Here is a 72,089-nt window from a genome sequence, read left to right as displayed (position 1 = left end):
GTGGGTAAGTAATGATTACTATTTTCTTGAGCCCAGTAACTATCCGTTATTACTGCATGTCTGACAGGTGTCCAACGGTTACATTTTTTTAAGGTATAAATAAGACAGAGAGAGGATTTTTTTTTAATCTTTTATTTCCTTTCACACTTTTTCTCTCTATTTGCTTTTACTCTCTTACTTCTTCTAACGTTGGTTTTTCATATAGACATTCTATCAAACACCTAACAGGCACTTACACATCTTGATTAATTTCATGGCACCAAAGGATTTAATCATTGATGGAGCTAAATTTGTTCCAAACAATTATACTGCTATTCTTGATAATGCTGAAGCTCCATCTGAATTGCATTTTGTGCAAGATCTTCTTGCACATAGTGAAATCGGGTATGCGTTGACCCAACCTTCTATTTTCTCAAGTCAACAAGTTCTGACACTTTGGAGGACTGGAAACTTTGATAATGGTGGTCCAAATGGTACTCCTAGTATTGTTTTCGAAGTGGGTGATTCTTCATATGCAGTCACTCCTGGTACAATACGTAAGGCTCTACATCTCCCAGAAGGATGTACTTTTTCAATTCCAGAGGAATCAGCTCTTCAGGAGTTAATGGTCAGTTTGGGATATGAACAGAGTTTGGCAAAGCTTGGGCAGTTGAAACGGGCTCATATCAGGAGGGAATGGAGCTTCTTCTTCGACTGCATCACTAAAGCTTTTGGGAACAAGTGTTCGAATTTTGATGCCATCCCCATAATGAGTCAGCACATCGGGTATGCCATTATAAACCAAACTCATTTTGATTTTGCAACGGCTATAATTGGTTTTATTGGGGATAGGATGACAGAGGATAGGAATGTTGTCTACTTTGCTAGATTCTGTCAACTTATATATACTTTTTGTACTGATGAACCTCAACTAATTAGTACCTCAACTCCACCTTTTAAAGTTGCAAAACGATACTTTAATGACCTGGTAAATGCTGACACTAAGAAACCAGTGGTTAGACCTTTACAGATTCCTCAGTCTGTAAAACAGATCTTAGTCAATGTTGATCCTGATACTTATAAATCTATTTATCCTGATATCCAATCAACAACAACCTCCCAAACACCACAACAACCATCAACACCTACCACCCATACTACTCAAGCTACACTAAGGCAATATCTTAGATCATATCTCTCAACTTCACAGACAGTTCAACCCTCATCCTCAGAATCTCCTGTGAACCCTTCATCTTCTAAGCGTAAGAGGACAAAGACTGTTCCTCAAACACCTCAAAAGAGAAGGAGGATTGCTTTGAGAGATGAATATGATACTGAGGAACATTCCTTCTTCAGAACTGTTGTTAAAGAAGCTGAGAAAGTGACTTCTCAGAAGGATTCTGGAATTGGGGGATCTAGGCTTCTCAAGAGGCTTAGAAGAATGACTGTTCCTGAAACTCCCAAGGAATCCATATCTACAAAGAGATACAAGAAATAGAGGGCAAAAAGGCTAGTTTCAGATGATGAAGAAGCAGCAGCTAAGGAAGGGGATCGGGAATCTCTGATCTCACAAGAAAAGGAATCTGCTCCAGTCTCTACTTCTCCATCAACTCCAACTCAGGAAGCTGTTACTGAAAAGGCCACCACACCGTCTATATCTCCTGTTCAAAAATCCGTATCTCCTGTTGATCCAGGCACAAGTGCTGATATTGATATTCAGACCTTGGTTGTGCCTGAAGTAATTCTCTTAGAAGCTCCAACAGCAACTAATCCTTCAACAACACCTGTTACTGATGTTGTTCAAATTCCAGAGTTGTCTACTACACCTTCTCTGCATCTAGATGTTGATGATCAGAATTTTGGTGAGCATCAGGATATGGTTGTTGATCAGAACTTAGAACCAGATCAGCAATTAGAGGATGCTGAAGCCTCCATTGCTACTCACACTGTTGTTTTATCAGAAGATACTGATTCTGTAAGTTCTGATGTTGCAAATGCTGGAGATACTGGTGATGCTGCTCTACAAGCAGATGCTGATGAAGCAGGTCCTTCAGAATATGCTCCTCAACAAACAGTTCTTAAATCTGAACTTGTTAAGAAGTTTGTTACAAGAGAAGCACCAGTACCTTGGAGTGAAACTCCTGCAGGACAAGAGTGGACTAAGGAATGGAACTCAGTCACCTGTGCTCCTTCTGCACAGAATCCGGCTGAGCAATTGACAAAAGCTGATGAGATATTAAATACTAATGATTTCAAAACACATCTTAGAGTCACTGCATTGAGTACTAAACATTTACAAGGTCTTCATTCAAATACTCATGCAGAGTTACATCTCTTAAGGGAAGAACTAATGAAGCAAGAACAAGTTTACAAGATTGATAAGAAAAAGTTCTTCCCACATACCTTTGATAGGATTGCTTATATTTAGAAAACTCAAGAAACACAACAAGCTCAGATTAATGATATTCTGAAAAATCAAGCTGCTCAGCAATCTCAACTTACTGAAATCCAAGCCTCAGTGGAATTGCTTGTCTCTCTTCTACTACCTGCTGATGCCAAAAAGGGGGAGAAAGTAATTAAGTCCAAATGCAAGACTGACAAGACACAGAAAGGGAAGGATGATGAAAAGGATGATCAAGGAAACCCTGGAATGGGTAGAGGTCATAGTCAAGGTAGAGGTTTCTCATCAAGAAAAGCTGAAATTACAAGTCACAGGACAAGTTCTGATGCTGGTAAAAGGATAAGTTATGATGAACTTTTAGATCTTGATGAAGAAATGTCAAGACAGTTATTTCTTCAGGAAAATCCAGGAATGGACTTGGAGAGTTTAATGGAAGAAGAAGTCAAACTTAAATCAGAAAAAGTCACATCTAAATCTGAAGCTTATGGTAAAAAGACACTTTCAAAACTCAAAGGCATTGTGATAAAAGAAAGGACATATACTGAAGCAACATTGGCTAAATCACAACCGCAGATAGATCCAAGATCCAAGGGTAAAGAAAAGGTTGGTGAACCTATCAAGGTTTATGTGCCTCCTGAGAATGAAGAAATCACTGATGAAAAGGATGATCTTGCTCTGACTTCAAGAAAAAATCTTAAAACAACCTCTGACATGGCTCAAGTTGTTCAGAGTCAAGAGACAGTAAGTTCTGATATTCCAAAGAAGCAAGTAACCTCTGACATAGCTCAAGTTAACTTGATATCAGAAGATAGACCAAAGAAACTCCTACCAGGATTCACTAAAGCAAAACAGACTCAACCTTTGAAGACTGCTGCAAGTGGTTTTAAAGCAAGAGTAGTTATTGGAAAGGAAGCAAGAGATAAAACTGGATTGGGAAGTGCTGATGAAAGAAGAATACAGAACACTACCAATGATCCAACTTCCTTAAGTGAACCAGGTATTGGAGCAACTCCTGAGAGATTGAATCAACTGGAATCTGTACAAATGGTTTACCATACCTACTTGAAAGAACACATCTTGTTGTACTTTATGACAGATGGTAGGGTTTATCATATAAGGCAAAATGCCATTTCATTGAAGTATTTTGAAGAACTGGAGCATGTACTATTCTTACTTCAAGTGGGTGATAGATTGACAGGAAGTGCTGCAAACTATTTGAAGGATCAGATTCAGAGACAGAAAAGACTTTATTATGTTAAGTCTGACAGCACATATGTTCCAAAGTACAGAGATCACAAGGGTGATATAGTTGAAATGAAGCCCAACACTGCTAAAATTATAACTACCTTTCTGGGTTACAGGGCTGTGGAATTCAATCTTGAGTTTGATAAAGCTTATTTGATCAGACTGGATCAGGATATAAGAAAAGCAAAGATTAATGATCTCAGGGCTGCAATCTTTCAAATTGGTGAAGATAATGCAGATCTTAAAGATGCTAAAAGGAGAATGATTGATGAACTTAGATATGCTGAGAGATGTTTGTTGAAGAACTATCTCAGAACAACTCCTGACATCAGAGAGATCAGAAAGTGAAGCCAAGTCAAGATCTACAACTGCTTAAATTCTGATATTTGTACAGACTGAAGTTTTTATCAGAAGTTAAAAATTGGTAAAGCTTTAGGGACTGTAAGTTGTAGTTATCTAGTCTAATTCTCATGCACTTGTACTTAATTTTTTTGACATCATCAAATATCTGTTAAACTTGTATATTATGCTAATTTACAAGTTGGGGGAGATTGTTAGATATATTTGATAATGTCATGGCTAATATGATTTATGTTTAGTTTTCAGATCTTACTTAAACAGGATAAATCAGTACTTACTGGAAGTCAGGACTTAAGGATATCAGTACTTATATTATCAGGAGATAATCATCAGAAGATGGATATCAGAACTTAAGTGCTGGAGTATGTTCAGATAAGGATAATAGCTGATTAAAGGAAAGAAGATCGAGATAAACATAAGAAGAGATATGCATGAAGAAGGAGTACCGTGAAGAATGGAATACTTGGAAGAAAAGATATCTGATTGATATATTTTAGGAAGCAGAATTATATTCCATATCAATTAGCGATTATCTTGTAACTGTGTAGTATATAAACACAGACATGGGGTTTACACTAGAAGTGTTATCATATTCGAAGAGATTATTCATTGTAACCCTAGCAGCTCTCATGATATTTGTTCATCACTGAGAGGTAACAGTTCCATACTGTAACAGAGTTTATTGTTTCAATAAAGTTTGTTTTCTGTTACTTGAAATATTAAAAGTTCGATTTGATTGTATTTTACACTGTATTCACCCCCTCTACAGTGTGTGTGACCTAACAATTTATATGACAGATTTGTCAAACTCTTGAATGATTTGTCACTAGTTGACAAAGAGTATGATAGTGAAGATTCAAATCTTAAATTCCTGTTAGCTCTTCCTGAAAGATGGGATTTGAAGGCCACAATAATAAGAGACAACTATAATCTTGATAAAATAACTCTTGATGAAATTTATGGGATGCTCAAGACTCATGAACTTGAGATGGAACAAAGAAGCAAGAGGAATGGAAGAAAGTCAAGGACAGTTGCCTTTGTGGCTGAGGAGGAAAGTCCCAAAAAAGCTGCCTCAAGGAAAGGCAAGGGAAAGGCTCTCATCACAAAGTCTGATATTGAGTCATCAAGTTCTGATAGTGAGATGACTCAGAAACTGAAAGTATACCTGAGATGGACCCTGATGAGGAGATGATGAAGCTGTGTGCTCTTATGGTGAAAGGGATCACAAAGATTGCATACAGGAAATTCAAGAGAGGAAAGAAGTTTTCCAGGAAAGGTGCAAGTTCTGATAAGAAAGGTTTCAGAAAATCTGAAGGCAAAGGAGGAAAGTCTGACAGAGGAGATTACTCAAACGTTAAATGCTACAACTATGGTGAGAAAGGCCACATATCTCCAGATTGCAGAAAAGGGAAAAGTGACAAAGGAAAGGCTCTTGTCACAAAGAAGAAAAGATGGTCAGATGCTTCAGATTCTGAGGATGAGGAAAACTATGCCTTGATGGCAAATGCTGATAGCAGTTCTGATACTGCTGACTTGAAGGTACCTCAAACTACTTATGCCTTTCATACTGATGATATTAATGAGTTGAGAAGATATCTTAAAACCATGTTCATTAGTTATAAAGATCAAACTTTAACATGTGAAAGATGAACTTCTGAAAATCTTGCTTATAAAAAGAGGAATGATTAGTTAGAAAAAGAGTTAGTCATGTTCCATCAAACTCAGAAAAATAGAGATGATGCCTTTTATGTTAGGGATGAAGTGTTAAAAATGAATGAATCTCTAAAAACTGAGTTAGAAAAGGAAAGAGAGATTATCAGGACTTGGACTAACTCTGGTAAAGCAACTCAGGATATTCTTAGTAGTGGAAACTGGAAAAAGGGCTTAGGTTATGGAGATGGTAAGAATAGTAAGGGAACTGTAGAAACTGAGCCTATAGTTGTTAAACAAAAACCAAAGGTAAATCATGTTAAGTTTGTAACTGCAAAGTCTGATATTGATAAATCAGAAGTTAAGGAGAAAGTAACTTCTAACAAACCTAAACAGGATAAGCCAACCGAAGTTAACATAGGCTTAATGACTAAGAAGCAGCTTAAGCATAAGTTGAAAGATGTTAAGAATGTAAACAAGGTAAAACCACCTAGGAAAAATAGGAATGGAAAGGAAGGAGTGAACAAAAGTAACAATTATAAGCCTGTTCCTAATGCTCCTAGAAAAACATGTCATAACTGTGGAAATTCTAACCATCTGGCTTCTTTTTGCAGGAAGAATAAGAATATAAACTCCTTACCTTCAAAATCAGGAGTTAAGAGTCAGTCTGTTAGATATAAGCCACAAAATCCTTGTTTTCATTTTGGTAGTTTATGGCATTCCATTTATACTTTTAAGGAATATCATAGTCTGTACTATGATTATTATCAAATAAAACCTTCTGTAAAGAAAGTTAGCATTATTCCTTCTAGTATAAGTTCTGATGCAAAGTATGATATTGCAAATTCTGATAATAAAACTGTTAACATAAACTCTGATGCTAAATTCGCTGCAGATGTTAACAAACTTAAAAAGGCCAAAGAATCCAAGCAAGTCTGGGTCCTTAAAACTAATCATTAGTGGTCTTTGTGATTGCAAGGCAACAGGAAGAACATCCTAGTTCTGGACAGTGGATGTTCACGACATATGACTGGAAATAAAGCCCTGCTATCAGACTTTATGGAGAAAGCTGGCCCAGGTGTTTCTTATGGAGATGGCAACATTGGAAAAACTCTGGGATATGGCAATATCAATCTTGGGAATGCCATCATTGAAAAAGTAGCTCTGGTCTCAGGATTAAACACAATTTGTTGATTGTGAGTCAAATCTATGACAGAGGTTATCATGTGGATTTCTTTGAAGAGCACTGTGAAGTTGTAAGTAAATCTACAGGCAAAGTTGTTCTGAAAGGATACAGGCATGGTAACATTTATGAAGCCAAGCTTTCAACAAGTACTGATGGTTCTGCAATCTGTCTGTTGAGCAGAGCATCAATTGAAGAAAGTTGAGATTGGAACAAGAAACTCTCTCATTTAAATTTTAACAATATAAATGAACTAGTCAAGAAAGATCTTGTGAGAGGACTGCCAAAATAATATTTGCTCCTGATGGCCTTTGTGATTCATGTCAAAAGGCAAAATAAAGAAAATCTTCGTTCAAGAGCAAGACTGAATCATCAATTCTTAAGCCTTATCACCTACTACATGTTGATCTATTTGGTCCAGTTAATGTCATGTCTATTGCAAAGAAGAAATATGCTATGGTCATAGTGGATGAGTTCACCAGATACACATGGGTGTATTTCTTGCACACAAAAAGTAAAACTGCATCTATCTTGTTTGATCATGTCAAGCAACTGGATAAATTGGTCAAAGATTCTGTGAAGATCATAAGGAGTGATAATGGCACTGAGTTCAAGAATTTGATTATGGAAGAGTTCTGCAAAGACCATGGAATAAAGCAGATATTTTCTGCTCCTGGAACTCCACAGCAAAATGGAGTTGTTGAAAGAAAGAATAGAACTCTTATTGAAGCTCCACGAATTATGCTTGATGAAGCAAAGTTGCCAACCTACTTTTGGGATGAAGCTGTGCAGACTCCTTGTTTTACTCAGAATGCAACACTCATTAATAAGCATGGAAAAACACCATATGAGATGGTGAAGAAAAAGAAGCCAAATCTGAAGTATTTTCATGTATTTGGATGCAAGTGTTTTGTTCTTAAGACTCATCCCGAACAGCTATCCAAATTTGATCTAAAAGCTGATGAAGGAATTTTTGTTGGATATCCACTTTCTATAAAAGCCTTCAGAGTCTACAATTTAAGAACAAGAGTTGTCATGGAATCTATCAATGTCTCTTTTGATGATAAGAAGATTACTGGAATTGAAGATTTCAATGATCATGATCAGCTGAGATTCGAAAATGAAGTTTTAAATTCTGATTCTGTAAATCCTGATACTGCAACCTCTGATGGATTAAACTCTGATGTTATTGAAACTGTGGTGACTACGCCTAAGGAAAATGCACATATGCAGGGGGAGCATACTGAAGATCCAACCACATCTCAAAAAGCATCAGAACCTACAACAGGCTCTTCAAGTTCTGATAGGCCAAGTTCTGATAATTCTGGAAACTCAAATAATGAAGGATCCAACTCAGAGAGCATAAGTTCAGGAGGAGCATCAGAAAATGTTGATGGAGACAGCATGGATCATGGGGGAGCATCCAGTTCTAGAGAAAACCTTCCATCTGCAAGGAAGTGGACTAAAGCACATACACCTGACTAAATTATTGGAAATCCTGATACAGGTATCATAACTAGAACAGCTACATCAAATGAATGTCTTTATCATTCTTTTCTTTCTCGGACTAAACCAAAGAAAGTGGAAGAAGCTCTTCAAGATGCTGATTGGGTGCAAGCAATGCAAGAAGAGTTAAATGAATTTGAAAGAAATAAAGTCTGGACCCTAGTGCCAAGACCAAGGAACAGATCAGTTCTTGGTACAAAATGGGTATTCAGAAACAAAACTGACAGTGACGTCATAATTACAAGGAACAAAGCAAGGCTGGTTGTGAAAGGATACTCTCAACATGAGGGAATTGATTATGATGAAACATTTGCACCAGTTGCTAGATTGGAAGCCATAAGGATATTTTTGGCTTATGTTGCTCACAAGAAGTTTAAAGTCTTTCAAATGGATGTGAAAAGTGCTTTTCTTAATGGATAATTGGGAGAGGAAGTATATGTTGAACAACCTCCAGGCTTTGTAAATCTCAAATTTCCAAATCATGTCTACAGGCTTGATAAAGCACTTTATGGCCTTAAGCAAGCTCCAAGAGCATGGTATGAGACTTTAGCTCAGTTTCTTCTGGAAAGTGGATTTAACAGAGGAACTATTGACAAAACATTGTTCTACCTCAACCATGGAAAGGACTTACTTTTGGTGCAAATATATGTTGATGATATCATTTTTGGTTCTACAAATGATAGACTTTGTAAGAAGTTTGCCAAATTGATACAGTCAAGATATCTAATGAGTATGATGGGAGAACTTAACTATTTTCTGGGCCTTCAAGTCAAGCAGAATGAAGGAGGAACTTTTATTTGTCAATCTAAGTATACCGGAAATTTGTTGAAGAAATTTGGAATGTAGGATTGTTCAAGTGCATCCACTCCTATGGCCACTGCAACTAAGTTGGATAAGGATACTGGTAAATCAGTAGATATTACTGATTACAGAGGTATGATTGGCTCACTACTCTATCTAACTGCAAGTAGACCTGATATCATGTATGCTACATGTCTTTGTGCAAGATTTCAAGCAGATCCAAGAGAACCTCACTTAACAGCTGTGAAAAGAATTTTCAAGTACCTTAAGGGTACAGCTAATATGGGATTGTGGTATCCTAGAGAATCAGATTTTAAGCTAATAGGTTACTCAGATGCAGATTTTGCATTATGCAAAATTGACAGGAAAAGTACAAGTGGAAGCTGCCAATTTCTTGGAGGCAGATTGGTTTCTTGGTTCAGCAAGAAACAGAAGTCAATTTCCACATCAACTTTAGAAGCAAAATACATTGTTGCAGGAAGCTGTTGTGCACAGATTCTTTGGATGAAGAATCAGTTACTGGATTATGGGTTAGAATTTTCTAAAATCCCTATTTGCTGTGATAATCAAAGTGCTATTGCTATGACAGGTAATCCAGTTCAGCACTCAATGACAAAGCACATCAGCATTAGGTTCCACTTCATAAGGGAACATGTGGATGAAGGTACAGTGGAATTGCATTTTGTTCCCACAGATCAACAGCTAGCAGATATCTTCACAAAACCACTGTGTGAAGCTACTTTTACAAGATTGGTAAATGAACTTGGAATGGTTTCAGGTTCTTTCTCTAAATCTGCTTAGTTTATGTTCCGATACATCAGACTTTATGATCAGTATTTACAGATATTATTATCTTTGTGTATTCTGTGCTTAAATTGAAAATTACTTAAGTGCTGATTGTTGTCTAATGTGAATTTCTAAACTCTGATAGTGATATAAATATTTTTGTGACTATTTAATCCAATGAGGATAACTGTGCTAGATGCTGACCTAGTAATCTTTAATATACTAAAGATCACATGTTTGAAGTAATTATTTATGTGGAAATCTTTTAACACAAGCAAATTCTGATATTGAGCTTAGTTAAGTTTACTTTGTGTATCTTATTACTAAGTCAAAAACTAGAATAGTGCTTCTTATCTGTTAAGTTCTGATGTTAGTAAATCTGGTGAATGTACTAAGTGCTGATAAGCCTCACTTATCAAAAGAAAAAGAAAAGAAATAAAAATCAGTTACTCCTTTGAGATCTAGAGTAAAAATGTGGAAGGGAAGACCCAAGTGCATTGCTGGTATTAAGTAATATGCATTAAAAGAGCAAAATAAAATTTTCTTGGTGACTTTTCACACTATATGATTACTGGAGAAATACTCTGATAATAGCATAAGTTCTAATAAGCAGTTATGACTCACTTACACTGAGAAGCCACTGTAAAATAGAATTTCAAAAGATGCATAAAATGAGCACAAAACAGTTGAGGTGGACTCATGCATGAACTCATTCAATAGTAGGCTTCAAAATAATGACAGATTGTGAGCAAAGTTCTTAGTTATGCCTTATTTCTAAGATGTACTGAAGTGAATTAGACTTTACTCTTTGTCTGATATTTAGCTTAATGCACACACATACACTCCATATGAATGATGAAAATTACTGTGGTGATAAATGTTGTTTTAGATGAACAGTTTATGTGTCAGATTGCATAAATTCTGAGGACAAGTTCTGATGGAAGTTCTGATGATTAAGTTCTGATGAAACCATATCAGTATTTGTGTGAAGAATTACAGGAATACACATTCACTTTTCGAGTTAAGGAGCCATATTCTGATGACTTTTAAATCCTGATAATAATCAAGTTTTGATGTTGGCGTGACAGTATTTATTTACTTGGTTTATTTTTGGTCATTACTTGAATGATAATATTTTTACAGAATATTGGTTAATGTGTGATAAAACAGTCATAATCATTATGGGTTAGTGGTTAGCGTGTATGTCTTGAAAAAATGCATGCGCACAGTGATTATTATTATATCCCGTGCCCATTAACTCTAGCTTTAGATCTTTTACTGACTGTTATTATCACACATCAGTCTAGGGAGTTGAGGGGTCATTATTTTTACTTGTAATTTTTAACCAGTCCTCGCGTCCCTTGGTATTCTATTGGCTATTTAAACAAACATTCATTCCAGCCAAAACATCTTTCATTTTCTCACAAACTCACTCTCTTTTTATTCATACCAACAAAAATGGTCTGTTTCAATAGGAGTGGCATGTCACCGCCATTCCTGACGAGCTCTGGAACTCAGTTCCACAAGAGGTTCACATAGAACTCTTGTTCTTATTAATGGAGTATCACCTCCATCTTGATAGGTTGGAAGAGGAAAGGAGAGAAGCTCTCCGTCAGCAAGAACGGATCATCTGTCTTGCAGTGCTCTTCGTCAGCAGCAGAAGGAGTTAGTCGTTAGGTCTTCTTAGACTAGGACTAAGGCTGTTGATGTTAGGAATCGTAGAATAGGACTATCTTGTAATTTTTGCATGTAATTGATAAATTTCATCGAATGTAATCATCTGATATATTAATGAAATTTTATTTAAATTGCAAGATTTGTCCTTTGTTTCTCAAATTATGTGACTGTGCATGTTTAATTGCAATTTATTAATCTTTACTTCATCGACTTTTAATTTTATGTTGTGATGAATATTTTGATTAAATTCTGTTGATTTGAGAAAACAACTGAGGAACAGGTTCCAATATCAGAACCTGTTATTGTAGAAGCTGAGAAGGTTTCTTCTCAGAAAGATACTGTAACTGGGAGTTCTAGGCCCCTCAAAAGGCTTAGAAAATTAAATTCTGATGATAAAGCTCTTACAGTGTCTCCACCTTTAAGGAAATTAAAGAAATAGAGAGCTCATAGGGACATAGTTGAGTCAGATTTAGAAGATATAGTGGAAGCAGCTAAGGAAGGGGATCAGGAATCTCCGATCTCAACAGAACCAGTTGTTATTGAATTACTTCCTTCTGCACAACAAGAAACTGCTCAAGCTAAAATACCTACACCTCCTATGTCACCTATGGTTGATCCAGTACATACTAAAGAACCAGGTACAAGTGCTGAAATGAATATTCATAACCTGATTGTGCCTGAGGTTTTGTACTTGGAAGCTCCACCAATTCAACTCACTCCACCAACAACATCACTTTTGAATGTTGATCAGAACCTGGCTGCAGATCATAATTTAGAGGAAAATGTTGAAGCCTCTATAGCCTCACATACTGCTATTTTATCAGAGGATGCTGATACTGCAGGATCTACAAGTTCTGATGTTGCTAATGAAGAAACTACTGGTGAAGCTGATGCTAATTTAGATGCTGATGCAGCTGGCCCATCAGGACATGCACCTCAACAAACTGTACATAAAGCTGATTTAGTCAAGAAGTTTGTTACAGGGGAAGCACCAGTACCTTGGAGTGAAACTCCTAGAGGAAATGAGTGGACTAAAGAATGGAACTCGGTTAGTTTTGTTCCTTCTGAAAAGATTCTTGCTGAGCATCTTGCAAAAGCTGATGAAATGCTAATAAATGATGATTTCAAGGCACGGCTGAGAGTTACTGCATTAAGTACAAGGAACCTTCAAGGTCAACACTCAATAACTCATGACAAGGTGAATAAAATTCAAGAAAACTTGATCCAACAAGATATGAATGTGAAACTTGAAAAGAACGGATTTTTCAAGCCAGCCTTTGACAAAATTTTCTACATTGAGAAAACTCAGGAGAAGTAACAAGTTCAAATTGAAGAAATTCTGAAGAATTAGGCTTCTCACCAAAATCAACTCAATGAGATCCAATCCTCGGTGGAATTTCTTGTCTCTCTTCTATTACCTGCTGATGCCAAAAAGGGGGAGAAAGTGATTAAGTCCAAATGCAAATCTATTCAGACACTGAAAGGAAAGGATGATGGAAATGATGACCAGGGAAACTCTGATAAGGGTAGAGGTCAAGGTCAAGGCAAAGGACTTTCGTCAAGTAAAGCTAGAATTACAAGTCAAGGAATAAGTTCTGATACTGGGAGAAGAATAAGTTCCGATACCGGTAAAAGGATAAGTTCTGGTGAATATCTAGAACTTGATGAAGAAATTTCAAAGCAGTTATTTCTTAAAGAAAATCCAGAAATGGACTTTGAGAGTCTAAAGGAAGAAGAAGCTAGACTCAAAGCAGAAGGTGTCAAGACAAAATCTGAAGCTTCTGTTGTTGAAAAGAAATTTCCAAAGCCTAAGGGTATTGTGATAAAGGAAAGAACAAGTTATGCGGCAACCAAGGCCAAATCACAAATGGAAATTGATCCAAGGTCCAAGGGCAAAGAAAAAGTTGATGAACCTGTAAAGGTTTATATGCCAGTCATGGATGAAGATATAATTGATGATGAAACAGATGTTAATCTTACTCTAATGCATAAGAAGATTTTTCAAGCAACCTCTGACATGGCTCATGTTGTTCAGAGTCAAGATATAGTACGTTCTGATATGACAGAGAAGCAAGCAACCTCTGACATAGCTCAAGTTGGCTTGATATCAGAAGATAAGGAAAAGAAAACCTCTGACATTGCTCATGTTAAACCTTCAAAGATACTCCTATCAGGATTCACCAAAGCTGAACAGACTCAACCTTTGAAAACTGCAACAAGTGGTTTTGAAACAAGAGTTGTTACAGGAAAGGAAGCAAGAGATAAATCTGGGTTGGGTAGTTCTGATGAAAGAAGAGTACATAAAACTACCAATGATCCAACTTCCTTAAGTGAACCAGGTGTTGGAGCAACTCCTGAAAGATTGAATCGATTTGAATCTGTACAAATGGTTTACCATACCTTCATGAAAGAACATAACTTGTTATATTTTATGACAGATGGAAGGGTATACCAGATTAAGAAAAATGCCATACCACTGAAGTATTTTGAGGAACTGGAACATGTTCTATTCCTTCTTCAAGTGAAAGACAGATTAACAGATAGTGTTGCAGGATATTTAAAGTCTCAAATTCAAAGACAGAAGAAGCTTTATTCTGTAAAGTCTGACAGCACATACTGTCCCAATTACAGAGATCACAAAGGTGATATTGTCGATATGAAGCCTAACTCTGCTAGGATTATAACTACTTTTCTGGGTTATAAGGCTGTGGAATTCAATCTAGAGTCTGACAAGGCATATCTGATTAGACTAGATCAGGAGATAAGAAAAGCTAAGATAAATGATCTCAGAGCAGCTATTTTTCAAACTGGAGAAGATACAACTGAATTGATAAATGCTAAAAGGAGGATGGTCAATGAACTTGAATATGCAGAGAGATGTTTGTTGAAGAACTATTTCAGGACAACTCCTGATATCAAAGAGATCGGAAGAAATTGAAAGTTGAAGCCAAGTCAAAGATCTACAACTACTTAAATTCTGAAGTTTATACAGACTGAAACTGTTATCAAAAGTTAAAGATGGTAAAGCTGAAAGGACTATAAGTTGTAGTTATCTAGTCAAATTCTCATGCATTTGTACTTAATATTTTTGACATCATCAAATATTTGTTGAACTTGTATATTATGCTAATTTACAAGTTGGGGGAGATTGTTAGATATATTTGATAATGTCATGTGTAATATAATTTGTGTTTAGTTTTCAGATCTTACCTAACAAGACAAATCAGTACTTAACTGGAAATCAGAACTTATACTGAAGATAGAACTTAAGTTATCAGAACTTAAGGTTCGGAAGATATTTATCAGGAGATAATATCAGGACTTAAGATGACTTTCAGATAAGGCAGGCGGTTGATTGAAAGGAAAGAAGATCGAGACTAAGACAGAAAGAATTGTGCATGAAGAAGGAATTCTATGAAGAATAGAATACTTGGAAGAAAAGATAACTAGTTGATATATTTTAGGAAGCAGAATTATATTCCATATCAATTAGAAGATTATCTTGTAACTGTGTAGTATATAAACACAGCCATAGAGTTTACATTATAAGTGTTACGATTATCGAAGTTATTATTCTTTGTAACTCTAGCAGCTCTCGTGATAATTTGTTCATCACTGAGAGAGGACAGTTCCATATTGTAACAGAGTTTATTGTGTTAAATAAAATCTATTTTCTGTTACTTAAGTTCTTATATTCGATTTGCTTGTGCTAAACACTGTATTCAACCCCCTTCTACAGTGTGTGTGACCTAACACCCTTCTTATCAGAACTTCCACTTTTCCTAGAAAACTTCCTTCCCTTTCTGAATTTCCTGTAGGCTATCTTTGTGATGCCCTTCACCATAAGAGCACACAATCTCATCATCTCTTTATCAGCATCCATCTCAGATAGACTTTTAGTTTCTGAATCCTCATCACTATTAGAACTTGATGACTCGGTATCAGACTTTGTGATGAGAGCCTTTCCTTTGCCTTTCTTTGAGACAACCACTTTGGGGGATTCCTCCTCAGCCTTAAGAGCAACTGTTCTTGACTTTCTCCCATGCCTCTTGCTTCTTTGATCCATCTCAAGTTCATGGGTTTTGAGCATACCATAAATTTTATCAAGAGCATAGTTGTCTCTTATAGTAGTTGCCTTCAAATCCCAACTTTCAGAAAGAGTTAAAAGGAATTTAAGATTAGTATCTTCAAGATCATATTCCTTATCCACCGGTGACAGATCATTCAAGAGTTTGACAAATCTGTCATATAAACCAGTTAATGACTCATCAGGTTTTGAGTCAAAGTGCTCATACTCTTGAGTGAGTATAGTCCTCATGTTCTTTTTAATTGCATCAGTTCCCTGGCATCTTGTCTCCAAGGCATCACATATTTCCTTTGCAGTCTTGCAGTTAATTACCCTATTTGACATCACGTTATCAATGGCACTATGCAGCAAATGCCTTACCTTTGCATCCTTGGCAATAGATGAGATATCTTCAGCTGTATATTCACTTTTCTCCTTTGGTACAGTCTTTGCTGGCTGATCTGCAACTACAACAGAGAGCTTGGTTGGCTTATGTGGTCCTTCATTAATTCTGTCAAGGTATTCTGGATCTATAGCTTCCAGAAACATAGTCATCCTCACTTTCTATATGGGATACTCAGAAGGTTTCAATATGGGAACCCTAATAGTCTCATATCGATTATGAATTTGAGTCTTTGGAGTTTCTTCAATTTTGGTGGGCTTGGTTGGAGTTTGTTCTTCTTCAGACATGATTGTTTTGGATCTTTACTGTATATGTGTTAACAGATTTGCTCTGATACCACTTGTTAGGTCATACACACTGTAGAAGGGGGTTGAATACAGTGTATACTATAATCAAATCGAATTAAGAACACAAGTATGAAACACAGAATAATCTTATTAATAAAACAATATTACAATGAAACCGTTCTCTCTCAGTGATGAACACATATCACGAGAACTGCTAGGGTTACAATGAATAATATTCTCGATTAAGATAACACATATAGTGTAAACCCTATGATGTGTTTATATACTACACAGTTACAAGATAATCTTCTAATTGATATCGAATATAAGTCTGCATCCTAAAATATATCAATTAGTTATCTTTTCCTCCAAGTCTTCTATTCTTCATAGAATTCTTCTCCATGCATATCTCTTCTTATTTTAGTCTTGATCTTCTTTCCTTTCAATCAGCCGCCTTCCTTATCTGAATGTCTTCTTAAGTCCAGATATTATCTTCTGATAAATATCTTCTGATATCTTAAGTTCTGATATCTTAAATTCTGACTTCAGTATAAGTACTAATTTCCAGTTAAGTCATGATTTGTCCTGTTAGTCAAGATCTAAAAACTAAACATAAATCACTATTAGACATGACATCACAAATATATTTAATAATACCTTGTGTTCAAGTTTCACAGGCAAATGACACCCTTTACCATAACCCAACTGAAACGGCGACATTCCCAATGGAGTCTTATATGCTGTTCTATACGCCCAAACAGCTTCATCAAGCTTCAAAGACCAATCTTTCCTCGATGGACACACAACTTTCTCTAAAATGTGCTTGATTTCTCTGTTAGACACCCCAGCTCGACCATTTATCTGAGGATGATAAGCCGTAGCAATGCGATGATTCACATTATACATTTTCATCATAGAACTGAACTTGCGATTGCAAAAATGCGACCCCTCATAATTGATTATGACTCTTGGAGTTCCAAACCTTGTGAATATCTGTTTGTGAAGAAAATTAAGCACCACTTTCGCATCGTTTGTTGGCAACGCCTTAACTTCCACCCATTTTGACACATAATCAACTGCCAACAAGATGTACCGATTGTTACAAGATGAGATAAATGGCCCCATGAAGTCAATTCCCCAAACATCAAAGACCTCAACCTCGAGAAGCACATTAAGAGGCATCTCATCCCTCTTAGACATATTACCCACATGTTGACATCGATCACAATTCAAAACGAACTGGTGAGCATCTTTAAACAAGGTTGGCCAAAAGAAACCTGCTTACAGAATACGAGCTACTGTATTTTCTCCACCATAATGTCCTCCATAAGCCGTTGAGTGGAAATCTCGCAAGATCCCCCCGTTTCGCTGTAAGGAATACATCTCCTGATGATTTGGTCAGCTCCTTGTCGAAAAAGAAATGGCTCATCCCACATATACCACTTCACTTCATGTAGAAACTTATTCCTTTGAGCATAAGATAAGTCGGGAGGCATGATATTACTCACCAGGTAGTTCACAATGTCTGCAAACCACGGTTCTTCTTCTTGCACTCCAAACAGCTGCTCATCGGGAAAAGACTCATTTATCAATGCCTTATCCAATGAAGTAGCATTAGGGTTCTCTAAATGCGAGAGATGATTAGCGACTTGATTTTCAGTCCCCTTTCTGTCCTTGATCTCTAGTACAAATTCTTGAAGCAAAAGAACCCATTTAATCAATCTAGGCTTCGAGTCCTTCTTTGAAACGAGATAACGAATTGCAGCGTGATCAGTGAAAACTGTCACCTTAGTCCCAAGTAGATAAGATCAAAATTTCTCAAAATCGTAGACAATAGCCAAAAGTTCTTTCTCCGTAGCAGTGTAATTCAGTTGAGCACCATATAGGGTCTTGCTATCATAGTAGACCACATGAAATATGTTGTTCTTCCTCTGCCCAAGAAATGCTCCAACTGCATAGTCACTTGCATCGCACATCATCTCAAAAGGTTCATTCCAATAAGGTGCGGTTATGACAGGTGCCGTGATTACACTCTTCTTCTCATCATCAAACTTGAAAGGGGCATATTTCTCTAGAAAACTGCACAACGGCTTTGAAATCTTAGAGAAGTCTTTGATGAAACGCCTATAAAAACCCGCATGGCCGAGAAAACTGCAATTCCTTTAACAAAAATAGGTGGAAGAAGATTCTCAATGACCCCCACCTTGGCTTTGTCCGCCTCAAGACCCTTGCTAGAAACCTTGTGCCCGAGAATCATGCCCTGTCACACCATAAAGTGACATTTCTCCCATTTGAGAACCAAATTGGTCTCAATACACCTCTTGAGAACGTGTCCAAGATTTTGCAAGCATTCATCAAAAGAATCGCCAAATACAGATTAGTCGTCCATGAACACCTCCACATTCTGGCCAATTATATCAGAAAAGATGGCCATTATGCATCTCTGAAATGTGGCTGGCGCACCACACGGACCAAAAGAAACTCGCCTGAAGGCGAAAGTACCAAATGGACAAGTGAAGGTAGTCTTCTCCATATTTTCTGGAGTGATACAAATTTGATTGTAACCCGAATAGCCATCCAGAAGACAGTAGTACTCATGACCAGCCAATCTATCAAGCATCTGGTCAATGAAGGGAAAAGGGAAGTGATCCTTCCTAGTGGCCTTGTTCAGCTTCATGTAGTCCATGCACACTCTCCATCCCGTGACTGTTCTTGTAGGGATAAGCTCATCCTTCTCATTTGCTACCACAGTAATTCCACCTTTCTTTGGCACACATTGAACCGAGCTTACCCATGAACTGTCAGAAATGGGATAGATTATCCCTGCATCTAGCCACTTAAGAATTTCATTCTTCACTACTTCCTTCGTGATCAGATTCAGTCTTCTTTGCTGCTCGACCATAGGCTTGCTACCTTCCTCTAGCAGAATTTTATGCATGCAATAAGAAGGGCTAATTCCCTTGATATCTGCTATAGTCCAACCAATTGCCGATTTGAACTCTCTCAGAATCCTCAGAAGCTTTTCCTCGTCACTACCTGAAAGGTCAGATGCAATAATAACAGGCAAAGTAGATGTATCACCTAAAAATGCATACCTCAAATGCTTAGGTAACGGCTTAAGCTCAAGAGTGGGAGCTTCCTCAATAGATGGCTTGAGGCATTTAAGAGCTTTGTTCAATTCCTCCATTTCAAGAGATTCAAAAGTTATATCAATCTTCCTCTTCCATGGAGAAGCATTCAAATATTGTAATTGTTCTTCACCTTCGTCATCTTCACTATCTGAATTTCCCAATAAGGCTTTTTCTAAGGAATCGGACCTTAGCAATTGATCAAGTTCTGAAGTAACCACATAATCGACCAACTCCACCTTTAAGCACTCCTCATTTTCTGTAGGAAATTTCATAGCATTGAACACATTAAAAGTTACATCCTGATCCAGCACTCGCATTGTGAGCTCACCCTTCTGCACATTCATCAAGGTTCGGCCAATCGCCAAGAAAGGTCTTCCCAAAATTATAGGAATCTTCTTATCCTCCTCGAAATCAAGAATGACGAAATCAGCAGGGAAGATGAGTTTATCAACCTTGACCAAGACATCCTCCACAATATCTCGCGGATATGTAATAGAACAAGCAGCCAATTGCAAGGTCATATAAGTTGGTTTTGGATCAGGTAAGTCCAACTGCTTGAAGAATGACAAAGGTATCAGATTGATGTTAGCTCCCAAATCACATAAGCATATGTTAAAAGACACTTTTCCAATAGTATACAGAATAGTGAAGCTTCCTGGATCTTTAAGCTTCGGAGGTAACTTATATTGCAGCACAGCACTGCATTCCTCCGTGAGAGCGACTGTCTCTGAATCATCTAGCTTCACTTTCCGAGAGAGAATAACTTTCATAAAATTTGCGTAACTAGGAATCTGCTCAAGAGCCTCAGCGAAAGGTATGTTGATATGAAGTTTCTTGAACACCTCCAGAAACTTCTCAAATTGCTCGTCCAGCTTTTTCTTCTGCAGCCGCTTAGGAAAAGGCGGTGGAGGATAGATATGTTTCTCCCTTGTATTACCCTTAGGAGGAGTGTGCTCAACAGTAGTCTTCCTTGGTTCCACTTCTACTTCCCCTGCTCTACTTCTTTTTCAGCCCCAGCTTCTTCAGTCAATGTTTGAGTTTGTTCGGGATTCACAACCTTTCCAGACCTTAAAGTGATTGCCTTTACCTTTTCCTTAGCTTCCCTCTTTCCTGGCACTTCAATGTCACTAGGTAGTGTACCAGGCTGACGATTTAGCAAGGCATTGGCAATTTACCCAATTTGATTTCCAAGGTCTTGATAGAAGCATCTTGACTCTTGCACATAAGCTTCAACTCCTCCAATTTAGATTTTTCATTAGCTTGTTGTAGCTGAAGTTGTTGTCTTGGTGCATATTGCGGTTGCTGAAAACAAGGGGGGTTATACTGCTTAGCTGGATACTGCTGATAAGGCTGTTGAACTGCATTCTGAGCGTTGCTCCAACTGAAATTAGGATGATTGTGGTTGTTGGGATGATAAGTGGATGGCACATGTTGCTGCGAGCGCTGAAAGTTGCTCATGAACTGAGCTGATTTACTATAAATTGTGCATTGATCAGTCTCATGGGCACCAGCACAAAGCTCACAGACACTAGCGATTTGATTAACCACATAATTAGCCAAAGTATCCACCTTCATCGTCAAAGCCTTAAGTTGGGCAGCTATAGAAGTTGCTGCATATAACTCCAGAATTCTTGCTACTTTTCCCTGAGTCAGTCTCTGGGACGGATTCTGGTATTCATTAACAGCCATCAGTTCAATCAATTCATAAGCTTCATTGTAGTTCTTAGCCCACAAGGCTCCTCCTGATGCTACTTTAAGCATTGGTCTAGAAGTAGCACCCAATCCATTGTAGAAACAATTAATAATCATCCAATCATGCATGCCATGGTGTGGGCACTTCCTCAGTATCTCCTTATATCGATCCCAAGCCTCACACAGAGATTCTCCATTTGCTGAGCAAACTGAGTAAGAGCATTCCTGATTGCAGCAGTCTTCGTCATAGGGAAGAATTTAGTGAGAAACTTTTGAGCAAGATCTTCCCAAGTAGTGATAGACCCTGCTTGTAGAGAATGTAACCAGCACTTAGCTTTATCCCTCAGAGAGAATGGGAAGAGTCGCAGCTTGATAGCATCTTCAATCACATCATTGAACTTGAAAGTATTGCAGATCTCGATGAAATCCCTGATGTGCATGTTGGGGTCTTTAGTACGAGAACCCCCAAACTGAACTGAGTTATGTATCACCTGAATAGTGCTTGACTTGATCTCAAAAGTGTTAGCCCTGATGGTTGTCCTGATGATGCTTGACTGAATGTCATTGATCTTAGGCTGAGATTAGTCCATCAAAGCCTTAGGATTTTCTGCTTGATCACCCATCTCTACTAAAACTGGTTCCTCGACTTTCTTTTCTTCATCTACCTTCTTTTCTTCTTCAAAAACTTCCTTTCGAACCACCACAACTTCTTACTCGGCTTTATCCAGTGTTCTCTTACGAGTACGCGAACGCGTATGCATACACCCACGCTAGAGTACCTGAAATAAGACAAGGAAACAAATAAGTAACAATGTCTGAGTCAATGAACTTTAACGCTCACTGATGGAAAACACATAAACTAAAAATTAACATTGCAGTCCCCGGCAGCGGCGCCAAAAACTTATTAGTCGCTAAACACGCGCTAATATTACACACAAGTATACGCGTTCGTAAGTAGTATAAGATATAAATCAGATTTATTCCCACATAGACTGACTTGGTATTTAATTAATTTATTCACTTAAGCAACAATGTATGGTTAATATTCAATGCTAAGACGATAACAAATTGAGGTTGTTTATAACTAAGAATTAAACTAACAATTATAACTAAGGGAATGAGATTGATTGACTTAATATATATGACAAACATGGGATTTTAACTTCATTAAATACTTCATTCAATAGCCTTTTCATTCTTAACCTTAGCATGTAATGGTGATGACACTAATCAGATAACACGAAACTGATAAACACCAACTTTCGTTGCACGAATACCATACTACCAGACATCCACAAAATAGATAGAAGCTGAATAGACACCATTTTTCTTGAGACCCTATATATCTATAGAATTTGACAACATAACGGTTTAAGCACAAGTTATCTATCTTGATTACATAGGGCAAGTAAGATGGTTAAAATTACCCAAGAATCATGCATAACAATAACATATGAACCTATGCTAGCATGGCAAGTTCTAAATCCTTAAATTCACTTTCGGTTCATTAAGAATTGACACACTATCTTATAAGTTCGCGACACTCATAAAACGAATACGCACAACCAATACTACGTTATCATACAATCACCACACACTAAGGCATCGAAACAAATCAACCAAAGAAATCCATAAATAAATCCGCTAGACCCCACGATAACGATTAGCCCATAATCGGACTCATCATCAATGTGGGTTCCGATGAAAGTATGGTGTAATAAACGTAGTCTTTATAATGAATAATCAAACAAAGTTAACACAAGAGTATAAGTTCAACAAAATAAGAAACGAGCATCCAAGATTACAACTTAAAACAAAGATTCACAAGAATAAACTAGATCGTCTTCGCCTTTGTTGAATTGTGCTATAGGTCTCTTGACGTCTTCTTCTTAGCTCTGATATGTCTCTGACTTGATATCTTATGAAAAACGACCTAAAGTTGTTTATATAACAGCCCCATGTAATGTAGAAGTCTTTCTCTCAAAAGCCAAGTAGAAACATGATTCTACTATCCCGACACGGCGCGGCCGCGTGCTTGATCAGCGCGGGCGCGCTGGCTCTATGATGTTTGGGCGCGGCCGCGCGCTTGATCAGCGTGGACGTTCTGGGCTTCTGTCAAAACTTTGACTTCTTATTTTTCTTGCAGTTTTGAGTCGGTCTTTGCGAGCTTTATTCCTTAGACACTATCCTAACACCATATTAGCATCAAATCAATGCTAATTTACATGATTCTCAGATTAATGCCTAAAATGCAAAAATACTAAAAAACACATTAAAACACCAATAACTTGAGTACAAATAAACCAATTCAAAGCTTTACGGAGCGTAATAAAGTGTCATAAATGCCACTCAACAAGCATCACCCTCCAACTTATACACAGCTAACCTGACCTTCTGAATCTAATCATAACCCAGTGCATCAAAAATCTTCTCGAGATGAACAATCCAATTTTCAGCATCAATAGGAGTCGGTGTTGAACTAAAAGAGACTGGTTTCTGCTTCACAAACCTCTCCAACCATACAAACGGCTCCAGCTGATGGCCCTGACCGTTCTGATTCTGATTCTCATTGCCATTCTGATTTCCTTGTCCATTCTGATTTCCCTCGCCATTCTAATTCCCTTGTCCATTCTGATTTTCCTCGCCATTCTGATTTCCTTGGTTTTCCAAAGCCTACTGTACAGCCTGAGCCACTGCTTGCCCTATCATGTCAGTAAGCTGAGCAGGGTCAATGTGAAAAGGATCATGTCTAAGAGGCATCTACAATAGAAGATAGCGAACGAATGAAGATTACGAGAATAAATATGATGAAGCAGTTACAAGCAGATTTCAAAATGATGAAGTATGATGAAATGATAAAGAGCAGAATGAAACGATATTAAATGGAGCACCCATCCTTTCGTCTACCCAAACTCACAGGTCAACCTAAGTAGGTTTTCTACAAGAAGGAACCTAGGCCCTGATGACATCTCTCTAACACCCCCTTTTTATAATAAAAGGAGATATTATTTAAAATCCATAAACTTGCAAACAAAGCACTAATATATTTCTAAATAATAATTAAATAGTCTAAAAATCTTCAAAAATAATATTCAAACTGTCTAAACCAAATATATAAATGCTGAATCTCTAAATAACTAAATCTCGATAATAATAAAGTCATAAACCCCAATCAACGAAATGGGGTAACTCTCCATAACATAATCCCAGATTCCCCTAAGCACCTGCCAGAAAAAAATACGGCATGAGCCAAACGCCCAGTACGGATTTGGAATACAATTTATAAAATAAAATCAGAAATGAAGATTTCACAATTTATAATAAAACAATAATTTTAAAGAAAACAAGTATGGTTGAAATAACGAGGGGTTAGGATATTTCATACCGAGATCAGAACAGATACAAATACACACATTATAGGGTACCTAATGCGTGCAACAAAATGGATAACGTGTACGGCAGATACAACATCACCATAAATCAAATCACAAATCAAACTCTGGGTGCACCCACATGTCCTGAACAAATATCAAATGTGCAAAAGCTCCTCCCAAGAGCTAACAGAAGGATAAAAGCCCATAAACATAGAAGCCTAAAGAAAAGCCCAAGATCTGGAACATTCCAGAATACTCTTGAGAATTCTGGGGAGTTCTAAGAAAGTATATATATATATATAAATAGAATTTGGAAAAATATAGGCCCAATTCATGGCCCAAATCCAAATAGAATTTGGGAAAATAGAGGCCCAATTCATGGCCCAAATTCAAATAGAATTTGGAAAAACAGAGGCCCAATTCATGGCCCAAATCCAAATAGAATTTGGAAAAACAGAGGCCCAATTCATGGCCCAAATCTAAATAGAATTTGGAAAAACATACGCCCAATTCAAGGCCCAAATCCAAATAGGATTTGGAAAAATTAAGGCCCAAACGACTAGGATTTAGGTCGAATTCCTAGACGTGAATCCTAGTCATTTGTGTTCGAACAGGAGCCAAGAAATGGCCAAAAATACGACCAAGATCCAGGTCGTTTAAACGACTAGGATTTAGGTCAAATTCCTGGTCGTTTGAATTCGAACAGGAGCCAGGATTAGACCAAAAGTTCGACCATTATCCAGGTCGTTCAAACGACTAGGATCCAGGTCGAATTCCTGGTCGTGGATCCTTATCGTTTGTATTCGACCAAACTCCAGGAGCTGGCCATAAATTCGATCAGAATCCAGGTCGTTTCAACGACTAGGATCCTGGTCGAAAAAAGCTGAAAAATAGGAAATTCCAGGCAATTGTAAATGTTTACAAAAATTAGGGAAAATCCAAAAAATTAAGGAATAATTTCCAGAAATTGTGGAAAATTACTGTAAAATTCCTGTAAATTAAGGAACAATTTCCAGAAATTGTGAAAAATTACTTGAAAATTCCTGTAAATTAAGGATAAATACCAGTAATTAAGGGAAAATTCATGTAAATTAAGGATAAATCCCAGAAATTAAGGAAAAATCCTGTAAATTAAGGATAAATCCCAGAAATTAAGGAAAAATTTCTAGAAATAGGGATAAGGTAAGAAAATAATAGGGGAGTCCCAATAAAAATCTTGAAGCCTTGAAAAAGGCAAAGATCGTTGTAAACGTGTAGGTCGCTCCACACTTTACGTTAAAAATGATACCCTGTAAGGGATTAAGTGAGCTTAACTTCAGCGAAATCTAAAAATGATTTTCCAGAAGTTGGGGGGCAAATGATAGGGATAAAATTAACCTTAATTATGACATAAATGTTACATTTATTATATTTGATTTGGATTACGAATAAGGCCCATTAGAATAAGGCCATATGTATGACATTTAGACCAAGAAGGATAACACATTGGTCAGGCGCAAGAAGATTAATACATTGATCAGGCCTGGTGGAACAAAGAAGGCCCAATAACCCTGAATATTGATTAATTTTGTAATTAATTAATAAGGGACAAATCAATTGATTAGTAAAGTCCAAATAAGGACACAATTGCTTGGAAAGTGGCCTCTAAGAAATCTCATACGATAAGGAATCAACTTCCTATATTATAAGACTCCGAAATTCATTCTAATTCTCAGACTTGCCCACTAAGTGTCCTAAATCAAATCTGATTCAAGGTCTTCCACACCTATATAAAGGGTCTCACCCCCATCAAATTAGAACTACGTTTTTTGACTTGATCCTTGACAATCAGCAAAAAACGTAGACATCTTGGTAAGGTAGATTGAGTCACGGAATACAAGAGTAGTCAAATCAAGTCTCGAAGCTCACGAGCCCTAATAATAAATACATCAATTAATACACCCTAGTTTTCTATTCATAATAGTACGATTTGCGTGAAGCGTGCAGTTGGTTTTTAAATTTTTGTAATTCTTCGATGCCACAACATACACCGCTGAAATGCAACCAAAAATAGGGTCGTCCTGTCATATTTTCGTTTTCCCAACCAGTTTTTTTTGCTGCTTTCATTTTTGGATTTTTTCATAAATATCGAAGTTTTAAAAAGTTTTTGCAAAAATATTATTATTATTTGTTAAAAATATTTGCAAAAATATTTGTAACCATTTTTACAAACACATTTGCAACTTGAAATTATAAAAAAAAACAAAAATACTTTCTTTAAATTGCAACCATATTTGCAATATAAAATATAACCCTAAATGCAACCTAAAACAGTTAAACTATTTACACTAAATTGCAACCTATTATGCATTATCGTATTTTTGTAAATATTTTCTAAGTAAAATAGTATTTTTGCAATTTTTTCAAAGGTTAGTAAAATTGCAAATAATTTTATAAAAAAATAGTATTTTTGTAACTTCCCTTCATTTTTCTAGTTAAATTCTAAGGGGTTATTTACTTACCGTTTTTTTTTAATTTTCATTTTCCCAATTTTTTTAAAAAAATTAAATTTTTTTTATTTTTATGAAAATTATTAAAAATTGAGAAAATACGTTTCAAATTAGCTTATATAAAAAGGTAGGAAAAATATATATGAACACTTCTGAATTTAGAATATATAATTACTTTATGTAATTAATGAATAATAGTAAACAATAATATTGTCAACAAAAATTATATTATGAAAACTTGTTTTTAAATTATTTAATTATATTTATATAGTTTTCAATATTTGTATTATATATATCATCTTTTATGTACTATTATGTTAACAATTTATTTGCGACTATTTCATTAATATAAATTTTTTAAATTTTATGCGAGTTTGTTTTGTCTTTATTTTAAAATAAATGTATTAATATTAATAATATTAATTATATTACTATAAAATAATATTCATATATTCATGTACAATTCATAAAAAATAATAAATTTATAACGTGGTGAAAATGGCGAGTTTAAGGTGTTCTCTGTTTTATTACATTAGAAAATAATAAAAAGTTGTTTTTCATAATTTTTTCAATCCTAGTTATAAATCAGAAAATCGTGTTTTCCATTTTCTAGCTTTTATTTTAGAAAATATGCAAATTGAACATATATTTAACTTTTTTAATTTAAAAAAAATGGAAAATCTGTGAAATAAACAACCCTTAAATATTTATATTGAAGTGCCATTTGCAACAGACCTGGTAAAATGGGTCTGAATCCGAAGATTCGAACCGAAATCTACAGAACCGAGATCCGATCGGAAAATCGAATCATATAATCCGATAATTATCCAAAAATTAAATTAAACCGAACCGAAAATTATCTGAATCGAAAATTTAACCGAAAATGATCTGAAATACTAGATCTGATTATAAATTGAAACCGAATAAAACTGAATCATATATTATCCGAAGCGAATTTGATTCTAAATAAACAAAATTCATACTTAAAAGTATTTTATATTCGTTATAATATAATTATTTAATTATAATATTATGTAAAAGTACATCATATAATATTAAAGGTACTACATTTAATAAAAATATATCTTTTAAGTCTTACAAAATTAAAAAATAAAAAATTTATGATCCGAAAATATCCGAACCGAATTTAATCTGAACAAATTTTTGTCTGATTTTTATCCAAATTTCATTCGATTTTAATCTAAATTAGACATGAACTCAATCACGTCATATTCGATCCGAATGATCTCCAATTATATTATAATCCGAAAATGAAACCAATTTAAAATTGATCTTATCTAAAATCGATCTAGTTATCCCATTTGTATGTTACGAGTGTATTATCATATGATTCCTTAGTTGTTTATTCAAAACGTTATCAGTCGGTTTACTTTAAATTTTAAAAATATCCTAGAAGTGTAATAAAAATGCTGTGTAGGCAGCAGGAGGGCCTATAAGAACAAAGCCAATGATATTGTAAAAAAAAGGTGCACCTATTACTATAATTTATAATGAAAAAGTGATTTTTGGTGCTAAAATGACACCACATCTTTAATGATTGGTTTTATATTTAACAAAATTGTTTCAAATTTAATTAAATTTTTTATTTATGTATATAAAAAAATTTCACTTTTATTTTTTCTCTATTTTCCTCTCTTTTTGTAACTCGTTTGTAGTGTGATGAATATAGCATAGTGCTATATTTTATGCTATATTTAACACAAATTATAAAACCGTTCTATTTTAGAATACTGTTTATATTACCATTGAATTATTAAAATTCACATTTTATGCTATATTATAAATATAGATATATATAGCACATCATTTAACGCCCCATTAAACATACTCTCAGGTGTATCAGGGCGTATAGTCACCATTCTCATGCTATTTAATAGTAGTCTCTAAAGATAGTGACATTTCTGATACCGTAGAGGATGGATTAGCACTTGCGCTCTAGTGTACACAACGACATCATTTCTGCTCAACTTAGATTTGTACGAAGAAACTAGTATTTCCAAGTTTCTCCAGGATTGTTTTACGTTATTTTTCGACACGTTTTTCAATACCTGTTTAAAGTATACTTTTATATTTTTCTTTAATTTTATTTTCTGAATAAAAAATTTATGATTAAATTTTTATTCAAAAAAAAAATGTCACTATAAAACTATATTTTATAGAAGTATCAAAATACGTGTAAATAGTGTCCAGTTGAATACTTAATTCTAGGGATGGGCATTCCTCGTCACCGATTACCTAACCGTTCGGAAGGGATTTAGAGAATTTTTTGGTTCTGGAAAGGGAATAGAAAAAATTATTAAAAACATTTAGGGAAATAATTATTAAAAATTATTTTCCGATTTCAAACTCCGATTATTATATTTAATATAAATAAATAATAATTTAGATGTGTATTAAATAAAATATTATGAATAAAAAAATGTAAACACACTTTTAAAATTTATTTTTATTATATGATTTTTATAATAGAATATGATTTAATAAAAAATATTTTAATACTATCTTTATTAGAAATACATTTCAATTTGAATTATTATCTAAAATATGATATTAAATTTAAAAAATAATTATGTTTCATGATTTTATAATTTTTTATTGAAAATGAATTAAATACATATTAAGTTATTTAGTTAAAAAAAATATTAGAATCCCCGATTACTAGGGAAGATCCTCTTTTCTCCGTCAGGGGCGGGGATTGAAGAGTAAAATAGTTTATGTTTAGGAATCAGGTCAGGTTCGGGAAATGAATTAGGATTCAGGTTCGGGAAATGAATTAGGATTCGGGGATCGGGGACAAGGATAACACTAATTGACATGCTCATTCATACTTGAATCCGCCAAAAAATCGAAAACAATTCCTATACGGTACAACTTATATAAATTAATAATTTCGGGACTTGTAAAATTTATTAATTTAATGAAATTACTTGAATTGAATTATTCTTTCATTAAATTATTTCATAAGTAAATCTGATTTGACACATTTATCACAAAATAAAAAAATTAAAATTTTAAAAATTACACGACCAGCTCCAATAAGGCAATAAACAGCATGCATCAGCCAGCCTCCGTCCCAACATAATAACAGAAGCAGAAGGGTTGCAAAGATTTGGCAGCATTTAATAATAAATAGTGATAGAGGTAACAGATATATCTACAATAAAAAAAATGTCTGCATGAATTAATGAGTCATAGCTTCATCAAAAGACACCCCACCCCACCCCATGTTCTCTCTCTCTCTCTCTCAACACTCTCTCTATCTCTCTCTTAAACAAATCAAAAGAAAACAATCTCTCTCTCATCTCTCTCTGCAGCTACAGTATATAGTTTCATCTCTATCCTATATGCTTGTGGGTACTTCACATAAATTGTTTAGGTGGTTTGTTGAGCTTGCTTAGCTCCATCTATACACTTTCTAATCCACTCTATCTTCCACCTCATCTCCACATCTTAAAGTTCAAATCTTTATTAAACCCTCCATTAGCTACACTCTAATCTTGTTTTTGCACTATTTTAAAGCTCCTATCTTTGATTTTCTTGAGCTGCAAAGTGAAGAGTATCTTATAAACTAGTGTATTTTAATTATTATTATTATTTTGTTTGCTTTTTGGTCATGTACTATTAGATTAGATCCCTTTCACCACTTGCATATACACATATCACACTCATGCCTTTCAATCTGTTATTCATATTAAGTGTGTCTTTTTGAAATTTGACTTTATTCCATTTTTATTAGCAAAAAAGAATCTTTTTATTATTAGCAAAAGGGTTTTTAATTATACCATCTTTTATGTTTAGATGTTATTTCTCTTGTTAGTCTACAATGATTTGTGCTTTTAGTTTAAATTGTTGGTTTTAGACTTATCTAGTTCTTGAATCTTTTTGATTTTAATTACTTTCTTGAAGCTAGCTAAGTTCAGTTAGTTATGGGATATCTTGTGTTGTTAGTTTGTGTGTTAGTGGTTTTATCTATGTCAATTGGGAGTTTTGTGGTTGTGGATGGAATTGGTGCTAATTGGGGCACACAAGCATCTCACCAGTTGCCACCTGATAAGGTGGTTAGGATGCTGAGGGAGAATGGAATTCAGAAAGTGAAACTGTTTGATGCTGATTACGGGGCTCTGAGAGCTTTACGGAATACTGGCATCGAGATTATGGTTGGAATTCCCAATGAGATGTTAGCAACTCTGGCTTCGAGCCCGAAGGCTGCTGAGAAATGGGTGTCGAAAAATGTGACTGCTCATTTGGGTGGTAATGGTGCTAACATCAGGTTGGCCCCTGACTATCTAGTTTGTTATATTTGTCGTAGATTTATGTGCTCTATAGGTATATGATTAGCTAATTGTTATTTTTAGTTGATTTAAGAAGCTAGTTTGTGACAATTATGCTATAGCGATATGTACAAGCAGTTTGCTAGTAAGGCTGTTGCTTAATTTTGGATTTGTATTTTTCACTATGTCTATTTATTTCAGCAAATACTTAATAGCATATCATGTCGAAATCAATGATAGTTTGTGTATATTCTTATTCGATTGTTTCTAGGGGGACAGCTTGAGATTGCATGCATTCTAGTTTTTGCCTTGTCTTTCCAGTGGAAGATTAAAATCCAATAAGAAGATGAATTTTAACCTCATCTTTTTTCTTAAACTAGCCATTTCCATATTTGGGAAGCTTAAGAACCTTATACCAAAGATAATGCCTTTAGCGTTTAGAACAAGTCCGGAAGTATATACTGTGCAAGTAAAAGTAAGAACCAAAAAATTTGGACGTAGTCATCGAGTAATGTGGACATTTCAAGCCAGGAAAAACCTATATCCCGCCTGTGTAATATGTTGTCGAAAATTCATGTCATCTACAGCTTTGTAATTTTTTATATATCCAAAAATTGTATATCTGTGTGTTTCTTGGAAATTGTAACCATCTAAGTAACAGATTAAAATATAGCTTTTGATGGCTAGCTTGACGGACCTCAAGTTTCATCAGAAAAAAAAGCATTAGGAACTTACTTCACTGTTCTTTATTACACTTTGTAAAAAGGTAACCGGGTCAAATTAAGGTAGAGGAAAGCTGTAAATAAGAATGTGCTTTTGTACCTGCAAAATTACTTGACTGCTTACTGTTACGATATTGTAAGGTAAATTATTAATTCAGCAATAGGTCGTTAATCCTAAATAATACTTCCTTTGTACAGCAAAGAGTATGATCTTATCTGTATCTACTTTGAATGTGATCTTTCTCTTGACAAGACAGATTTGGTGTCTTTCACAGAGTCAACTAGGTACCTCGTATTGCAAATGATAATAAAAGTTCTACAGTATTTATCAATGATATTCTCTGCTCTTCCTGAAGCAATGAATGTGCAATGATGTGGAATTCATTATATTTGGGTCTGCAGATGTTTAGAGTAACTTTGAGCCTTTCTCATCCAACTCGTCTTTTTATAACAATCACAGGTATGTTGCAGTTGGAAATGAACCTTTCCTGGAAACATACAATGGAAGCTTCCTCCAGACTACCTTCCCTGCTCTGCGAAACATCCAAATTGCCTTGACAAAAGCCGGGCATAGCAGCCAAGTGAAGGTCACTTGTCCCTCAAATGCCGATGTCTATGAGAGCTTGACCAGTAACCCGTCAGGCGGTAATTTCAGAGCTGCAATCCAAAATTACATGTTGCAGATTGTCAAATTTTTGAATGATAATGGCGCTCCATTTACTGTCAACATATATCCTTTTATAAGCCTTTACACAGATTCTAACTTCCCCATTGAATATGCTTTCTTTGATGGCAATTCGTCTCCTATAATTGATAACGGGGCAAGTTACAACAATATGTTTGATGCAAATTATGATACGCTTGTATGGGCATTAAAAAAGAATGGCTTTCCAGATATGCCGATCATAGTGGGAGAAGTTGGTTGGCCTACGGACGGGGACCGAAATGCCAATTCTATGCTAGCTCAACGATTCAACCAAGGGTTCATGTCTCATATAGCAGGTGGAAAAGGAACCCCGATGAGAAATGGTCCAATTGATGTCTATATGTTTAGTTTGATTGATGAGGATGAGAAGAGCATTCAACCAGGGAATTTTGAACGACACTGGGGAATATTCACCTATGATGGGTTACCAAAGTATGCCTTGAACCTTGGTACAACAAATTCAGGAGTCTTGGTACCAGCAAGAAATGTGCAGTATTTGGAGCGCAAATGGTGTGTGATGAAGCCATCAGCATCACTTGATGACCCTCAGGTGGCACAGAGTGTGAGCTATGCTTGTGGGCTAGCTGACTGCACATCCCTTGGCTACGGGACATCATGTGGGAGTTTGGATGAACGCGGGAACGTCTCCTATGCATTCAACAGTTACTACCAGAAGAATAATCAGCTTGACACTGCTTGTAAATTCCCCGGCCTGTCGATGACCACAAAAACAGATCCATCAGTTGGAAGTTGCAGGTTTGGATTGATGATCCAGCCATACTATGCAGGTGCTGGGAGGACATTTGGCTGTATCCAAAAGAGATGGAGTTTCCTGTCTGCTGCTATAGTGATTCTCTTGACAATTCTTTAAGTTATCTTTACATTTGTAACTGTTTGTAAACTCTTAGGAATCGTAGGTGACAGACTATTCGGTGAATAGACTGCAATATTCAAATTTTGCATCCCTCAAATGAAACGCTGAAACTCTTTAAAATCTAGCATAATTTTCAAAGTTATATAATGCCAAGATTTTGCTCCTATGCTTATTGTAAGCTATGGTAAGTTGCCTCTTTATCCTATCAGAAGAAGCTTTAGAACTTCAGCCATGAAAAACACACTGATGGAAAGTACAGTGGAAGATCAAAGGCAAAAGAAGGATAGCGTGATATTGTCCCCTTAGCATGCTTACACTGATTTTTAGGTAATTTTTTCGTGTAAGCGCGGCAAATTGTTTTCAAATCACAGACCTTATAGGACAATTCTCCAGAGTTAGCAAGCTTGCAGTTGTCTCGCTCTTGGAGCTTTGTGCTTGCTTTTTTACTACTTACATGCCCAGGCTACCTTGTTCCAGCATTGGTACCAACAATACATAGCAATGTATAAGAATCTGGGGAATTCATAGTTTATGATGCAAATAATAAAAATGGATCTGGTAAAGTAACCAAATCCATCCAGATAAAAAAAGTGTTTAATTTGCTTAGTAGTGACCGGTAATACGAATATATCATTAGGAAGCCCTTAAATCACATGTTGTATTGCTGCTACTAAGGGCGACAATCAGGTCATAACAGGATGTAAACCATAGAGGGAAAAAGCTTCCACCATTACACAGAGATGATGGTCCCTATTAAAAGCATAATGTAGCTATCACAATTGCCAATATAGTTCTATTTTGCCACAAGCCCTAGGGCCAGCTACACATTACATATTGACGTTTATTGCTATTTCCATTTTCCACTCGATCCTTTTTGAGTTGCAGGCGCTGCCATAAAATCTAATATCCAGTTATCTGATTCCTTTATGAAAGTTTCATTAAACGGTAAGTTTTCCCAAAGAAATGGTGGTTTCTCCGGTGCAAAAGATGGAATATATGGCTTCGTTTCTGATGCATTACTAGCAAATTCTAGTTCAGGGCATTCAGGCACATGTTCTATCAAAGACACATTAGACATGACAATAGGTTCAGGACAGACCTTGTGAGCAGCCATTTCACCAGGATCTAATTGATATCGCACAACTGGTTTGTCAATCGAATGACAAGCTGTTGACAACTTTGAGGAGATTTTCATGTCAGGAACTTTATCTGTTCCCACGGAAGTAGTTTCTTCTACGATACGTAGAATCTCTTCAATTGACTTGGAACCAATTATCTGACTGGCAACCCAGGGCCTTCTATTGTTTGGAAAATTACACGGCCCTCCCACTCCATATATACAATATGCGGCATCATCATAAGCCTGAGCAGCTGCCTCAGCTGTATTATGAGATCCCAACCAGATCCTTTTCTTTGTCTTGGGAATGCGTATTTCTGCAACCCATTTTCCATCTCGCAGTCGAGCGCCCTTATAAGGACCTCGAAGTCGTTTGGCACAAGTCTTTTGTGGAGTTGAGGAGGATATTTTATCAGCTTCCTTGGATAGCGCCATGCTCAGCCTACATTCCATGCCAGTACATATTCCTGTCGGACAATGGTCATAACTTTTAGGCGAGGAGCAAGTTTGGATACATATATACTGGCTAAAATCTTTATAAAAGGAATTAGAGAAAGAGGAAAGGTAAAGAGTTAAAGCTTAGGATTTTATTAATGCGAGCATAAGAAAACTTTTCCAGTGTTATAATTATGTGGCACCTCAATAAGGATATAGGATGGCATTAGCATAAGTCAACACGTGACGATATTACATGTAGCACGTTTACGCCTAAACTTGACAAGTTGTCCTTGTTGCATGAAGAACATTTGGAAGGATATGATGCTGTTTACTCAGTCAATCAATCTATTCTAAGTAGGTTAGAAATAATCTTCTTTTTCTAATTCAATCACACAATCTCGTTAATGATACAATGCATGCATTAGTATAAAACAGCATGTGACAAAACTGTAAGTTTTGCAATGATGCCTGAACTTCACACAACGTTCTCCACCCCACGTAGGACATATGCAACATAATGCAGAACATTCAATCAACTATGAAGTGGATCAGTTCAGACATCAAATAAAATTTTGAATCAAATTAGGCATCCTGATGTCCCACTCGGAAGCAGAGAGCCTGTACTCTGCTCTTGCACTTGCTCTCAGGAGTAGAGAGCCTGTTTCCAAGAAAAAATTAAATCAAACTTACCCAATATATGTCTCACTCGGAAGTACAGATGAATAATACCTATGGGGGTAAGATAAAAACAATGTTGCCCCTCACCTGGTGAGGGCACCAGCAGCCCCCAGGTAGTTATTACTCAAAACATGGTATAGCATACCTCTTACACCAGCTCATAACAACACAAAAGAACTGCACTTGGCAAAATACACACTTATTCATTCAAGATGACCATGTACGAGACAAACTGATATCGACTTCCCTGTATTGTTCAAGCAAAAACTTAAGTGCATAAAAGCTATATCCACAATTGTCTATGAAACAACCCCCGTCACTGACAAGTGCATTGAAGAAATTGCCATATGTGATGAAAAAATTTACCCCCAAAAATAAAATAAAATTAGTTATCATGATAGTTGACGTAATCATCCTCGTATATTCACTTTATAGCAGCTCAACATACCAAACCAGAAATTATCTTCAAAAGTTATATTAGGGATCTAATATGTTTATTCATTAAAAAAAATCTTGGATTTGCAAGGCCTGTATTGGACACTATCAATGCATATATGTTACCATGATCATGGACAATACAAGGATGCCATGTGAAATTGAGACGCATTCAGACCCTTAAAAATATTCTTGACTTATTTTTTATTTTACATGGACTCCGTGTTAGGCTTTGGCATCAACTATCTCTAATTTGAGGATAAGGAAACATGTTGTGTCTAATAATCGATTGATGCATCGAATCTTTAAGTATAAACTATCTCGTGCATAGAACTTTAGGAGATAAAAGAACAGTGTATTAGATCACCAGTCTTAAAACTATCATCCAACCAAAAAGTTCAAACTCAAATTTACCTAGCTTCTACACGCATCATTCTTTCCTAATTGTGAAGAAAATATCTCACACAATTAGCAAAAGTTTTCATTCTATTAAGAAAGTTTTGTTTTACTTGTGACATGGATACATTATATCCCTCAAATCAGTGATAACACCTATACTTCCAGCAAATTAAACTTAATATACAGTATGTGACTAGAGTTGGTAGAAATATACAATACCAAGATTTTTCTTTGAAGAGAAACGGATGTGCTCTGATGGCAGTATTAATTCAAACGATTGTTTTAATAAATCTTTCAATACCCCAATGCAAAGTTTCACCCTTGGCTGTCTTCAAGATCCACTAAACAAATAACAATTTTATTAATAGCAGATGCAATTTACAAAACACACTAGCAATATACAATAACATTGTAAATTGTTTCACAGAGTCAGAGATCAGTCATATTTATATATTTAAAGTAAATACCACACAATGAGCTTGGCCAGACATGAAAATTTTGGGTCTTCAGCCTAAGAATTACATTTAAAAATTGAGACATTTTTATTAGAATTTTCAGCAGCTATGATTTCTCAAAAGTACCCAAATTGCTGAATAAATGATATACATTTGATGTCTAACAATATGAAAAAGCTACCTTACATGACAAAGAAAATTCAGAAGATAGTTATCTTGTCTACGAAGACGAAATTGGAGCTAAAATGTGTCGAGGTTTAACACAAAGACTATATCAGAATCAGGTTTAAATTATCACTCAATGCATACTAAGAAGGCAGGGTACAATGTAAAGTTCAAAGGAAGTTGGCACCTTAGTAAAACTGATCAAAAACATTATCTTCAATCAAATGAGCAGCTTCATGTTTGAACGAGATGTATCGCACATCATCCCATGTCTTCCTTCCATTCCATTTCTTTTCCACGACTCAATCATAAGAAATTCCTGGTCACTACGCGAAGACACAAAATATTAGATGCGGGAACTAAAATAAAAATAAAACTTATGTTTCTTTTTTATTTTTTTGTTATAGTGTTATTTAACTTTTTTTAGTTATAGAGGGGACTTTGCCCCCATGTATCCCTACAATAGTAGCTCGACCCACCATAAGTATGTTAAGTTTCTGACAAACAAACCGTTTTAGATTAATAACGGATGACTAATATTGTGCTTGGGTGAGATGAATGAAAATGGAAGGAATGGAATGAAATTTGAACTATAACATGTATAATTGTTCACATTTTTCATTCCATTCTTATCATCATAAACTAGAGTTATAACACACCCATTTAGAGAAGTAATGCTACATTCTTTACCACTACCTATTTTCTTCACAATTTCTATCATAAAAAATTTGCACTCCATCATATTTTTTTCTCAAATCATCCCACCAACCCCTATTTTTTGTCAAAAAATTTATTCATTCCATTCCAATTCACCCGACCAAACACAACATAAGAGAATTAGAACTACACACTAAACGCTTGAGAAGTGAGAACTACTCCGTATACTTTCTGTGCATGCAAGATTCGTTAGACTAAAACTTGGGCAGCTATATATATTATAGAATGATTTTTATACTATTTTGTCCGTGTTTATACATAATTTTCTATCCTCCTCAGTTTCATTGACACAAAATTAACAAAAACTCAAACCCACAAATTAGGGATCTTTATGAATAAAATTACTGCACAAGTCTAACTAACAAATTGAATGAAAAAGAAACCTACATTCACTTAATGAAAAAATAATACATAAAAGTTATACTACCTTGTTGTCGAAAATATATATTTTAGCAGTAGTTGTTTCTATGGCATCTGCTCTAACCTTCTTTTAACGTTATAGAACAGTTGCCCCTGCACAAGCAGACTGGGATTCACAAGTATATTCTGTAATGCTGGGAGACTCCACTAGTTTTCAACATTTCGGAGAGCTCCTTTTAAATGGGGAAATAAAATGTTTACTTCTAATCTGATTTTAATATAAGTAGGACATTCATCTTTATCTTGGCTAAATTTTAGAAAAACAAGATTCTTTATCCGAAAATTTTTACAACTTACAATGTTAATAAATTATCAAATGATTCTGGACAAGGTTAAAAGTTTATTCTTTGTACTCTCAACCGGACCATTTTATAACAAATACTTATTTTTAAGGTCATTTACAAATTTAGCCTATTTTTACATAAAATTATCAAAAATATCAATTTCTGAAAAATTGACCAACTTTAACCTATAGTATACCCAACTGTCAGTGAATTATTCACTTTATATGAGATATCCAAGTCTAAGTGGAATATCCCATATATGAAATATCCAACTACCAGTGGAGTGTCTTATACAATTTGGAATACCCAACTAACAGTGAATTATTCAATCGGCTAAAATTGGTCACTTATTTCAGGATGACTATTTTGGTTCATTTTTTTCAAAAATTGACTATTTATGTCATTTTTTCTATTTTTAACTAAGGTTGTACTTGGTGTACGCGGTACAATTTGTTTCGGTTAAAGGGTGAAAACCAAACCAAATTAAACTGTAACTTGCGATTTTGCAATGGTTCTGTCCGCAATCAAACCGTTTGTATATATAAATCAACCAAATCCACCCACATAATTGTAGTTGGTTGCGGTTGGTTTTGAGGTTCAACCGCTCAAATAGTAAAATAAAACTTAAATAAATATTGCATACTTAAAATTATAAGGTTTTACAAAAAAATTCAATAAGCCTAAAAAATCATTAAGCTTAAATTACAAATAAATTTAATAGTTTTTTTTTAATCGTAGATAACCTGCAGCCGCTACCCTTCGGGTGCGCATTGGGTAAACCCTACGTGCTCACGCAATAACCTGCAAACCACGTGAAATAAGGTAAACAGCATTTAAGCGACATGCTTGACTCATGAGGCATAATCATAAATTCTCCTCCCGAAATATTTGAACCTATGACCGAGGATAGTTATCATTTTTTTAACTAACTAAGCCAACCCTTGCGGGCTAAATTCAATATTTAGCGATATATTATAATAAAAAAAACTAGTCATATAATATAAAAGTTAATGCAAAACTTTTGTGACTTTATATATATCGGGCAAAGTCCAAATTTCAATATTTAAATAATTTTATTTATATGTATATTTCAAATAATTTTAAAAAATATATTCATTTATGTAATATGTGGTTGCAATTGGATTTTCACAATTTTTAAAATAATAAATCCGCAACCAAGCCGTAAATTAAGGGTTATCTAAAATTGCATCAACGACCACTTGTATTACGGTTATCCGTAATATGCGGATCAGTTACAGGTGATTTTTGCGATTGATGCGGTTGATCAGATTGAATGTTCAGCCATAATGTCATGTTTGTCAAAAAAAGTTATCATAAGATTTTTGTTACATTTTTTATATTAGAGATAGACAAAAATCAGGGTGGTGGACCTAAATGTCACTTTGGCGTTAAAAATGGTCAAAAATGTCATTTATGGAAATAATGACCTAAAATGTCATTTTATAACCATACTTTTTTCAACGTTTTTGGATAACGTTACTTCGTTTCATGTTTTGTTTGTTTTTTTCGACTAATTAGCACTTTGCATCATAAAACTTTGGTTAAATCTCATTTTTGTACAATTACTTTTAACCTTAACAGTTTGTATCATAAACTTAAAAAACAATGATTTTTTGCATTCCTTTGATAGTTTTGATATTAACTCAAATGTTAACGTTAATTGTCAGAAGGGTATTTTGGATAACATTTTTATATTTCAGTTTACATCCTAAATTTTTTCTCAAATCTTACTTTGCATCCTAAAGTTTTGTAATTCATGTTATCAAAAAATGGTAATTTCAAATTATCAAAAAATAATCAAATTATAATATATTATATTTTATGTCCACATTAGGATTTAAAAACTGGATCATTAGTTAATTTGGTATAGTTTATATGATTTTTTAACGCGAAATCTTTACTATTTTGGTGTTATATTAAGTTATAAAATTCAATTAATAAAATTTTATGACTCACACGAAATTTTAAGAATTTTATAATACGATATTAATTTATTTATAAAATTTACAAATCATAAAAGAATAAGTTATTTATGAATTTAAGTATATATTTTAAGTATCATACAATTAGATAGCAAATAATATTATATCACTATTTAAAATAATTCTCAAGTATTCGGATCAGACTATCTTTAATTATTCTCATTACGCTTATTTTATTTAGATAATGATTATTTACTCTTTTTTCTTAATATAATGCTCCCTCATGACTCATAATTGAGACTACTACAAATTATAGTACCATAATTGATTTTTAAAATTTTCTTTTTTTATATAAAAAATTGAACATTAAATTTTTATTTATAAGAAAAGAATTTTTTAAAAAAAATTGAGGCAGCTATATTTTTAAAATGCGTGTCGAGCTCCATCACCCAATGTAAAGAATTTGGTGGGATAGAGGGAATATTATATTTCGACTTAGTATATTTCATTTTAAATTATATCAAAACTTGAAAAAAGAAATTGAATTATTTTAGATAAATTTATTTATTTGTTTAAAATAATTGTGGGATGCAAACTGTTACAGTATAAAGTTATAAATCTAAAATGAGATTTAAGATAAAATATGAGATGCAGACTGTAATTTAAATTTGCATAATTTTTTTAAAAAATATACATTATCAAAAATATCACTCTGACAATAACATTAACGTTTGACTTAACGTCAGAAACGTTAAATGGATACTTATTGACAGCGTTTCTAAATTTTAGAGTGCAAGTTATTTTAGTTTATTAAACCTGATGTGAGATTCGATCAAAATTTTGGGATGTAACGTGCAAATTAGTCCTTTTTTTCTAACAAATAAATTGCAATACTATAGACCGTCTTGATTAGCTTTTTTGAAAATAAAATGGGAAGAAACTCTAGACTAACCGACGCTAAGAGTCAAAACACTACATAAATTTAAGTGTATAACTTAATTTAGTAATTTTTAATATTTTAGTGTTCACCAAATCCCTTTAGAGTTTTAGAAATAATTTAAAATATTTTTTCATGATTGCAGGGTTTAACAATTTTTTATTTGGGTTATAAAAATATTTTTTTCTAAAAATGTGTAAAACAAAATGAAGTAATTTTTGGGGGTCAAAACGCATGTTGTAGTGTTTTGGCTCTTAACCTCACTTGGTCTAGAGTTGCTTTCCATTTTATTTTCAAAAAAGCTAAACAAGATGGTCTATAGTCTTGCGTTTTGTTTGTTAGAAACTAAAAAAATAAACAAATAACAAGCAAAACGTGAAACAAAGAAATATTATCTGAAAGATATTGTTATGAAGTTACTTTTTCGATCATTATTTCCAGAAGTGACATTTTGTAATATTTTAACCTTAAAATGACATTTAGGACCCCCATTGGAGAAATGGACCAAAATGTCATTCTGGTGTGTAAAATGATCTAAAATACCACTTCTGAAAATTATGTCCCAAGATGTTAATTCAGCATTTTACATCATGTAACGTTTGTAAAATAATCCAAAACGCTACACGATGTATCGTTCGTGTAGCGTTTTGCTTTAAAAAAAATTAAAGGCCATCACGTTATTTCATGTAACATTAAGATATATAGCTTTTTTGGTGTATTGTTTAGGAGCTCTGAAACATCACTCAATATTACATTTTTTATACTTCTATTTTATTTAATATTTTTAAAATTTAAGGGTATATCATAATTTAACAATATTTAACTAAAAATTTTAGGCTTCACCAATATGCTTTTGGATTTTATAAAAATTAAAAAATTAATTTAATAAATATACACCGATTTAGAGTTTAGATATATCATAATATTACATGAAGTAACGTGATGGGCTTTAAATTTTTTTTAGAAAAAGAAGTAAAACGCTACATCGTGTAGCAGTTTGAATTTTTTCCCAAACACTACAAGATGTACTGAAATGACATTTTAGGTTATAATTTTTATAAGTGATATTCCGAATCATTTTAGGCGCAAGATGATATTTTGGTACATTTTTCAAAAAATGACACCCACTTTTTATCATATGAATTTTGTCGATCATGAAAATCGACGACGGTTACAGGCATCAAAATGTGATGGGCCAACCCCCCGATTAGAATTCCACTTTCCGGGCCAAGCCCGTAAATAGAATACCACCCTGGGTTATCAACTTTTTGTTATTGTTTGAGAATATGCATAACCTTTAGGAAAAGTCAGGAGTTACCGACATGGGCCAAGGGCCCAAGATTACAATTTCGGAGGAGTTAATTTTTTCGTGTCTTATTTTATCCATGTCTAGTTTACTTTATTTTTACAGATCATGCCGTAAATTGTTGAACACAAGTATACAACTATTTTATTCATTTTATTATATAAATAATTAAACCGGCATTTTTTTTAACAGGAAAATGGGTCTGAGGATGATCAGGGCCGTTTTACGACTCGAAGGGGCCCGAGGCGAAATCGGAAAAATGGGTCATAATTTTTTTCTCCTCTATAAACTAGCATAATAATTCGTGCGAGTCACGTGTCATTTTCTAAAAAAAAATTATGCATCATGTAATTATAATTTTTTAGATCGACTCCAACAATATTTTTATATAGGCTCTTGTGTCAAATTTTGAAGAAATGGATATAAAATTTCTCTTCAACAAGCTCCATGTCCCCCTCTGATCTTTTAATGCTTCCTCCAAAAACCCTCAAATATTATTATATTATATATTTTTTACCCGTTTTTTTATATTTAATGAATGAAAATATAAACAGGGTATTAAGTGTACATTTAAAACGAAACGATTAAATTTAATTTGTAGAATGTCGTTAGTATGTTTACAGATAAAAAACTACAAATTAATATATATGTTGAATACAGAGTTGACCAAAATTTTGAATTTTATATAAATAAGCTACAATTAATTTACTCAATTTAAAAAGATAAAAAAACATAATTGAAGTCAGAATGACTTGCAATCATAATATAAAATAATGTAAAATTTACATTATTGTTAATATTAAAGTTGATTTTAATGAAAAATATTAGTTTTTGAAATTTAATGTATGTAAGTATGGGAAAATATTAGTTTTTTATTTAAACTACTGTTAACAAAGTAAAATTAAGTTATATTTATATGTGTGTGTTAGCATGTAAATTATTGTATGTTACATCTTTTAGTAATTTATGATGGTTTCAATTATTTATATGCTAAATATCTGATTTATGTGTATGTACAGTCATTATTAACATCTAGTGAGATAATTGATTACTTAAATAATATACATTTATAATTATTCAAAAATTAAAATTATGTAATAAATAAATTGTTATAATTTATATATGGTATTCACATTATCACTGACAAACAATCCATATTTATTTTTTACACAACCGGGTATCAATCATGGTTGTAACATAAAAATGAATTATATATTTTTAAGACTTATTATTGATATTCATGAGTTTTTTAAGAATTCGGAAGAAAAATTATATTTATATCATTATTTAAACCGTTTTTAAGTTTTTTCATTACGATTATAATATTTCTTCATATAATAATTTGATAACATTTTATACTTTTCTTCTAAAATTAAAAAATTTATGTTTGATAAAGTTTTATAAATATCAGTTGAACTGATTAATTCCTTCAAATTATTGAACAATATATGTTACTTCCTTAAATAATATAAAATGCATAGAATCAAATGCTACAATATAGTATAGATATAACTTTTATTTGAATAATTCAAAAAATTTGTACAATATCATCTTGATCAATGAATATTGTTGATCTAAAAGAATTCTTATTAAAAAATTAGTTTTTTTAAGTGAAAAATGAAAAATAAATCGATTTAATATATAATCCTAGTTTTAACAAAACTAATGAGATCTCATTTCAAATTTCAAATTTTCTCAAAATTGGGACAAATCCCCAATATAATAATGCATTACTAGTGAAGTTAATAATTTTAATATTAATAATCAATTGACTTGATTCTATAAAACCTCAAACACATTAATTTATATTAACATAAGATATTAAAAAAATTCTTAGTAAAATATTATCGCCGAGCTTGCAATTTGAATTTACTAAACGTATAATGTGACGATATTTTTCGGCCGGGTCATGAAATCAAATTTCGAGTATTTTTTGAACAATTGGCCAGTTCTAAAATGCATTGACTCATTATAATTCGAACTTATCTAGATATGTAATACCAATATAAATTATTTATATATAAGCGATTCTATTTTCAATATTTTTAAAAAATATATATATGTACATTTTAATTACTTTTATAATAAAAATATGTTAAAAATATATGAAATATATTTTCAAACTAAAAAATGATTAATAAATAAAATAATAATCCATTTATGTACTATGCATAATTTTATATCTGCAATTGAATTCTTTAAAATTAACTGTACAAATATTCAACTTACTATCTTTTTTTTGCGAAATTCAAGTAAGTATCTTTAAAGTTAAATAAAATATTTATTTAACACACTTATATATTAGGTGTATGATAAAAAACACATGTGACAATATGGTGTAGTGGTAAGAGGTTGTATAGGTGTATGATAAAAAACACATGTGACAATATGGTGTAGTGGTAAGAGGTTGTATAGTTGAATGAAATAACTTGATTTCGATTTCCATAAATCACATTTTTTATATAAATATTAAAAATAAGGGGTAATTTAGTCTTTTCAATGAGTTTTTTAGTCTCATATAATTATACTCTTGTTCTACTATTATGCGCTATATACTGTAACGGTATAAAAGGATACGAGGTTTAAATGATCTATATAGAACATTTGCCTAATATGATAATACAAAATATAATTATTAGTAAATATGATATTATATCAATGTTAGCCTAATTAATATTTATTAAAGTAGAAAAGCGAAAAATAGGCTCTCCTACTTGTATTTGAATAATTCAAAAGAAAAATTATGCTCGTGCCTGGAAGTTAATTTTTTTAACGCAAAAATAGTTTTTTGAATTAATTTAGAGCTCTGACCAAATATTGACCAAATATAAGCTTTATTTTTATTAGTATTTCGTAGTTAGCTTTTTCATATAAATTGTGGATTCCAAAAAGCTAATTTTGAAAAATCTACTTAAAAGGTATTTTTCAACTACAAAAATTTAATTAAAATATCTATTTGCCAGATAGTTTTATTAGAAACAACTAAATTTAATCGGTTAATCAAAATAGTTAACTCAATCAGTGAGTCAAAACGATACAATTAACATCTAACACTAATTGTCAAATAAGACCATACTATCGTAAATCTTGAACCTAACATATAAAGTTAACAAAACTCTGACTTTATAAAAATTTAAACCGAGCAAAAAGTACATATTTATAATAATTTAATATTTCTATACAAAATATATGTATATATATTAGTATTAATATTTTCTAAATTTTGGGCACCTTAAATATATGGGCACAACGCGGTCGCCCTTTTAAACATCCCATTGGTGAGGATAACCAAAGGTAATTCCTGAGGTTATTAACTCTTCTATACAAATTTAATGATATTTTTGTAAATATTGATAAGTTATCATAAAATTATAAATTTACTCTTATATATTTTTATGAATGAATGTTATAAGTTGAGAAGTTATCTAAGGTCATTCTCGTATACATGATACTTTCTTTTTTATAAAAAATGCTAGAGTGTAAAAAACGATTTTAAAAACGGTTATCAAATGATAAGTTGTCAAAATGTAATTGGATGTCCACTAATAAAAAAATGGGCCGCTTATATATTAATATAAATATTAAATTTGTAAGAAAATATTAAAATTCACTTTTTCAAATTCTAGCAACGACAGATGAAAAATTAAATTATCTAAATATTTTAGCTTATAGTTTAGATTTGAAAAACACTATTTGTAACAAATTTTGGCATACTAGGATTTTCTAAATATTTAAATTAAGATGAATGTTCATAAAAAAATGAAAATGACATTTGGACAACAGCCGAATAATAAAAGTAAATATATTATTATTGAGTAACATAAATATATATTATATTCATTGTTTAAAAAAATCAAAATAACTATCAAAACGGGGTCAAGTACCCACTACATACCCATATGTGATATAAGGATTTTACTTTTTAAAATTTTGTGAAGAGATGTGTATTCCCTGTTTACATGAATACGAAACTTTAACATGCATATTCATATTATTGTACATAGTGAATACTCATATTTTTAAAATACATGTTTTTCCAGAAATTTTTTAAAAATAATATGTATTGGATATGTGTATTTAGTGAGTATTTCAGGTAAAATGTATAATCGGATGTCAATCAACATTTTAGTGTATTTTGAACATTTTTTTTTTACTTTTCACGAAATATTTTAAATTCAAAAAGATACTTTCATGTGTCCTGTATAAAAAGCAAAACAAAACTAGGTAAAAACAAGAATAAAATATTCTAATTAAAAAGGCTTTGACTAAGAACGCACCTTGACTCGCCCACAAAATTACCCACCTATACCACAGCGACTTATCACCACGCTCCACTAATCCACATCACGCGTGTGTAACCATCTCCAAAAAACGCGTAAACAATGATGCATCAGCAGCAGCAGATTTAATTTCAAGATGTCGGAATTTAAAAGAAAATCGAACCGCCCTAAAGAAAAAAAATCGAAAAAAAACAAGAACAAAATATACATACACAGAGCCGTGTGTGTATATACGACCTAAAACTTAAACTTAAACCCTTCTCTTTTTCGAATTCATTTCTGGCTATCATTATCATTTTCACAAATTTATTTTGATTTTTCGGTTTTTAATTTGTGTTGAGAAATTATTGGATTTGAATTAATTGATAGATTTGAGATTTGAAGTTTTCGGATCGTGATGGAAAAAACGGGTCAACCGGGTACGGATCGGGTTGCTTCTGTCTCAACCTCTCCTGTTACTGGTACGTGCCTGTGTGTCTATATGTATGTATATGGAATTATTGATTGATTGTATGATTTTGAGTTGTTTTTTAATTAAGATATGTTATTGTTGAATTGTATGTGTTTTTTTGTGATTTTGAACCAATTGTGAATTCTAGGGTTTAGTGAATTTATGTGTTTATATGAATGTGTTTTTGTCGACGGCTAATTGTTTTGTGATTTGGTTTAATAATTTGGTAGGAGGTGTAAATACTGTATTAGATGCCTGTCACTTGCTTATATTGATAATTCCAGTGTTATGCAGTTACATTTTTTTAGGAATGATAACACTGCAAAGAAGTAGGTGAATACGTGAATATTTGTTGTAATCGAAAATTCAAGTGATTTGCGAGAAATTCTTGTAAGAAAGAGTGTTATGCAGTTGTAGTAAAGAAATGTTAACACTCGGAAAGAAGTCAGTGAAGACATTAATATTTGTTGTAATTTCTAGGGACGCCTTTTATTTAATCGGCTGTTTGGTATTTTTGCTTTACTAATTTGTGACTAATTTGTCATTTGATGCAGTTGAGAGACATTTTGCTGCTGGTAACTCGATTGAACAGGTAATTTGGGGAATACCGGCATCTTATGTTTAATAGTGTAAATTCATTAAAATGTTTATATGAAGTGTGAAAAATGTTTTTATCTAACGCTTTAAGTTTTTGATGCCAGACACTGCCGCCTAAAGATGGGAAGGTTGTACAAGCGAGTTCTGCTAATGCAACTCTTGTCAGGCCGCCAAGCATTGTAACAAACCCACCAGAGTTGTTGGTTTCAAGTGGAGCATTTGCCGCTTCCTACCAACCCAATGCGTATGCTCCAATAGATCAAAACTTCTACTATGGAGGTTATTTTCCTGATTATGTATCTTTTTCCGAGTCTTGAAAACTAATTGAGCATATGTATTAGAGGCTTGATAGGTTAATATGTTTCCTCTGCTCTAAATCATATTACGTTAAACTAGGTTCAGTATTGGAAAAACAAGGGATATGTAGGACAACAGAAAAAAGTATTGTATATAGCCTGACCCCAAGCTAAATTAAAAGAACTTAAAACTTTGTATGCTTGCTTTAAGTAATCTATAATTAGTGCAGGGTTAATAATATCAGCAACCATTTGTTTTCTTTTCCTGCATGCAAAGTACTTATCGATCTTAATATAATATATTGGCTGTATTGTTTCATTGCTATTCTCCGAGTTACTATAATTTCTGTTTGCCAATTTAGTATTTATTAGCATAATGGCCCATTTTTTAGACACAATATAGACCATAGTCTTATAGTTGTGAGGAACAATGTTTTGTATAATACTTACATATTATTAAGCTTACAATAATGTCAAAAGTTCGTGTTGCAACTTGTTAGTAGAGTAGAGAAGTGCAATCCCAACATGAGCTTTCTTCATATCTGATAATTCCTAGTAATAGACATGCTGACTTGAAACCAACTCCTTCGCCTATATGTAACAAATAAGCACTGCTTTATGATTCTGCTTGCAAATTCAGGTCTTACTTCTCCACTCTATCCTCATTGCCTTCTCTTAAATATATTCTTTCTCTTATATTTGTATTTCTTGATGAAATACTTATTTATTTCCTTCTTTATTGTGCTGCAGGTTATGACAACAGCAATGGTAACTGGGGGGAATATTCTAACTATGTCAATGCCAATAACTTGCAGATTATACCTCCAGTGAGTACAAGTTTTTTACACATTTTTTTGTCTGTTGCCTTCAAAGTAACTTGCTAAATAGTTTCATTCTTCAATATAGGCAATGTACAACGACAATCCATCGCTCTTTTTCCCCCCTTCTGGTTATAGTTTTGATACGCAAATGACGTATGGCCAGTTTCCTCCCTTGGCTAGTCCAATGTCTCCGTTTATGTTAGATGGTCAGCTGTATTCTCCTCATCAAATCCCCATGTCCCCGAATTACTATCCGCAATCAATTTCTCCAGGCCTACCGCATGTTACATCTTCTCATTCAATGTCTCAAACTGAGATGCTGGCACCAGTAAGTACAGGTCAGGAAGGTCTAAATGACAATATGCTTTTTGGACCAGGGTCTGGTTATTACTTGCATTTTGGATCCTTTCCTGCTAGTAATCCACCTGGAAACAGTAACCTTGGCTTGTACAAATACCCAGGAGAGTTTGGATCTGGTGAAAATCCGGCAATCCGATCAAATTCGGACACGGGAAATATTTTGTCTCCATTGACACCAGGGGCAGTTTATACACAGCCCATGGGCATCCTTGGACCATATGACCTTAGCCTGGCACAGGTTCGTCTTCTTAGAAAATTGCTATATTAGTAAACTAGCATATATAATGTGAAAGAGGAAAGGTCTACTATGTGATCAATGTCCTAGGCATTTTATGTTATTGTCGAGTGAACTTTTTGGTTTATCCACTCTCTTATATGTGCATTTTAACTATTTTGGAAGATAATTTGTTGCTTCCGCTTGTTTTAAAATGCGGGTTCTTATGTAGACTCTTAATATGTGCAGCTTTTAATAGTCTTTTTTTTATAAAAATCTTCTGTAAGTATTTCATTTTTAAGTCAAGGTTGGTCTTTAAACCATGAACCTCCATTCCATACCCGTTTTCAGGGTGAAAGTACGCATCTCTTTTTCATAATAAGGTTCAAATTTTTTTCTTCTCCCGATCTTGGAAAACTCTCATTTTTAATACTAGTACATCCTCTTACGCAGAACAGGAAATGTTGTTTTATGGCACAATTCCACTTCAAATATCTGTCACCTTTATAGTTTCTTTTTGGTAATTTTGCCGGTTTACTGTTTTTTATGGGATTATCTGACTTATAATATGTTTTAAATATTATATATTTGTCTACCTTTTATAATCTAGACTGAATTTGCAGGCTTCTCAGCAGCAAACACCATTCACAAGGCGCTATCCGAATAACGTCTCTTCTAGGATCTCAAATTCTGGCAACTGGGATACTAGTCGCTTCAACCGACTCACTACAGACAAAGGTGGGAGAAGGGATAGGGACTCAATTAGTGTCTCTGCTGATTCACATGGAATTCCCAGTGACCGTAATCGAGGTCCAAGAGCACTGAAGCCCAAAATCAAAAGTAATACTGAAGAAATGGCTGTACCTGGTATTGCAAGAGCAGGCGCATCTACTTCTGGAGTCAATCTTGATCTATACAACCAACCGGATTTTGTCACGGATTTTGAGAGGGCCAAGTTTTTTGTCATAAAGTCTTTCAGCGAAGATAATGTTCACAAAAGTATTAAATATCAGGTTTGGGCCAGCACACCTCTTGGGAACAGAAAATTGGATGCTGCTTATCAAGAAGCCAAGGATGCTAATGTCAATTATCCGGTTTTTCTCTTTTTCTCGGTATGCTACTTGCATTTTCAGAACTTAAAATATAATTTTAAGTTGTTAATGTTGTTCAAGTTGGTGGCTGGGGAGATTGTGAAAGTTGCAATATTATTTTGATTTCAAGAAAATTTGTGGCTGATGTTTGTGCATATTTAAAATTTAATGGCAAACCATTTACAGATGTATGTTGCCTACTCTATTTCAACTCAATTTGTACTCAAACACAAACTCACAGTCACCGGCCGACTTTTGTTTATATGTATCTTTATCTAACAAACAACTCCCAATCAGACTGGCGTGATAAAATATTTTTGATGCGAAGCTATTTTCACATGCTGGCCACCTGTATATATATTATCAGTTATCTGTATTAAACTTGTACCGTGTTTAAATAATACCAATGGGATAGAGCATTCATTCTGATGGCTGATTTATGATTGTCTACATTCTGTATGAGTAAAGAAACTCATAATTGTGAAATGGGAATATCAATACTACACGAAGGTGTACTTCAAGCAAGTTGTTTCATTAAATGCCAAGAACATAAGCTAAATTCTTGATTCATAATTTAACATGGCAAGCACATTGATATAGAGGTAATTTGTGAAACTTAAGAATTCCACGATTTCTGTGTGTGTATCTGTATTATTCTCATTCTCATGTTTTATTCTAGATGCATGTCTTTTTAACACTGTTGGTACATATTATAGGTTAATGCCAGTGGGCAATTTTGTGGTGTGGCTGAAATGACTGGACCAGTTGACTTTGAGAAGGATGCAGATTACTGGCAGCAGGATAGATGGAGTGGTCAGTTCCCTGTCCGGTGGCATATAGTAAAAGATGTACCAAATGGTCAATTTCGCCATATTCTTCTGGACAACAATGAGAACAAGCCTGTTACCCACAGCCGAGACTCTCAAGAGGTACATGCTAGTTATCAGTTCTCTTTGCGGTTACTCTTTTTTTTCATGCTTGATTGTTATTTCATCGGAGAAACTGAGGTACAAAAGAAATTGTTCTGTTTTTTGTGAAGAATAGGTATTTGGTTGAGATTTGTCTCTTGAAGCTTTTAAGAACCTTGTGAAGAATAGGTTAATTGGTTGAGATTTGTTTCTTTTAAAGTACTGGTTGGGAAACGTGTCCTTTTAATGTGCACATAGTACATCTCTTGCTTTTAGCTGCCTGTATTTTTGGCGGAGGTATAATTTGTTACATAAGACCAAAGTGAAACCAATTTCACGCAAGCGTAACTACAAGTCTCCAAAATTTGGTAATGGGGGTTGCAATTTTCGAGTCACATTATAGGGCTTTTACCAAGTTTTGTCATAAAGTCGTCGGTTATACTATATATGCTTTGTGTTGCTTTCAACATTGTTAGGGCACTAACATGATGCTTGGTTTATTTGGTTCTAGGTGAAACTGGAACAAGGTCTCGCGATGTTGAAAATTTTTAAAGATTATGTATGCGAGACGTCGATCTTAGATGATTTCAGTCATTATGATGGGAGGGAGGAGCGGTCCTTGCAGGAAAGGAGGGCTAAACAGCCAAGTCCAGAGAAACCTGATGCTTCAATAAACCAGTTATCAGAGAACCTTGCTGGAACCCTTCATCTGAAAGTCAACGATGAGATAAGAAAGTAAATTTGGAATGCTATGGCAAAATCCAAGTAACTGACAAATTAATGTATTGGGTACTGGGTTTAGCCGTTTAGGGATAGAAACGAGTGGCAAAGAGTCGCTACTTCAGCAAAAGTGCTGACAGGGAGTATTTGCTATTTTCTGGTCCAAGTTCAGCTGTACACTAAGTTTCTCAATTGTTTTCCTTCCCTTTCTTTAAAAATGTTAATGAGTACTTGCCGGTGATTTGGTCATTGGCGTGGGGGAGGAAAGTAGTTTAGATCCTGGATTTCTATTTCTTGCTGATATCCTTTTGTTTGTTTCAAGTCAGAGAAAGGTACATGAAGATACCATTAAGTTGGCTTGGTAACAGCCTTTGCTGGTTCACCAGTAATTGTAAGTTGAAAGATTTTTTCTTAAAAAAATTTTAGTGCAGGCCAACCAATTTTGCGCTGCTGCACAAAGGAACTGTAAAACTCCCATCTGTTAGAAATTTAATCAAGAGATTACTAATGTTTTATTTTATCTTTTTACACCGCACATATTCGTAGACCATAGATGCAAGAGTAGCGTGATAAATCAATTGTGGTAGCATCAGTGATTCAGGGGCCACTGAATTGGTTGCCAGAGTATATTATTATTACCTTCGTATATAAGAGCTTTTGCAAAATGTGCAGTATGAATTGGAGACACCGTATCTTTGACCTGACAGATCATGGATGCCGCATCCCAAATCTGTTGTGGTTTTACAGCTTTTATGCTCGCTTTCCGCCTTTGGCTTTACTTGATTTTCTTTAGAGCTAACATAAGGCCTGCATCTGGACTCCAGATTTTATCATCCTCCCAGCCATAATTAGATTACAGAGTTTGGTAAATTTTTTTTTATTTCAGTGCTACCTTAATATATACAAGCACCATCTTAGAAAATTCTTATTTCACTCTGATAGAGTTGTAGACATCAATGTACTTCCCTGCAGTGTTGTTCCAGCTATTATCAATCTTCATGACGTTTTGAACTGTGCGATTCCAGTCATTTGGTTCTGTATTAAACAACAAAGATTAGGAATGCACGTCTGATTCTGCATTAAACAACAAAGATTAGGAATGCACATCATCAGACTTCTGTATATATCTGAAGTATTAAATCAAGATATTCTTTGTTCAGGATGTGGGCCTTATTATTATCAGTTTACGCCTTAAAACATTATTATCAGTTTACGCCTTAAAACATTCAACTGCCAAGTGCCGAAGTTACCTTTTAAACTGAAGAATGAAGATGATCCTGAATTTCGCATAATAATTACTACACAGATCAATATATTCTTTCCACTTTTCTTTCTATTCCAAAAAATAGAGGATCAATAAACATTAAGTTTATGCGTGATATCATTATAATGTACTTGACCGTGATGCCAAGTGGGACAAATAGGATAGAGATTATGTTAAACTCTTTTGTCTCTTCTTCTACAAAGGGATCAATCTACATTAGTCCATGTGCAATCATGTTCGACACCAAGTAGGATAAATAGGATATAAGTCAAACCAAGCTGAACTTACTCTCTTTGTAGTAGGAAAATGCACGGTGCATAGCCCCGTCCAAGGATTCTTCATCAATTCCTTCAAAGACAAAACTTGAATACAAACAATTCTGATGTCAGAGTAGTCAGAAGTTGGTTAATGAAACTAAACACTTGATTGCAAACACATTGTCACATTCAGTAATTGCAGAGCCATATCCAAACTACTCGATGTGAGCCAAAGGAGTCCTATATTGCTTGAAATAGTTTTAAATCATCTTCAAATCAGTTAGTCAATCTCTCTAGCACATATATATCATAAAAGATTATAGGTTTATAAAAAGTGAAGGAAATACACATGACGGACTTGTAGGGATTCAATGTATCAATTAGCCAGTTTTTGTTTTGTTTTCTGATCAGCACCCTCCTTCTCACAGCCGAAGTCCTCGGATCGAAGAGAGAGAGACTAGGTCACATTAATAAGACTAGGGGACTCCCATCTATTCTCTACATGCCATAAAATTAAACTACCAGGGGGAAGACATCTAAAAGGCATTCATGAGAAACCCAAAAAGGTGGTGCAAGCCCTAAACTGGTACACTATTCCAGATTAGTTGATAAATTCAAAGCATTATTGACAAGTCATATAGGACGAAATTGGCTTGATCAGCATAACTATTATATCTCTTCACCAGATGATTACCCATTAGCCATCTCAGGTTGTGAATGATCATCCATGTCGAAGACTGTGTCAGCAAGACCGCCAGTCTTTCTAACTACAGGGACCTGTAAAAAGCATCATAGTGCCTCGTATAAGCATTCTCTTGATTCTAGCAAACTGAATATTAAACTTACACAAGTCATATTTTATAAGCTTTTAATTCTATTACAACAAACTTAGACACATAACAAAGAGGAATGGCAGGTGGTGCTCTAAGAAGAACTACTAACTAGGGGGAGCTGCAAGGCAAAGGTACTTGCAACTTTCAAGCACCTAAACCTTGTGCACAGACGAGGCAGCTTTTTCGTGCTGTGTGCTTTATTTTATATATTTATACATCTAGGTGTGTTGGCACATATCTCAAAGTAACCTAATAAATTCTTGGTTCACTTCTTGGCAAACATTTACGTGCTGTGCTGGAGTTTGCAAGTACTATTATTAAGTGGAATTTTAATTTGGTAATATTTCCCACGAGAGAAAGGATGGATGCAAGAGGATATATACCGCTCCGTATCGCATTCCAATCATTTGAGCAAGTCCACATGGCTCGTATATTGAAGGTACCAAAACCATATCTGCTGCAGCATAAAGCATATGTGACAGTTCCTCACTACAAAAAGCATACGGTATTAATACATAACTGAGGAAGTCGAGTTCACAAATATACCATGTCTTACTTCAATAAAATTCCCAAAAGTTACACATTCAAGTGACATTTTAAGGTAGTACACGCGTTTCACATCACCAGTTCTTTAGTTTAGAACAATAAAATTCCCAAAAGTTACAAATTCAAGTTCATTTATTTGTAGTTGGGAGTGAAGTCCAGATTAAATTTAGTAGAAACGGCCTTGTGGTTAGGACCCAAACCCGTCTCAATCCCCAACCCAAACGGCGCGGGATCGGATCGGGGATGGGCAGGGGGGGGGTTGATATGCCCATTCCAACTTGTGGTTGTTGTGTTTTGGACAATTAGACTGGGCTTGGTACAGCCTCTCCTTACTGCCAAGGGTCTGGGACAGCCTCTCCTTACTGCCAGGAAAGAGATACTTGGTTTCTTTGCTCTGGTTATGCCTCTTATAATCTAATAAATCTTAAAAGGAAATTTGATTATAAAGACCGACTAATAATTAGGTATATAAGGAAGGCTCACCTATACATCAGTAGGATCCGGATGTCAGAATCTTTGTTATGCTGCAAAAAAGCAAGATGATTGAATATTAAACATAACTACAAAAACAGACGTTACGGAGGTCTGTGTTTCATAAAACAAACAAAAATCACTCTTATTAACGAATCCTTCATGTCCATATGTGAGAACTCAACCAAGAACAGAAATAGGTAGAACATAAAAAAAATATATCAATATATAAGTTACCAACCAAATTTGCAAGATCTTCAAATTCACTTTCAACTTGAGTATTAGATGCCTTTCCTAGGATGATCATCTGTCCACCCTGTAAAATACATAACTTTTAAAGCAAAACAATACAATCAACATACAATTATTCCTTTATTTAACAATAATCGTATCTGGACAACTACAGGTCTAACCACATAGAACTGAGTTGAATGGTGGTGCACACATGTCACGAGGAATCAAAGTTTTATGAAGTTAGATATTTCTTCAGTACTTAAATTCTTAAAGTGAAAACCTTCCCTTTAACTTTCTCCCCCAAGCGACATATACACACTAGTCCATTGTTTTCTGTAGTAATTTCCATATTTTTTCAAAGCAATGTATTTAGATACACAGAATCGAGGAGAGAATCGAACTCTATACGTCATCCAACATTATTATTACAGTAAATCTTGAGAATTTAGTATGCCATCATTTATATTTTAAAATTATTATCATTTTTTATTAGTAACGTGAAGAATAGCCCTAGATAAACACCCATTTTTAAACATCACGCATTTATACTTGCCTTTGATCACGACAAAGACTCATGTATTAGTATTACACAAGCAAACTTTAGCAACTTAATTTTGGGCTCCACATTCTCTTTTTTGTACTTCCGGGGTTGATGAATTGATTGAAATAAAAATGTGCAGTTAATATTACTAGGAGAACTACTCACAAGTTGTTCCACTAGCTTGATTGCATGTCTGATCAAATGAAGACCCTTTTGAGCAACCAATCTCGTGATGCAAATAATCAAAGGTACTTGACCTGTCACGTGGCTGCCGTTTTTGGTATCTTCTAAGGCCAAGCCTAGCCCCTTTTGAACAAAGCGTTTGCATATTTTCTTTCCACCAACGTTCTGGGCTGCAAGTGATAAAATAGTATCAAAAAGTTGGTGACAGAAATATCTTAGAAACTGTGGAATTAGAAGAAACAGAGATCTTGTAAAATCACAGCTCAATATAAATGATATCAATAAGAGGATGTATTCATTTCTGGAAGAATCTACTTTATTAATGGTTAGTGGAATCAGAACTAGAGAAAGAGGGATGAATGTGGTCTATGGATGTGTTCTATTCAATATACACCAGCTTGAATTTCATCAAAGCTAATATATCGAATTAAGTGTAATGATACAGATCAATATAGAAGTTTTTTCATTCAATATGCTTCAAATTGTATTTTACCAGTGCTAATATCCCATTACTATATTACCCACGCAAAAGAAGCTACATGTAAAAAGGCATTTCTAAAAGTTACCAGCAGTAGCAATTATATGACTTAAATATTATCTTACATGTTGATGAACTAATGCAACTCTAAGCCTATAACCAAGTAAAAAAACATGTTATTTAACCAAAAAAGTGAAACCGATAAAGCTCAACAGTTTTTGTATATGCAGATAAATAATCATTGGAAGAGGAAACTCACCATCATAATTAGCAGGCAAGAAAGCATCAGTTGCAGGGTTCCATATTGTGGTATCTATACCATTTAAAATACCACTGTATCTACAATAGCAAAACCGTACATTTTCAAATTCATAAAATGCAAAAAGAATTATAGTACATCAGTAGCAGGGTTCCATATTGTGGCATCTATACCATTTAAATTATGGCAAAACTGTACATTTTCAAATTCATAAAATGCAGAAAGAATTATGGTAGATGCCAGATAATACATATAATATAAAGAGGATAATGCTTGTTGCTTTAGGGTATGGATGAGCTGTGTTTGACATCACTCTCGTGTAATGCCTAGAAGAGTGACATGCGGACCTTACAAGATCCAAGGGAGATTTAAAGTTGGTAGGATTTGAGAAATACATATCACCTTTTTGCATCCAATTTAATGGCTTATACAATTTTGGAGGTGATGTATTCTCTATCTCCAACTCAGAAACAATGAGCTTAGTCAATCGTATGATCCCTAGTTGGCCCATTTCAATTAAACAATCATATGCATAATCACTTGATTAATAACATAATTTACATCTTTGGATAATCCTTGACACGTGATAAATTTATAAATACTTACATGTTAATAATAGGTTTCTTTGGAATTACAATTGTAAGTGCAAACCAGAAGAGGGTGAAATAAGCAAAGTTTAAAGCATTTCATCTAGTAGTAGCAAATGCTTATATGGGAATAACTAAAATATCATACTGCTTATTGAATCTTACTTCTCACGATTTTGCATCAAGGTTCTTGTAAGCCATCCAGAGCACAGTGTTTCCGTCAGGTATGTTGGAGAAACTGTACTGGAAAAGAGAAGAAAAATGACATTTGTTATTGACAGCATTGAGGGTGATGTTCCCGTCCACATGACCATGCATGTCATACTTGAATCCTTTCACCAAATAGGAAATACATATTTTATAAGAACAAAATATAGTGCAGGACTATGGATAACAAAATCGCGTCATGTCAAGGGGCTGATTTGGAGCACATGTCAGTACGTCACTCTTCAGTATCTTGTCAGTTAGCATAGATACATACTAAAAACAAAAAAACATGATGGTGTTCAGGAAAATGACATGTCTAGATTTGAAAAAAGGTGTCCTCTTAGAAGTCTTCACATGAGAAAGCAATAGTATGTTCAGGCAATGCTGATTGGTGCTTTATGATCTAAATATCTTTAAACATAGAAAGGCTCAAATCACAAATAAACTCATGCTATAAAAAGTAAACAACACCATTAGCATCAAACACGGAGCTGGGGAAAGAAAATCATTAATTTGAATATACACTCAAGATAAAACGATGAATATTTTTTAAACAAATGCTTAGCTGTTGAAGAGCATTATAATACTACTTACACCACTGCATTGCTATACACAATGCCTCCTTTCAGTAAACTCAACCTTTCAGGGTTATGGCCAATGGTTCGATCATCAACAGCCTGCCAAAAATGAAAAATAGGAATATATAAACATATGTAATTTCATTCTATTCTGAAGTTACAAAGAATGTGCAGAAATTGACAAACTAAGTTAATATACCTGAATTATGGTGGTGTTGTAATATGGAAACTTGGTTCCAAAATGTAAATTATAGGTCATGCAAATTTGATACCAATTGGTATAAAAGTTCGCACCGAAACCATTTAACTCATGAGTGATCATGAAACAATTAGAACCAAGAGGTTTTATCACATCAATCCTACTTATAATATTAGCTAATAGTACCATTCATCTCAATCTTCCTATTTCATATGATCATGTAAAGCTTGTAGATAAAGAAAAACTTCTACATAAAATAAGGTGCTGTAAATTGAGTCACTTGTTAATTTATTTCGACAATTATGTTTTTCGTCAGATATATATATATACACACACACACATATATACACATATATATACATACATAAACAATTGGGGTGCAAAAAGATCTGTTTCTAGCCACCTGCAGCAAGAATGCATATTTTGGGTGTAACTAGCTTCTTAAGTGTGAGAGATCATGTCTATATTCATATTCTGATTCGTAGCAGAAAAATTTTGGACGGCATAATATTTAATAACCTCCACTACCATATAAGTTGGCATACTGCGTCTGCGGTTTTATGTAAAAACCCAATTTTAGACACCTTTATACATGGTGCTTTGGGATTCTTGAGGGTGGGAAGACTAAAATATATTATCAACAAGCAAACCATGTCTGCCTTTTGCCCTATTATTTCCACCCATACACCAGTGTCCTTGTCTTTACCATTTCCCCGAAGGTGCTTATTTTCTATAGTTCGTTACTAACATGCACGTGATTAGGTTGACCACATCGAATGCTAACCTTATCAACAGTCCTGTATAAAGACCCGTCAAGACCGCATTTACTAAGCTGTTCCTGGCTGCCAAAGGAAACAGATTTAGAGTATAAGCAAATGTGAAAAAACAAACGTAAGGAACCATGTGAATTGTAATGCTAAAATGTGCCTGGAAAAGCAACCAGTCACAAATTTCAAGAAACACGATGACAGACTGTACCCTTTCTGACTTGGAATTATTTTGATGAATTTCTCGAATTAAGACACATCCAACATGTAGAAAAATATTAAAATACAATCATGAAAGCGAATCATAGAGGAAGAGTAACTGCAATGAGTACAAGATAGCGCTTTTCAAAAAAGTCTCACTACAAAACCGTTTAATGTTCAGTAATATACTTTAGGCTCGATTAAAGAAGAATAACTGGTTTAATAAGATACATTTTAGTGACCTACATGAAAGGATAAATCATCTGTATACCTGCATTCTCCATAATGCTCCATATTGTGGATTGTCAATACTATTCTTGGCTTCTACATATACAATCCAATTGTACTTTTAGGATCTTTACTTTGCCAGCATATTTGTCAATAAATTTCAATGGAGAAAATAAAGCAGCAAAAGCTACAAAGTTACCTGGAGAGAGAGATAATGGTACATGTCCCAGTAAAGCAGGGGTACTACACCAGTCTGCCACTCATGAACATGAATGATATCCGGTTCTTTTCCAGTAATCTACAATAAAATTATATGCCATTCGTCTTAATAAGGAAGAAAATTTATTTGCACAAATAAAGAATTTGATGTGAAATCCGAGCAAAAGAAATCATCGGAATGGAAATATATAGCAAATAGCCAAATACTGTATGACGCATCTGCATTATTAATTGTGTGCTTATTTATGCCCTGAGTCTACAAGAAAGAGATGATTTCCAAACTGAAAAATGTGTAAGAATGATACTCTACGAAGTGATTCCAGTGTCACATGCCGCTTCAGGGAGCGAATAAAATAATAAAGAACCAGATTATCTTGCATTAACTCAAGGATCAATGTGATAATAGTAGTTGCTAATAATATATTAAGGTGACTTATTAACCAAATATTAATACCAAAAAAGATTTTTGTCGGACCCTAAATAGGTCGAATATTAAATGCATTCATCTGATTGTAGAGAAATATTTAAAAGTTTGGAGCATATTTAGGAAACCTTTCATATTTTTCACTTTTCAGAGAATGCCATTAGTGGAAGTTAAATACTGATTACCTACCTGCATCCACTCAAGGCAAGCGCGACTAAAGAACAAATATGCTTCAAGCTCATTGTATGAGCCTCCATATACAGATTCTCCCTTAAAGAAGTGGTTGGATGGCTCAATAAATATTACTGCAATGCCTGAAACTATTCCACGATATGCACTGGTAGGCATCCAATTTCCATCATGATATGAGGTATAAGTAGTTACTAGTTCCAAATCATTAATATTCTGCTTCTGGATACACTCATAAAAAGGGAGCATAACGTCTACTTTATGCCCCCTTGACAGACATGCACGCCCTAACCCAGTTACAACATCGCCAAGACCACCAACTTTAGCTATTGGTGCTAGCTCAGCAGTTACATGAACAATATGCAGAAGATCAATGTCTTGTATATAAGGCGGACTTTCTGCACTGGCCTGAGAAAGGGGGAAATCCCTCTTCCAGAATGGGTTTTTGTCTTTAGAAGGCCAAACCAGAATTTCAGACTCTGAATCTACTGCACCTTCTGGCTTGACAGCGTCTAGCTGACAACATATAGCTATGAGTGAGAGATAAGAACCATTTAAGCATGAAACTGAACGTGTACCCTAATTTGAAAGACATTCAATAGACTAAGAAACATATATTTCCAAGGAAGTCGCATAACAATTCCACACCTTGACAAAAACAAATAAAGTCCATCCAAATCTGACAACTTTATGACCTCTAAATTCATAACTTCATAATGTACTGGTTATTTCATGTACAACAACAGATACCAAATTTATGTTAAAACCTGAGTCATTTGGCTAAGTGCAATACGCATTTGGGGTAAGGGAACCCATGTAGTCTGGTAGACTGTGTTGGTCACAAAACCGCGCAAAATTAACTGACTCGCGGGGGGATACATCAGTGACGCTACAACTAATTTTAAATACAAAATTCACCACCGAAGTACAATCTAATAACTTCAGGTAAGAACAAGTAAGGAAATCTTGTTAATTAACAGAATATCCTTCACCTATTTTATTTCTTTTTTTTGTAATGCCGTCAATACATTGTGTTCGTCTTGTACAGTTAATGGTTCACATTAACCATATTAAGCTTTAATTACACTGATACTAATGGAAAGGAAGATCATGCTGATGGCAGTTGCATTCCTGAACAGAGATTGTGTTAGCCTAAAAGTATGACTAAAAACAATCAAAGCAACTATAAAGAGAAGGGATATCTTAAAGTTGCAAAATATCTTCTACTGTGTGTATTGTTCAATATTTTACACATTAACAGAAACACAAACCTGCTCGCATTAAATTCTTTTCTCTCCCCGATGAACCATTGGTCTATAGTTCCTTTCCTGAAAGATGATCTCATCACACTCTACCCCCAGGTATGAAGAGTTCCACTCAAGTTTTTCAGTGCTCCTGCTTCTACTCCATCTTATTGACTTTGTGTTGAAAGACTCATACATATATACACTCCACCCATGCTATACTATCACTAGCTTCAAATTTGCTCAATTCACTTTATTAACCGTTGAATTGTGAATTATACCTGAACTATAAGTTCCGCTCTTATTTTTCATACACTCACAAGCATTCAAACTAATAAAATAGAAGTTACAAATTTGGTTCAATAGATATCGCTTGCACCAAAAGCTTGTACATACATAACAATGAAGTACACATACATGTAACATAAACGATTATAATTCAAATTTTTCTCAATACATCAATTCTGCATCGACTCACATTCTACACCAAAACTTCGAATTATAGACAACACTCTACAATGCTAGTTCACTTATACACATAAACACAAACATATCTGCATATCTACGTAGCATATAAGCGTGACAATTAAGTTAACGACATAATCAGAGTTAGAATACGCAATAAACATGTATGAAAAATGCTAATAATAATTACATTTACATAAGCTACTCGAACATTGAATTGAAAATAACTAAATAAGCAACAAGCGTGAATAAAGTGCAAATGATTACGTTAACGTTCGCTGCTCGGACACTAAAATTGAGCGGAGAGATTCGATTCGAATTCGATAAAAATAAACAACTCTTCTTCCTCAGCTTCACCTTCATCTTCGTGTTGTCATTGGCAATACATATCTTGTGATTATGATTATAATAATTCAACCTGCTTCTCAAAGCTTCCATTACTTGTGTATCTACATACAAACATAACAGTAAAATTTAAATCAATCAACATAAATTAAACACAAACACAAATTGATAGAGATGTAGCTTACCGATCAAGTGAAATGATACAGCAGAGCTGAGCTTAAATTAAATAATTCGAAGTTCTCGAAACAAATTGTGTATAGGGTTGTGCATTTTTATCCCCTTTTAAAATCCCAAGGAGGTAACATATAAAAGTATTATTTATATTCTTCGAGTATATACTTTGCTTTAGAGCCAAAATTACAAACAGAAAAGAGTCACGTGTCACCTGTGAATTGGGATCGTGAATGGAGCCCTGCCTTATAGTACATTTTTAACCGTCCACGTTTTGTTTTTTTTAGTGTTTCTTAAATTTTTGGTTGAGTATATATTGTAAAAAATTCTCGGATTAGTTAGATTTCTTAATCACTTGTCTATTCAATTGTGATATTTTTTTAAATTCGAAAATAATTTATCACATTTAACAAAAATAATAACTTATGAAGGGATACAAAATTTAAATTAGATTTCTGATGCATGACATATCTCGGTCTCGATAATAGAAAATTTAAATTTAGTCGAAATTTTAGATGTTCTAGGTCCCCCCGGAATCTTGTGACACGGTGAATTTTATGTTCCCTGCACGAAATTATGAATTCAAGCATACATATTGCACATTAATTAGCTCTCAGCTTCTAATACTAGTATCATATCGAAGGAACATGGTATGACGTTGGAACACTAAATTTTTTGTATAAATTTATGTTTTGAGTTGTACAAAATAAATTTTATCGCAACACCGCTAATGTATATAATTCAAAATACCACAAAGAAATTAATTTATGACAAAAATATATTGATAATTCGAACATGAAATATCATAATCGGCAGAACTGCAAAATCAGGTGCATCAAACTGTATTTTACCTGGATCCAAAGAACCTGCGAAATTAGGAAAGCTTAACAAATAGAAAGAAAAAGCTTTATATAAAATACACATCAAATCTCTCCTATAACTACAACTGATTCAGCAACATAAGTCCATAAAAATGAAAAACCACAAATTAAGCAGTTCTTATCATAAACTTTTCTTTCTCTTTTTTATCATAAGAAAGAAACAAACCCTGATAGATACACAAGGCTGACATAAAATCACCTCTTTCAGCTTCTTTCTTTTTTAACCAACTTTTTGCTTTTCAAACTGTTTACTCTTTCTTTCTTACAGCTTTAAGTTCATTCTTTCTGTACTGCATCAGTCAGTAGTCATTGGTTGGCTCAAGCAACACCTGAATCGGGCCTTCCGGACAGTTGTCATGACCTCAATTTCTGCATGTTCTAGCATTCTGACAACCTCGGTGAATGGTGGCCGCACATCAGGGTTACTGTCCCAGCATCGAGTCATGATCTCACCAAGAACCGGCATACAGTCATGGGGGATATTTGGACGAACACCTTTGTTGACAACTGCGAAGGCTGCCTGCACAGCGGTCATGTTCTGAAACGGTAGCATTCCTGTGATAAGTTCCCAAAGGACAATCCCAAAGCTATAAACATCCACCTTATGGGTGTACTGTCTGTGCTGGATCATTTCCCTAACAATTTACAGTAGAAACGCATTTAAGCAGCCAGCAATTAAATATAGCTTCTATAACACACACACCCACTGAAAAGTGTAGATGAATCAAAAACGAACAGTCCCATTAAATTAAAAAGATACAAATTCAGTTATAATACTTGCCCAGTAACACATTATACTACATTTAAATACATTTCCCTGCAAAAGAAAAGGATGAATCATATTGGATAAGTTAGATCATATTGTATAAGCCATTACTGAATGGATGAATCATAGTGTACACTGAAAGGCGCAACTCTGGTAACAAGAAAGAAGTTAGCAACAGGGTACTGTCTACAAGCGACTGCGATTGGGAAACTACAAGGACGGACTTGAAAATCAATTGCTCATATAAACACCAAACATTTGAGGTTTGACCTAGCCCAAAACCCAAACCACCGAAATTTGTTTAAAAAATTAGAGAAGGGTGATGTGATAATGTAATTATGCAGGAACAAGATGATCTACAGCCTCTACCTGATCCAAGTTACTAAAGCGCAAGGTGAAAAACAGAACTTTAACCTGCCTAATTGTTAAGGTAAAGTATTAGTTAACATTGGCAGACCATGAGAAAAACAACATTCCCCGTGTATAACAAATTAGTATTAGTACATGTAATAACCTAAACGATTATGACACATAAGCTATGCACCTTCTAGATCACTACACGTGAGGAGTGAGGAGTGAGGATAATTACAATACAAGATCATGGACTGCAGATTTATTTTGGCAAGACCAAGGCTTGATAGAAACTAAACTTGATTAATATATTCTAATGCAAAAAAGGATGACACAAATATTTTTATACAAAAGGCGCAATGAGCCAAGCATATTAGTCTTTCAAGAAATATAATATAACCTTTCAAATTTGTCCAATCCACAAATTAAACTAGAAAACCATTACACACTGGTTTATAACCAATCCTTGTTCTGCTCACAGTAAATATATTTCAGTTTGAATTATAAAAGATGCAGCTTTACATTACTAGTAACAAATTATACTTACATCATAGATGCTATTCAAATTGCTCTCAAACTATACAAATCCACTAAGTTGTCTTTTAAGAAAGATTCGTTTAACTAACCAAAAAACTGTAAGCAGTTAGAAGAGCCTTAAAAGGACATAAATACGAGATTTCTCTATTAAAGAAATCTATCAGCCCATTCATAGTTTCATAATATTTGGTATCCCAATAAACAGTTCAATTGTTGGTAGGCCTCTAATGCATTACAGACAGCTAACCCCCAGTTTGTGTACTGCTTATATCATTAGGGTTCTTTCTTGTTCCCTACGAATGCATATATCACACCAATTTAAATGAATTGGCATATGACTCGTCTAATCCCTATTGGACAAGTGCTGGTGGAACAACTGATGTAAAACAATATTAACGCAACAACTGACTAAAAAAAGGCTCGTATGGCTGAAAAATAGATGCTTGTTCTTCTCTTTTTTTTTTATTTATAATATTGTAACACCCCAGGAAGAAAGCTTTAACAATCCACTAAGAAAATAGAAAGGGTGTCAAATATGGCCAACTACAACAGTACAACTGCTAACACACAAAAAAAAACTACTAGAACACAGAAATGGAATAGAAATAAGTAACAAACAAACACAAAAGAAATCTGTAAAAGCAAATAACCTACCTTTCAGTTCTACACCCCACTGTGAAGGACACATAAGACTTAAGCTCAAAATTACTATCTGTTACTCCTACAGACCTCATTTTCAAGGATAGTTTAAGTATACTAGAGTAAAAAACTAGGCTCCAGGAAGTGATTGTCAATATAACTGCTAAAACTTGCTTAATATCAAGCAATGCCACATTATAGAATTGACTTGGAGCTTAGTATTTCCAATTATTCTTTTTTAAAAAATAAATAGAATAAACTTTCCCAGTGAAGAAGCTAAGCAAGACCCAAATCATTTAAATGGCAATGTCCATTAACAGCACATATACGACTATTCATAAGTTAAGACAGTGTAGCCCGTAAAGTGCGATAGTGTAAGAACACCAATAAAAGATTAAAACAAATATATAATGATTTAAATATTTAGGATGCTTACGGAGCCATCCAGCGATAGGTTCCTGTCTCTGGAGTCATTCCTTCAGTCTGCACCTCAATTCTAGCAACTCCAAAATCTGCAATCTTGATTGACTTGTCAGCAGATATCAATAAGTTGTCAGATTTCAAATCCCTGTGAATGTAACCAAGTGCATGAACGTATTCCATCCCTCTCGCAACATCCAGTGCCTGCTTTACGGCTAATTTCAAAGGCACTGCTCGATTCTGTCTCTTTGCTAAAAATTGCCGAACTGAGCCTCCCTTTGCATATTCTGTGACGATACACCAGACCATCGGTTTGCGACACCCACCAACAAATCGAACTATATTTGGATGTTTTAAGGTTGCCAACATCATCACCTCCTGTTGAAACTGTTGCTCCATCAATTGGGCCCTTTCAAGGTCATTTTCCGGCCTCTCCAAAAGCTTGATGGCAACATCCACACCATTGTAAGTGCCTTTATATAATTTTCCAAAAGCACCCTGTGCAAAAGCTGAACCCATGTTAAGCTTCCTGAGATCAATTGTCCACTCATCAAAATTCTGAAGTCCCTGTGAAGGGTAACGATTGTCCATCAAAGCCTGGGCTAGTGCATCATCACTGAGACTAGAGACCTTTCCACGATTAACACTATGGGCCACAGAGTAATTACTAACACGTTTAAGTCCTTGGTGGTTTAGGATGCGAGTGTGAGAATCATTGGAACCAACACTACTATTATCAACAGACATAGCAACTGACCCTCCGCCATTGCTCAACTGCAAGCTCCCAAGACTATCAATTGACATGTTTGAGCCTTCATCAAGCTTACGATAAAAGACTTGTGAAATATCATACTCATGGTGGCTATTCAGGTCTATAATTCCAGTAAACTTAGTACCCTCCAACATTTTCTTTATTACGGAAGTGAAGCTTTTAACACCAACTCAACTCTGCATCAGAATCAGCTTCAACCAACCTAACATAATAACACAAACAAATATACATCGTAGTATAATATCTATCACATAAAATTTCCAAACTACAAAGTATACTTTCGCAACACTTGCCAACCAAACACTTCCTTAACAATCAATTTAACTTTATTCGTGAAAAATGCATTAAAAAATTTCAATATTAATACCAAACTATTGCTTACCAGTCAAATCCAGCACCAACTGATTTTCCAGAGAAACAATTTGTATTAACAACTTAAAAACCACAGAACATCAAAACTTGCTAAACTTAAACAGCTAAAGCTTTTAAATTTACGAGTTAAAATCTCCACATACATATAAAAACCACAACATACGCCTAAACAATCTCCGAATTCCACAACAACAAACAAACAAAACAATCCAACAATCACAACACCAAAACCCTAATTCTCCCAATCAACTCCAATTTCTCAAACAATCGAAACACGAAAACACTAAAAACTCTTGTCTTCCACATAAACCCTAACACATCATCCCAAAAACAATAAAAAACAAACCTTTACACAACCACAACAAAAAAAAAACTAATATTCCACATAAAACTAGTAATCAAACCATAAAGACAGCAACTTAAACAACAATCTCACAAATAGAAGCACAAAAACCACACAATCTCAACTAAAAACGATAGTCAAACAAGTAAAAATCGAAAAAACAAATGATCCGAGAGTAAAATGAATGGATAAAGCTTAAAGGTACCTTGATCGAGACGCTTTGACTCAGTCAATTACACTTGATTAAACTCGGATAGATCAACTCAGTAAAACAAACACGATTGATTGACTCAACTCACCGCGTTATACATGTATGAATAGATATATATACACACAGTTTGAGAGAGAAGACGAAGAAAGAAATAAACACGCACATACACACACCAACAACGATAAATGAATAACTAGTCTTCGTCTTACAATTTCATTTTCGCTAGAGTAATAATCCCCTGTGTTCGCGTACACTGTATTTATTTCCACGTGGCGAAGTCTCAGGCGTTTTTTTTCTGATTTATTACGAGGCGTTGGATGGGAAGTGATGAAGCAAGGGTGACGATGAGATGATGTGTAGGGGGGGTGGGAGTTTCGAGGTGGGGCCCAGTGGAATGTAATTTAGCTAAAATAGTGGGCCCGGAGGATGGAAAGATGTAGGGTAAGAAGAAAGGGACGCTCATGGGGGAGCAGCACCTCTGTGAAAAGATGTGATAATTAAGGGGAGGATTATTGTATTATTATATTTTTAATTAATTATTATTATTGCTTTTTAGGTTTGTGCGTATATTAAAAAGTGTCTCACACAAGAAACGTGGTTGGACTTTATGTAGGCGTTTAAAATACTTCAGTTATAGATTTGTAGGGTTACATAAACGTACATCTATCTATACTATATTATAATAAAGTAAACATTAAAAGTTTGAAAATCGGTCAGTCGGTATTTACTAAAATTACTTACTTATCCTTATTTAATAAGTAATAATATTATATTATTACATTATATTATATCCTATATATAATAATAAAAATATGAGAGAACTTACATATATAATGTACTACTAAAGATCAAAAGAGATTGAATCCTAACAATCATATATATCTATAATCTATACTATTATATTAAAAACAAAACAATGAAAATTGGTTCGTAGTCGGTCTGTTCACCGTAATTGTAATAGTATTTAAAATAAAACACTTTCATAAATAGATAAATATCCATAACATAATTATAATATGTCTAATGGTTTTCTTTAAAACATAAATAATATATAAAATTCATCCAGTCGGGATAAACAAAATTATACCATTGATCCAATTTTAAATTGAAAAATTAAAAAAACTACATATGATTATATGAATTTGAAGAATCGGGCTAAAATATAATAAATATTATTGATCCCGCTAAAAACATTATTGTTAGGTCACACTTTCACTGTAGAGGGGGTGAATACAGTGTTTATTACAATCAAATCAAACTTCAAGAACTTATGTAACAGAAAACAAACTTTATTTAAACAATAAACTCTGTTACAATCTGGAACTGTTATCTCTCAGTGATGAACAAAATATCACGAGAGCTTCTAGAGTTATAATAAATAATATTCTCGATAATGATAACACCTCTAGTGTAAACTCTATTTCTGTGTTTATATACTACACAGTTACAAGATATTCGCTAATTGATATGGAATATAATTCTGCTTCCTAAAATATATCAATCAGATATCTTCTATTCCAAGTATTCCATTCTTCACGGAATTCCTTCTTCATGCATATCTCTTCTTATGTTTATCTTGATCTTCTTAACTTTAATCAGCTACTGTCCTTATCTGATCGTCCTTCAGCACTTAAGTTCTGATATCTATCTCCTGATAACATAAGTACTGATATCCCTTAAGTTCTGACTTCCAGTACCTTAAGTTCTGACTTCCAGTATAAGTACTGATCAGTTAAGTACTGATTTGTTCTATTCAAATAAGATCTGAAATCTAAACATAAAACATATTAGCCATGACATTATCAAATATATCTAACAATCTCCCCCAACTTGTAAATTAACAAAATATACAAGTTTAACAGATATTTGATGATGTCAAAAACATTAAGTACAAATGCATGAGAAATAGACAAGATAACTACAACTTACAGTCCTTAAAGTTTTTACCAATTCAACTTCTGATAACAACTTCAACCTGTATAAATATCAGAATTTAAGCAGTTGTAGATCTTCGACTTGGCTTCATCATTTTCCGATCTCTCTGATGTCAGGAGTTGTTCTGAGATAATTCTTCAACAAACATTTCTCAGCATATCTGAGTTCATCAATCATTCTCCGTTTGACATCTTTAAGCTCTGCAGTATCTTCACCAGTTTGAAATATTGCAGCTCTGAGATCATTAATCTTTGCTTTTCTCAACTCCCGATCTAGTCTTATGACATAAGCTTTGTTAGACTCTAGATTGAATTCAAGCCCCTTAATACCAAGATATGTTCTGATCTGTGCAGTATTAGGCTTCATATCAACAATATCACCATTGTGATTTCTGTACTTTGGAACATATCTGCTGTCAGACTTAACAGAATAAAGTCTTTTCTGTCTCTGAATCTGTTCCTTTAAGTAGTTTGCAGCAGTCTCTGTTATTCTGTCATCCACTTGAAGTAAGAATAATACATGCTCCAATTCTTCAAAATACTTCAATGGAATGGCATTTTGTCTTATATGATAAACCCTACCATCTGTCATGAAATACAACATGATGTATTCTTTCAAGTAGGTATGGTAAACCATCTGTACAGATTCTAGTTGATTCAATCTCTCAGGAGTTGCTCCAATACCTGGTTCACTCAAGGAAGTTGGATCATCAGTAGTGTTGTGTACTCTTCTTTCATCAGCACTTCCCAATCCAGTTTTATCTCTAGCTTCCTTTCCAGTAACTACTCTTGCTTCAAAACCACTTAAAGTAGTCTTCAAAGATTGAGTCTGTTTTGCTTTAGTGAATCCTGGTAGGAGTGTTTTAGATTTATCTTCTGATATCAAGTTAACTTGAGCACTGTCAGAGGTTACTTGCTTCTTCTGAATATCAGAACTTACAATTTCTTGACTCTGAACAACTTGAGCCATGTCAGAGGTTGTTTTAAGAATTTTTCTTGAAGTCAGAGCAAGATTATGTTTTCCATCAGTAATTTCTTCTTCCTCAGGAGGTACATAAGGCTTGATAGGTTCACCAACCTTTTCTTTACCCTTGGATCTTGGATCTATCTGTGGTTGTGATCTAGCCAAAGTTTCTTCAGTATGTATCCTCTCTTTGATCACAATGCCTTTAGGTTTTGGAAGTAACTTTTTACCAGAAGCTTCAGATTTAGATGTGACTTTCTCTGATTTAAGTCTGGCTTCTTCTTCCTTTAAACTTTCCAAGTCCATCCCTGGATTTTCTTGAAGAAATAACTGTCTTGACATTTCCTCATCAA

At 34.2% G+C, this 72,089-nt stretch overlaps 4 protein-coding genes and 1 non-coding gene across 8 annotated transcripts; 3 read left to right on the top strand and 2 right to left on the bottom strand.

Moving 5' to 3' along the window:
• Nucleotides 1-21,294: 21,294 nt before the first annotated feature.
• LOC141694716 (small nucleolar RNA R71) lies at nucleotides 21,295-21,400 on the top strand. Its single transcript, XR_012564001.1, has one exon. It is a non-coding gene; the product is annotated as a small nucleolar RNA R71 (small nucleolar RNA).
• An 8,825-nt stretch (nucleotides 21,401-30,225) lies between these two features.
• Nucleotides 30,226-33,790, top strand: LOC141689995 (glucan endo-1,3-beta-glucosidase 6). Its single transcript, XM_074494557.1, has 2 exons — nucleotides 30,226-31,321; nucleotides 32,505-33,790. The coding sequence occupies exons 1-2, from the start codon at nucleotides 30,978-30,980 to the stop codon at nucleotides 33,619-33,621; spliced, it is 1,461 nt and encodes a 486-aa protein (XP_074350658.1). The 5' UTR covers nucleotides 30,226-30,977; the 3' UTR covers nucleotides 33,622-33,790.
• A 13,586-nt stretch (nucleotides 33,791-47,376) lies between these two features.
• LOC141692901 (YTH domain-containing protein ECT4) lies at nucleotides 47,377-53,178 on the top strand. 2 transcript variants are annotated; one of them, XM_074497857.1, is made up of 9 exons: nucleotides 47,377-47,659; nucleotides 48,204-48,241; nucleotides 48,351-48,525; nucleotides 49,293-49,369; nucleotides 49,449-49,701; nucleotides 49,825-49,961; nucleotides 50,561-51,049; nucleotides 51,745-51,957; nucleotides 52,448-53,178. In XM_074497857.1, exons 1-9 carry the CDS (start codon nucleotides 47,596-47,598, stop codon nucleotides 52,673-52,675), a joined length of 1,674 nt encoding a protein of 557 aa, XP_074353958.1. In that variant the 5' UTR covers nucleotides 47,377-47,595; the 3' UTR covers nucleotides 52,676-53,178. The 2 variants fall into 2 exon arrangements, with proteins under 2 accessions (XP_074353958.1, XP_074353956.1); XM_074497855.1 differs by having other exon boundaries at nucleotides 49,449-49,961.
• LOC141692900 (uncharacterized) lies at nucleotides 53,118-63,715 on the bottom strand. 2 transcript variants are annotated; one of them, XM_074497854.1, is made up of 17 exons: nucleotides 63,561-63,715; nucleotides 63,298-63,479; nucleotides 61,322-61,837; nucleotides 60,689-60,787; nucleotides 60,533-60,585; nucleotides 60,078-60,135; nucleotides 59,111-59,193; nucleotides 58,475-58,552; nucleotides 57,723-57,802; nucleotides 56,968-57,155; nucleotides 56,269-56,343; nucleotides 56,040-56,080; nucleotides 55,394-55,499; nucleotides 54,872-54,954; nucleotides 54,209-54,282; nucleotides 53,549-53,691; nucleotides 53,118-53,469 (listed from the first exon to the last, which is right to left on the bottom strand). In XM_074497854.1, the coding sequence occupies exons 2-16, from the start codon at nucleotides 63,466-63,468 to the stop codon at nucleotides 53,582-53,584; spliced, it is 1,815 nt and encodes a 604-aa protein (XP_074353955.1). In that variant the 5' UTR covers nucleotides 63,469-63,479; nucleotides 63,561-63,715; the 3' UTR covers nucleotides 53,118-53,469; nucleotides 53,549-53,581. The 2 variants fall into 2 exon arrangements, with proteins under 2 accessions (XP_074353955.1, XP_074353954.1); XM_074497853.1 differs by having other exon boundaries at nucleotides 53,118-53,691.
• Nucleotides 63,716-64,436: 721 nt separating this feature from the next.
• Nucleotides 64,437-69,027, bottom strand: LOC141693135 (serine/threonine-protein kinase STY13-like). 2 transcript variants are annotated; one of them, XM_074498142.1, is made up of 3 exons: nucleotides 68,833-69,027; nucleotides 67,157-68,114; nucleotides 64,437-65,062 (listed from the first exon to the last, which is right to left on the bottom strand). In XM_074498142.1, the coding sequence occupies exons 2-3, from the start codon at nucleotides 68,044-68,046 to the stop codon at nucleotides 64,723-64,725; spliced, it is 1,230 nt and encodes a 409-aa protein (XP_074354243.1). In that variant the 5' UTR covers nucleotides 68,047-68,114; nucleotides 68,833-69,027; the 3' UTR covers nucleotides 64,437-64,722. The 2 variants fall into 2 exon arrangements, with proteins under 2 accessions (XP_074354243.1, XP_074354244.1); XM_074498143.1 differs by having other exon boundaries at nucleotides 67,157-68,088.
• Between the last annotated feature and the right edge of the window lie 3,062 nt (nucleotides 69,028-72,089).

The sequence above is a fragment of the Apium graveolens genome, chromosome 10, assembly GCF_009905375.1.
Source record: "Apium graveolens cultivar Ventura chromosome 10, ASM990537v1, whole genome shotgun sequence".
In the NCBI taxonomy this organism is placed as follows: Eukaryota; Viridiplantae; Streptophyta; class Magnoliopsida; order Apiales; family Apiaceae; genus Apium; species Apium graveolens.
The sequence above is the reverse complement of the archived record's forward strand: the minus strand, read 5'-3'. Positions and strand labels throughout refer to the sequence as shown.

What these genes read in the sequence shown, in the direction of transcription:
- LOC141693135 (XM_074498142.1), bottom strand. Translation starts at nt 68,046, where the DNA reads ATGTTGGAGGGTACTAAGTTTACTGGAATTATAGACCTGAATAGCCAC. An exon ending in ACCTATCGCTGGATGGCTCC is followed by an intron (nt 65,063 to 67,156) that starts GTAAGCATCCTA and finishes GTAAATTGTTAG; the next exon opens with GGAAATGATCCAGCACAGAC.
- LOC141689995 (XM_074494557.1), top strand. Translation starts at nt 30,978, where the DNA reads ATGGGATATCTTGTGTTGTTAGTTTGTGTGTTAGTGGTTTTATCTATG. An exon ending in GGTAATGGTGCTAACATCAG is followed by an intron (nt 31,322 to 32,504) that starts GTTGGCCCCTGA and finishes TAACAATCACAG; the next exon opens with GTATGTTGCAGTTGGAAATG.
- LOC141692901 (XM_074497855.1), top strand. Translation starts at nt 47,596, where the DNA reads ATGGAAAAAACGGGTCAACCGGGTACGGATCGGGTTGCTTCTGTCTCA. An exon ending in TCAAAACTTCTACTATGGAG is followed by an intron (nt 48,526 to 49,292) that starts GTTATTTTCCTG and finishes ATTGTGCTGCAG; the next exon opens with GTTATGACAACAGCAATGGT. An exon ending in ATGACCTTAGCCTGGCACAG is followed by an intron (nt 49,962 to 50,560) that starts GTTCGTCTTCTT and finishes CTGAATTTGCAG; the next exon opens with GCTTCTCAGCAGCAAACACC.
- LOC141692900 (XM_074497853.1), bottom strand. Translation starts at nt 63,468, where the DNA reads ATGGAAGCTTTGAGAAGCAGGTTGAATTATTATAATCATAATCACAAG. An exon ending in TTGAAGATCTTGCAAATTTG is followed by an intron (nt 56,081 to 56,268) that starts GTTGGTAACTTA and finishes GCTTTTTTGCAG; the next exon opens with CATAACAAAGATTCTGACAT. An exon ending in CAACCTGAGATGGCTAATGG is followed by an intron (nt 54,283 to 54,871) that starts GTAATCATCTGG and finishes TTTGTATTCAAG; the next exon opens with TTTTGTCTTTGAAGGAATTG.